We start from the raw sequence: 72,089 nt of genomic DNA on the forward strand, positions 1-72,089 counted from the left end.
CTAAAGCTCAATTAAAAACTCAAATGAAGCCAACTACAATATACTTGTATGTTAGGCACTATTTTAAGTTCGTTTTATGGTCCACTTAAAATGCCTCAGAGCCAGTTTCGAAATTCATGCAAAATATTTCATCCTCGCACTAGATTTTACGACTATCTACCAAAAATGTTCTTGAACTCTTGTAACAGATGCCATAAATTTCACATGAACAGTGCTTGTGAGTTGTTTCGGTGTATCGGAAAGTATGTCCCACATATAATAGATGCAACAACTAATGAAAGCATGAGATGGGTAACTGTCATTTCACAGAAGTCTGCTAAGGAAAACTTTCTCATAACGCAGATGATGTGCTTAAGAAACATCCGCTGTTTGAGCAACATTTTTTTTATTTTAGAAAAGAACATCTGCCGTATTGTTGGGAATACAGCTTTCGGAAACTAACAAACAAAATGGCATACTCATAAAGGGCGATGAAGGAACGGCCGACATGATACAAGCGATCAATGTATGAAGAGTATAGTTGCACACTAAAAGTGAAACCAACAGATAATCAAGCTTAGGAAAACACATGAATCGAAATTTATGATTTCTCTAACACGACTCTAAACACCTTGACCAAAGTTCAAAAAATAAATTGGGCAATAAAACAGCACTCTCTGATGGTGCCGTTTGAACCCACAAACCTTGTCTCATTCGTTTGATGCTTTACCGATTGGGCTATGATGGAGTTAGGGGGGGGGGGGGGGGGGGCTCTCTCGTGTCCTCTTAGTGAAGGGCATTTTTTTGTGCGCATTTCGTGTGAGTGTTAGCCTGAGCCACTCGTAGCGAAGGTGGCAAGTGTGAAAAAAAAATTACTGCATCGCGCTCTAAAAGAGACCGTGTGCGGATGCGAAGCAATCCTGTGTTCACTTCTGTTTCCATTTGTAGTTTCCATGGGTATGTTTCTGTTTATGTTTCATTTGTTTGTGGAGTTTTGTATATGTTGTGTGCCGCTTATTTTACCCCTTCCGTTTCGGTTCATTACCGTGGGTGTGCCGCGAAAGCCCAGTGCTGCTAGGACAGTTGAACGGGTTGAGCACGCATAGCATTATACAATTTGCGCACAGCTGTGGCGGAGAGATCAACATGGAGGAGAAACAACGCGGAGGCAGTGGTCTGCCCCTTCCTCCATCCTATTTCTTTGCGCTAACGTGAAGAGAAGAAGCACAGTTGGCTCCTGTACAGTGGGGAAGTGGACGGTTGCCTAGGAAGGGACGCAGCCCCACGCAAAAGTGGCGTCGCATTTAAAACTTCTTTGCCAAAGTCAGCATGTGCGACACAACCGTGCTTGTCTGCGCTCATATGATCACAATAAATTATGAACCATTATCATAATCCTAAAGGTGCAAATTTACAAACTTGCAGTTTAAAGTAATTCCTTTTCCCAGTATGCTCTTAAGCATACATAGTATTTTCGAAGCTTACGGTAAAGCTGCATCAGAAAACTTATGGTGCAAGAAGCAATCACCTAAATATAATTATTTAGTCTTTGCACGTGGCACGAATTGAGAATCGAAAGAAAGTAACAGTTTCTTCGCAACAGTGACAAAATGAATGCGGTAGCGACAACTCAGAATGTAACGCTGAAAAGGGCGAGCAGACCGAAACGTGCCGCGCATTGCTTACGCAGAAATGACGAACAGAAACAACACTCATAGGATGGAGAGAGAGAGAAGTAAACGTTTATTTTGAAACAGTGTTAAGAGCAATGCCCGATGTCACCCTGAGGTGGGAGGGCTCCTTAGTCCAGGAACTCTTTGGCTTCTACTGCCCTCTTGGCCCTGGCGACGAGTTGTTGTTGCTCTTCCAGGTCCTCAAGGGCGAGCTTCGCCTCCCACGTTTCGGTTAGGTCTTCATTCGTCCGTCCTGCTTCGCTATCAGTCGTGTGGTGTTGCAGATTACGTCTGGCAATATACTGGCATGCAAGAAGCAAGTGCGCCAGAGTGTCCGGTACGTTGCTAAGCGGACAAATAGAGCTATATCTCGTTGGGTAGAGACGGTGCATTAGGGCCCCATGTGTGTATGTGCTGCTTTGCAGGCGTCTCAGTATTACGCTTTCCTCTTTTGTAAGTTTTGGGTGTGGTGGAGGGTATACTCGTCGCTCCAGCCTGTAATGCTGGAGTAACGACGAGTAGGTGTTTTGAACAACTTCCGTCTCTTCAACGAGGGGTCGAATGTCCTGTGGGCAGGGGGAAGCCCGGCTGACGTGCTCGCGGGCAGTGGCGTGGGCCGCTTCATTTCCCTGCAGACCCTCGTGTCCTGGCACCCATAATACACAAGTGTATGGGAGTGGAGTGCTTCGCCGTTTCAAAATATTGATGGCATTGGCTGAGATACGGCCTTTAGCAAAATTCCTGCAGACGGCTTGTGAGTCGGTGAAAATCACCGCGGCGTCTGTACATGTTGTCGTTGCTTGAGCGATTGCCGATTCTTCTGCGGCGTCTGAATTGAGTGCGTTGACTGTGGCTGACGCTAATTCTCGGCCTTGAGAATCGACGACGCTGAGAGCATACGCGTTTCTATGCGGATACATGGCTGCGTCAGTGTAGCGGGTGTCCGGGTCTTGCTTGAACATTCGTCCAATAGCGTTAGCTCTAGCCTTGCGTCTACTTTTGTGGAAAGTAGGATGCATGTTGCGTGGAATAGGAGCCATGGACAGCGACTCTCTAATGTACAGCGGGATGCGCTTTTTCCGGTCTGCATTGGCGATGAAAGTGTCGCTGTAGTTGAGGTACCGGAGCACCGACCTCCCCGTGGGCGTCAGCTTGAGCCTCTCCAGCTGACTATTCCTATGCGCTTCAATGAGCTCTTGCCACGTGTTGTGGACGCCCATCTTTAGGAGACGTGTGGTAAAGGCCATTGGCGGAAGTCCCGGGGCTACTTTAGTGGCCTTTCTTATCATGATATTAGGTTTTTCAATTTCAGTGGTTTTCAAATTTAGGTACGGCGTGCCGTACGTAATGCGGCTGGTGAACAAAGCTTGCATTATACGTAGCGTGTCGTGCTCTTTGAGTCCGTTTCGTTGATTCGCGATCCTCTTGACGAGGTGCGTGAGTTGTGATAGTGTCCGTTGGAGTCTCGGTATGGTGGCAGCTCCCAATCCATCTTTGTAGATGTGAACTCCAAGCACTCGCAGGGTCTCAACTTTTGGAATCAAGGTCCCTTTCAGCGTTACGCTAGGGTCAGGCTCGTCGTATAGAGGGGGTCTGCCTCTTGTTCTCGCTTTGAGGACGAGGTGCTCGGATTTCTCGGGGGCACAGCAGAGACCGCAGTCTCTGAGATACCGTTCGATGGCATCTACGGCGGTTTGTAGGCAGGTCTCTTGTCTCCCAGTGTTCAAAGCCCTGGTCCAGAGCGTGATGTCATCAGCGTAGATCGCGTGCCGTAAATCAGGTATTTTGTCGAGAATTTTCGGCAGATTGATCATAGCCACATTGAAAAGTAACGGCGAGATGACCGAACCCTGCGGCGTTCCTTTTTTCGGTAGTTGGAAGCTTTTGCTGCGGATGTTGCATATGCCCACAGTTGCTGTACGGTCTGTCAGGAAGTTTCTGACATACGTGTAGGTTCTAACGCCGCAGCCAACGCCTTCGAGGTTGTTAAGGATCGCGTCGTGGCTGACGTTATCGAAGGCTGCCTTGACGTCAACTCCGAGTATGGAGTCCTGACTTCGATGGGTGAGGTTATCAAGGAGGTCTTCTTTGAGTAGTAAGAGCACGTCGTGCGTCGAAAGGTGCTGCCTGAAGCCAAACATGGTGTCCGGTAGGTGTCCACTATCTTCCAGGTACTGGGTTAAGCGGTCGTGCACCATGTGTTCGAACAGCTTTCCCACGCACGAGGTGAGAGAAATCGGGCGTAGTTTCTCGATGCCGACTGGTTTCTTAGGCTTAGGGATCATGGTGATTTCCGAGTGCTTCCATACAGTAGGTAGCTCTCCTTTATCCCAGCAGTCGTTGCAATAACGGAGAAGAGCCGTGGTGGCCTGGTGCGGTAGGTTGCGTAAGTGCTTGTTGACAATCCTGTCTATTCCGGGGCTGGTATTTCTTGTCATCTTCGTTAGGGCTGTGTGCAGCTCAGCCAGGCTGAAGGGCCGGTCGAGTTCAGTGTTTGGTGCGCCAGCGTATTCTTTGGTGTGAATTGAAGCCCTAGTGGGTGCATCGCCACAGAGCTTCTTTTGTAATTCTCCTAGGAGGTGTTCTTCTGTACCGGCGTAGTTTCGAATAAGCCTCTGAAGGTGCTGCTTCTGTGCTGCTTTGGAGGGTTGCGTGGCTAGAACTGTGTGTAGCAGATGCCAGGTTTTGTTGGTGCTCAGAGTCCCCTGCAGCTTGTCACAGAAAGCATGCCAGTTCTGCCTGGCCTATCGGTTCGCATAATTTTGAGCTTGCTCGGTGAGAAGAGAAATGCGTTTCCGTAACTTTCTGTTTAGTTTTTGCCGCTTCCATCGTTTTAGAAGTCCTCTTCTAGCCTCCCAAAGGTGGAGGAGATGCGCGTTGACGGCGGCTGTATCGACGTCAAGCTGCATGTCCTTAGTGTAGCGTTCGGCTATTTTGAGCACATTCTTAAACCAGTCTTCAATGTCGATTATGGTGGTTTCAACGTCGAGGTCATTCCTAAAGAATTGCCATTCCGTTAACCGCGCTATTCCAGTCTTGGCCTGTTCACGAGTGAGCGCTACGGAGAGTTCGATTATGTGATGATCACTACCTAAAGTTTCCGGTAGCACACTCCACTCTGCCCTAGTGACGTTCGCCGTAAATGTAAGATCTGGATTTGTATCCCTGGAGACGCTGTTCTCGATTCTCATCTTCTGAAAAGGGTCGTTCCACAGGGTTAGTCTGTGATGTCGAGCAGTATCGTGCACTCTAGAACCCTTCCTCGTGGTGATATGATAGCCCCATTTCGTGTGAGCGGCGTTGAAGTCTCCCATTATTATGATCTGGTGGCCATTTGTGCGCTTCCTGATTTCTCGTATGAAGTGATCGAAGTCTGGTAGTTGGTCTCGTGGGGGGCTGCATATATTGGTTATGAAAAGACTTTGCTGCGTCTTTCGTTTCGGCAGAATCTCTATTAGGGTATGCTCTATTTGAGTGTCCTCGATTTCGTGTTTTTGCGTTGAAAGTGCTTTCTTGACAAGTATGGCAGTTCGATGGGCTTGTGCGCAGGTCGTGTAGCCTTGCAGTCGTACGTTCCGCGTGTTGGTTTCCTGAAGTGCAATGATGTCTGGTTGGTTAAGCTTGATGAATTCTTGTAGGCTTGCGTGTCGAGGGCGGTATGACCGACAGTTCCATTGCCATATGCGTAAAGTTGAATGCTGGTTCCTATACTTATGGTTAGGGACTGCCATCTTCAATCGATTCGATGTCACGCTTGCCATCGCGACTCGGCGAAACTGAGCAAGATGCATTGTGACTGTTCTCTCGTGCCTTCTTCCGAGTCATTTGGTGTGGGTTGTTCAAGCTGTCGAACTGTGCCATGGTTACGTAAGTTTTCTTCACGTGCGCGATGAAATTGTTGACTTGCGCAGCAATTCCATCAATTTTGGCATTAAGCGTAGTGATCTTGTGTTCAAACATTGAGGCTGTTTTTTCTATTGCATACTGGACAATCTTTTCCATCGTGGCGTGCATGTTATTCACGAAAGATTCTTCGAATATCGTGCACCTTGCGTTCACTAGGGCTTGGACGCCTACCTTGGTCAGCGTCGTTGCCGGCTCTGTGCTTGAGTTTGCTTGTTCTTGATATTGTTGTTCTGCATTGTCCGAATGTCCTTGCTGATGCGTGCACTTTTCAAGTAGTTTGTCAATGAGCTCTTGTTGTCGTTTTTGACTCTAAAGCAGTTTATATATGAGACTTTGTTGGCTTTGCAGTTGGCTGTGCTGATTCTGGAGCTTTTCTTGCTGGTTTTTCAGTCTATCTTCGAGACCCTGTATGGATGAGGTGTCCGACTTCGAGGAGGTTAAGCTGCTGCGGTCATTAGATCCACTTGCCATGGCAGCGTAGCTCGCACGTTTAACGGAACGCGAGTGCGTGCGAAAGCGGGAGCGCGAACTGGAACGCAGTATTGATTTGGATCTACTGCGCGCAGAGACGGAACGCGTGCGAGAGTGGGAGCGAGAACTCGAACGCAATTTTGACTTGGAACTGCTGCGCGAGGGAGTCTCTCTCGAGCGTTCACAGAGAGCAGACGTGTTGCCCGGTGCTCCCGATTCTGCGAGAGACGCTACCGCGTCAGCCCGCGAGAGACGCGACCGCGTTCCGCGCAGTGCTCCTCGCGTTCCTGGACTCTCATACCCGTTCGAGTCTTGTCAAGGAGAGTAATCTTTACAGATTATGCCCTTGGATCCCTGCCACCGCTTTCGGTGACCTGAGCCCTGTGACAGCGTCCTCTGCTCCTGCGCGTCGCTGGGGCAGCTGTCATCCCGACTACCATGGCAGAGCAGTCCCCTCCATTCTCGGCTACGCCATTGGAACGCCCGTCGCGTTCCCTGGTTCCCACATCGTCACACAGACGCTCAGCGAGCGTCGCGTGCACCCGCGTGCTGTGGAACCTCATCTCCAGTGCCAAAGCGGTGCGGTTGCATCATGAACAGGCACAGAAACTGTGCAGAGTCGTCAGCGAGAAACCGACATCACTTCGCCTACCGGTGCTTGCTGCCGACGTCGAGACAACTGCAAGGAGCCTGACGTCCTCGGCGGCCTCCAGCCCTACCACTAGCACCACAGCATCTTCGACCGCTGTAGCGGCGCATCATACAGCCCAACTCGAAGATGCCGGGTCAATTCTGTGCGTGAACGTCACCGTTCCGCAGAACGTACCACTGCCGTTAGACGAGGAACCTGATATTGCAGACATGGATACTACGTCAACGCGTAAGCGCTCGCGTCCTAGCGAGTCGGGCAGCGACGATGAGGGTGGCTCGCGGAAGATGCACGCAGTAGCGCCTGAACGTGCCACAGTTGCGTGTCTTACCCCAACGTCAAATGATGCGGTTGCCCACGAAGACGCCGTCACACACGCAACTGACGAAATCAGTCAGTCTGAGTTTCAGACCGTCCTCTCCAAGTCTAAGAAGCGCCGACAGCGAGCCTCGACATCTCAAGGACCCGCTGCCCACACTGGTCCTCGTCCCGCCACTGAATCGACGGCTATGCTTGCCCACGTTGCTCCAGGGACTTCTAATGCGCCCACTGCGACTCAGACCGCTCCTGCAGGGGTACGCGCCACTGAACACACCATGCCGGCTTCTGCTTCATCGTCGCTAGACTCGGGCACTATTCTTTTTCGACCAGCAAACGCCAGCGCCTCCTTTCACCGCACCTCTCGTCTTGCCATTGCGCAAGCTCTCTCTGCGCTGCCCGGAGTCAAGGAGGTGAGAGTAAACACGAAAAAGAACATCGTGGCAGCAGACGCATCTACACCAGAATGGATGAATCGCCTACTAGCAACATCGGAGCTCGCAGGAATACCCGTGACTGCCCGCCTCCCTGCTGACCGTTCACAAAGCAGTGGCGTGGTGCAAGGCGTCGATGGCAACTATACCGACGAAGCCCTCCTGGCCGCCGTGTCGTCCGATGTGCCGGTGATTGCAGCCAGGCGACAAGGGACATCACTAGTCTTGCGGTTCGCCTCTCCCGTGCCTCCCACCCGGGTCCGCCTTTTTCGCATGGTGTTCGAAGTGAGGCCATCCCGACCTCGCCCGCTTCAGTGCCGGCGGTGCGGACGCTATGGGCATATCGCCGTCACTTGCCGAGGACCAGAGCGGTGCCTGCGATGTGGTGGCCACCATGGGAAAGACGCCAACTGCACCAACAAATTAAGATGCCTGCACTGCGGCAGGCCACATTCAGCTGATTCCGCAGACTGTCAGCTCTGGCAAAGAGAGCGGCGCCTGGCCACCATCAAGGCATCAGCTCCCACCTACCTGCCTCACCGCGAGGCTCAAGCAGTCTTGCGGGCAAGCCCTAGTGTAACTGATAGTCCTCAGCTGAAGCAGACCACGGGCAAGAGCTATGCTGCCGCAGTGGGATCACCATCCAAGATGACGGTCAGCTCGACCCATCCAGGCCAGACAGGCGTACAACAACGGGGCCCTTCGGCTGGTCTCAAGCACCCAGACTCTACCACGACTCGTCCACCCGCGAAGGTACCTTCCCAGCCTCGTGTGGACCAGGAAAATGCAAACCTGAGGCTCCTGTTAAGAGCAGTTGCGGACCTGCTGCCTCCTGAAAACCAGCTGCGCTCCATCTGCCTTCAGGCAGGTGGCGCGCACCCTCATAGCAGCCACCATGGCTGACACTCATCCGCATGCTGCAGAGAACCACCGCCGCCGCCGCCCGTGTGTGCTTCAATGGAACGCTCACTCGTTGCGGCGGCGGCATGCAGACCTCTCCTCACATCTCCTGCAGAGCGAGTATGATGTGCTTGCTTTGCAGGAAGTGTACGTAGCAGCGACCGACTTGCGACTTCCCGGATACATCGGTTACCAAAGTATCACGTCGTGTACTCTAGACACGTGCCAGGACGCGCCGTGCATAGCGAGTGCACATCCCCAGGGTCGACCACGTTGTGCAGTGTACGTGCGACGAGAACTACCACATGTGCACATAAACGTGGCTGATGTCACTGGAGGGGCTCTTGAGTGTTGTGCCGTGACGGTGCGGCTTCGCGGTGTGGACACGACAGTGGCCTCTGTGTATGTGCGACCTGGACAGCGGTGGGACGCCTCCATGCTGTTACAGCTCACGGCTAAATTCGGAAGAGACTACCTCATATGTGGGGACATGAATGCTCATCACACCATGTGGGGGAGTAGCACCTGCTCCTCTCGAGGAAGGGATCTGGTGGACGTTATCCATCAACTGGGCCTACAAGTTTTGAACACCGGATCCTTCACTTTCGTCCGCAGAACAGCACGACCGTCATGCTCCGCCATTGACGTCACCTTGGCCAGTGAAGGGGACCGGTACGATTGGGCAGTGGAGCCTGACTCCTGGGGTTCAGACCACCTGCCGATCGTCATCTCACCTGTGGGCGGAAAGATCCCAAGGAGGAGGCTGTGTAGTACGATCGATTGGCGGGCTTTTCGAAGGCAGCTTCGAGACGTCCCAGAGGATCAGGATTTCCTGAATCTGGTAGCAGTGGCAGCGCAGGCGGCAACTATCCAGACCAGGGTGCCAGAGCACCACCCTGTGCCAGACCTCCATCACTTGAACTTACGGGCTGCGAGGCGCAGGGCTGAGAGAAGGTACCTAAAATCCCATGACCCAGCTCAACGTACACTCTTCAATCGTGTGGATGCGGTATGTCGGCGACATGCCAACCGTCGCAGGCGGCAAAGCTGGCAAGGCATCTGCCTCTCCCTGAGTCAGGCAAGAGGTGGCGCAAAAGCATGGCGACTTCTACGATCCCTCGTCACTGGACCAATGGTGCGGCAACCCGTCATTGCGGTGGCCATCTACTTAGGCATTAGTGAAAAAGAACTGGCAGAGCGACTGGCCGATCGCTTCACAGAACTCCCACCAGCCAATCCTTCAGCCCTCATCGCCACGCCTGCTCCCAAGCCACCGCAAGGTCATCACCCTGCCTGGACGGCCAGCCAGATCGCATCTCTGTGTCAGGACCCTATCTTCGAACACGAACTGAACGTTGCTCTAGCCAGAACCAAGCGCCGCAGTTCCCCTGGTGCCGACGGCATCACATACCAGATGCTGCGCAACCTGGATATGGCCTCACGACGACACCTGTTGAGGACTTTTAATGAAATATGGCAGAGCGGCAACCTACCTGAAGCCTGGCTGACCGCTGTTGTGGTGCCGATCCGGAAACCTCGCCGCCCTTGTGCCGCCATTACGTCCTACAGACCCGTTTCTCTCACCTCTGCTGCCTGCAAGCTCATGGAAGCCATAGCACTGGCACGCCTAAATTGGATTGCGGGGGCAAAGGATTTCCTACCAGAACAGCAGACGGGCTTCCGACGCCACCGATGCACAGCAGACTCGATCGCGGACGTCGTCTCTACCTTGGAGGAGGCCAAGCGCAACGGCGAAGTGGCCCTCCTCGTCCTGCTGGATGTACAGAGCGCTTTTGACAGCTTGCCTCACATAGCGATAGAGAGTGCTTTGGACACACTCGGCATCGTGAGCTGCCTACGTACCTTTATCAGTGCCTTTCTGGCAAAACGCACCCTCCGGGTTAGAGTACGACGCGCGCTCAGCGATCCACGGCCAGTGACAGCAGGCGTTCCACAAGGTTCCGTCCTGAGCCCCTTTCTGTTCAACCTGGTGCTAGCGGGGCTGCCGACCGCGATGCCCGCAGACAAGCGTTACCCCACGCAGTGCTCCTTGTACGCAGACGATGTGGCACTGTGGGTTAAGGGGCCTAGGCAAAACTTCACGGCCATAAGGCGTTCCCTGCAGCGCTCCTTGGATGCCGTCGTCTCTTTCTTCAAGGCAATCGGACTGAACGTTTCGCCCACGAAGACGGAGGCACTGCTGGTTCACCCCAGAGCCACTGCGCGGAGGGCCGTCCGAAGGCTTGTGCTAGGTGACCGACCTATCCCGTGGAGCGATGCAGTGACGTACCTGGGGCTAAGGATCGACCACCGCCTTACCTGGATACCAGCCGTTAAGCTCGCCGTCCTCAAGGCCACCAGGGTCGAGACTGCCGTAAGCAAACTGCTCAGCAGGGGCCAAGGGTGCACCTCACGGCTGGCTCTAAGACTCTACGAAGGGGCTGCAACGACAGCGCAAACTTATGCACTGCCCTTGGTGCAGCTAGCGCCACACCGCAAGGAGCAACTGGAGCGGCAACATCGCATGGCAATTCGGCGCTTCATGGGACTTCCCCGTCAGTCACCCATAGCTGCAACCCTGGCGGAGGCCCAGACCTGGCCTCTGTCACTCTTGATGCTATGACAGGCGCTGCATCACGTGGATCGCCTTCACAGGGCCCTCGGGGGCGCTGCCCTCCTTCGGAGACTGCGGAGCCGACCAGCGTCACGGATGGCACAGATCTGCGCTCTCTATGAAGAGCTGGTCCCCGATCCCCCCAGTCCAATCCAACCCCCTCCACCACACCAGCAGCCTCTGGACGTACAATTAACTCTGGACAACCTCAGAAAAAGGCGCACACCGGCATGCGAGCTCCATCAGGCAGCCGTGGCGAAACTTCATGAAAGACTTAAGGGGCAGCTCCTGGTATTCACGGACGGGTCCGTTCGGGACAGCCCCCATTCGGCCGCGGCTGCCTGCGTCATACCATCGACTGGGACAACCATCCGCTGCCGACTTCCCTTTCACGCCAGCTCCACTGCAGCTGAATTGGCCGGCCTTCACTTGGCAGCCGACCACCTTGCTGCCACGTTACCCCAGTTGCCTGTGGCGATTCTGTGCGACTCCCGACCAGCCCTACAAGCGCTGCTCCAACCAGACCAAGCAGGCATAACTGTGGCGTTGCTGCACGCAAAACTGACCGCCATCAAAGAGAGTGGTGTGCGCCTGTCCCTCCACTGGCTTCCCTCGCACGTTGGAATAGCTGGCAACGAGGAGGCTGACGCCGCCGCTAAGGCAGCACACCACTGCGACACGCCAGTCACTAAGGCGGTAACCCAGTCGGATTACTCACGGCAGCGACTGCGGAAGCTCTTACCAACGGCCCACCCTGACACACGGGTGGCAAGCGGCAAACCTCCACCATCCCTTCCGGAGACCGGCCTGGACAGATGCGAGCGGCGGTTGTTGCTTCGCCTGCGTACTGGCAGCGTCTGGCCTGCGGCACGCATGTATTCCGCGGGTCGCTCTTCATCGCCAGCGTGCCGAAGGTGCGGTGATGACGCAACGCTGCAGCATATTGTTTGCTCCTGCCCTGACCTGGCCACTGAGCGTTGCGCACTGGTAAGCCGCTATCGTCTGCTTGGACTACCTGCCGAAACAATGGAAGACATACTTTTTCCCGCGCGCTCGAAGACGAAAGCCCTTCGAGCCTTCCTCGAGTTCTGTGCTTGCGCGGACCTCGCCGCCTTATAGACGGACTCTTTTCACTCGCACTACTGACTGTACTGACAAGACGTTCTCTTGCCATGACATTCACTTTTTCTTTCCTTCCTCTCTTCTTCCTATCATCTTTACTTCCCCTTCCCCGATCCCTAAAGGCGCTGAGCCGTGCCCCCGCGACGGGAGGCAGAAAATAGCGTCCTTTTTGTCTCTTCCTCTTTCATTAATCTCTCTCTCTCTCTCTGCTGCGCGTGGAGACGCGGCCCTCATTGTTACTGTTAGAGGTAGTGGCCGATATGCTAACCTCAAGGAACTCTTCTCCGCTGGTGTTCCAGTTGTTGTCTATTTCTTGAAGCCTGTTGAGGCGCTGTTGTCTTACGTTGAAGGGTGGTGGACTTGGCTTTAGTCTCCTTTTGCATTCTTTACTTGCTGTTTCGTGTCCTTCCCCGCAGATCTTGCAGATGGGTGCGCATTCATGTCCCTGCGTTTGTCCGGCCTTGCCACATTTATAGCAGAAATCCGGGATAGGTTTTGGACAGACGTCCTGGCGGTGACCCGTATTGCCACAAGCTCGGCAATACTGCACTGATTTACGATATGGTCTGCAGCGGAAGTCTACGCTCTGGAAAATTATGTAGTAGGGAACGTGCGGTCCTTCAAAGACGACGACTGCCGCGGTCGCTTGACCTAGCATTCGGTCATGAAGAACTGTGTATCTTGCCGGTGCGCGAATTCCAGTCATGAGTTCTGCGGTGCTCGTACCGGATATCAAGCCACTGATGACGCCTCTGGAGACATCGTCCGGTGTTCTAATTTTGCCGCTCACAGTGTAAAAATTACCTCTAAGCTGTAGTTTCTGGATGCTTACCAGCTTCTTGGCGTCTTCTTTGGCGGCGGTGCTTGCTTTAATTAGGTTTTCCATTCTCTGGACTCGTACGCGTATCTTGTGGTTAAAGTCTTGCTGTGATAGTCCACTCACTCTGCCGATGGCATGCGTGACAGCGACGGTGTTCCATTTGGCGAGGTCAAGACCTGCTTGCGGGCAGTAGACGATCTTGAAGTCATCGAGTGGCAGAGGTGGCATCTTGGGCCTGCGTTGTTACTGCGTTGGTGATGACTTTAGCGTCTGCTCATTGATAGGTGGCTGCTCTGTGGGTTGGTTGGCCGGTGACCTTGGATTGGCGACAGCCTTCTTGTTTTTCTTATTTCTCGTGATCCAAGCGCTTTTCGTTGCAATTGTTCTGCCACTGCCAGTGTCATAGGTCCACGAATTTTCTGTTGTTTTGTTTGCCTCCACTGGGTCGATTTGCATTGTATTTCCTTCGTCTTGCTGATTTCTTTGCATTTCGCTTGCTGCGGCTGCGTCTCTGCTCATTCTAAGCTTTTCGCCACGGTGAGCGCAAGCGCTCGCGCCGTGCCGTCAGGAACGCCTGAGCGCGTTGTACACGTGCCGCGCGGCTTTGCTCAGGAACGAACTTGGCGTTAGGCTTAATAAACTGGACGCGCGCTTGTCGGGAATTAAGTCTTATATCTTGAGACAGGATGCACTCACCCAAAAGAAGCTGGTGTCCGCCGGTTCCTCGTGTCTTGGCGGCTGAGACTGTAAAACTCTTGGGTTCGTCACTGGCCTTGTTTCGTGTTAAAAAGCATGAAAAGCAGGAGCCCATGCGAGACGCGTCTGGTCTATACGGCCCCCTAGCGGTCCATATAGGATGGAAACTAAGAAAAATTACAACTCGGCACTTAATGCACTGTTTACTCAAAACTGACGCAGGAGCCGTAATCATTGGTAGCGATATGAGTGCAATATAAAAAAGTGTCCCAGTTGTTATTTAGCCGTGTTTGAAAAGTGCACTCCTTTTGAAACGGGGCCTGTCCAGCGATTGAAGCGATCTTTTTGCACCGAGCAACTAAACTCAATTGTTCTGGTGTAAGCCCAAAGTGCGCGATTCTCACTCACCACAGGATCGGTGCGCGGATGAGGCTTCTTCCTCCGTAGAGCAAAGCACGCGTGGGAGATAAGCGCGCATCGACGAGCTGGGTGCCTAGCATTACGCCGAGCATGCTCATCACGACATCTCACTGGTATTGCTAAAAACACGCTATTTCCACCGAGATAGGCACCGTCAGCGTTATGTGGTCGATATGAGTAGCTGGCGGTTTGAACAGTGAAGCAGGTGCTCGTTCATGGCTAATAAGACGATCGAGACCAGGGACTGCTGGTGCTGCCAGTGAGGAAAAAGAAAAAAGAACACTGCTGCCTGGGGCGATCACGTGCTACTTCGCTTCTTCTGATAAACCGTATTCGTTCGAAGCAGTCCCTGGTCTCGATCGTCTTAATAATGGCTCGGTGGCTTACGCCGCGCTCACAAATGAAAAGTCTAACATTCGAGTCTTCGTGCCTGAGTATTTTCTGGATTCTATATATATATATATATATATATATATATATATATATATATATATATATTATGTATTTGGTTCCTTCCCACGGCAAGTTATTGTTTCACCCACTTTTCGTCACATTTACATTACAATTAGGTCTAATACCTTCTCCTATACTTTCCTTGGCAATATTGTCGATTATATCTCATTATTAATGTGGTCAAAACACAGAACAGCGAGCCCTTCTTGAGTATACTTTTCTTTTCTATATATATATACAAGATTAAAAAGAGTCTGGCTTCGGTTGCCGTAGAATTAAGGGAAAATAAGTATACGCCTCTGAAAAACAGTTTATTGGTGACGTTTCGATCGGAGACCAATCTTCATCAGACCTAACGATGTCTGAATAACGAGTCTGATAAAGATCGGTCTCCGATGAAAACGTCACCAATAAACAGTTTTGTAGAGCCGTATATTTATTTTCCCCGTATATATATATATATATATATATATATATATATATATATATATATATATATATATATATATATATATATATATATACGTGCAGATATATTTGGTGAATCATTGCGGACACCGACGTCAGCGCCCACGCTGGCGGCAAAATTCAGCCGAGAGTGCCCTATATATTTGCTATCGCAATGACAGTTATGCCGCTGTGTATCACAAGTTCGAAGCGATTTACAAAAATAATTCTGATATTGAAGCCTCTGACACGTGTTATTTACCCCCTTTTCAGCCAACAGGACACCGACTCCTTGCAGCGAATCATGGTTGTCTGTTGTGTCTGCATCGGCGTCGTCGTCATCCTGTGTTTTATTTTTCTTAGCTTTGATATGTTCGAAGGTAGGTGTCTCATTTGGATTCTAGCCGCCGCATTCTTTCATAGGTTTACTTCACTGCTCTAATACTAGCAAAACCAGAAATTCTGCCCATTGTACATCCCGGTAAATGCTTTCTGTGAGAATTTGCGATGCCACCATAATGTTGAAGAAGTAAAGAAGTGTATACCTAAGGGCTTGTTTTTCCCTGTTTTCACACAATAATAATGAGATCTAACGGACAATAATGGCAAGGGATGTATAGGGAAAGGTATTAGAACCAATGTAATGTAAATAATAAGACAGAAAAGTGATTGAAAAATAACTTGCCGTAAACATGAATCGAACCTACGACCTTCGAATAACGCGTTCGATGCTCTAACGAATAACAATTTCTGCTCATGGCAAGATATTTTTTACTCACTTTTCTTTCTTCTTATTTACTATATATTAATTTTATTAATTTACCCTATAATTTCCTCAGCATTATTGTCTGATAAATCTCATTTATATATATTTACGAAGCGCATATGCAGTGCTTAGCACATAAAGTGAGCCAAGCGTTTGTGGATGGTAATATGTGGTGGTTGCTTTCACCCAGTTTCGGCAAGACTGAAAAAAATTCGACCCTTCCAAAAAAAAACTTACGAAAATCGCGGTCTTCAAAGAGTAGCTATATTTGGATTGAACTTCATTGGCGAATAAGTGACGAGATGCTTGTTTTAATATACCTTCAAATTACTCTTGGGTGCATATGCCCGAAAATTTTGTTTCCATTTGATGATATTTGAGAAACCTTTACCGCAACTAGCGACCCTATTGTGGGAGAATGCATTTTATATTGTAATGGTCGTCTGAATTCATGCCAGCCTGGGCGATTTGTGAATAGCCATCAGAAGAAATAATAGTACCAGTGATAAATCTCACTTTTTCTACCATTAAATCAAGGCAACTTATTTTAGGAGAGCACCACGGCGTGTTTCTGCGCTCGTTTCAGCTAGCGCAATAAAATTATGATAGGCTATAGAGCTTCTACAAGACATTCATAGCTTTTCTAATGAGCTTCGTAGCTGTTAAACTGATTTCTCTTTATTACTTTTTTATTGGAATTAGACCTTTTACTTGCCTTATACTTTGAGGCTTTTTTATGGCTGTTTTTCTGAAAAATCAATTAGCTAAACATTCGCTCTTGTTTCCTTTTATTATGCGGCGTCTCTTCTTGCTGTGGAACTGGAACTAGAATTTTATTTTACGTGCCTATTTTTGGCAATTCCTAAAGTGAACTGAGTAATCTTTGTTACCATTTTTTTGCAAATAAGATGCCATAAGTATATCATCCTAGTTCAGGAGCTGTGTATTTGAATTCACCTTTTGCCTATTTAGGTTGTATAGAAAATGGGACAAATGTAACAAAGACAAAGGATGCGGTGATATATAGAGTATAAGAAGAAAAATGGCTTTATTTCATGTTTTATTCTAAAACAAGATATACTGACCAATCTAACAGCTAGCAATGTTCATATAGTCATCATACGAATCAGCCCTCCTGTTCTTTACTTGTTATCTTAGTTTTATGGCCTGTTTTGTCATTTATTGTGTGTTTATAATGATCATATACTGTCGATGGCACTCAATCTCACCAAACTATATCACACTGTTTTGTTTCGTTTATATGCTAAACAGCATCAAGGACATTTACTCGGGCCATGCAGACGTTTTCGAAAATTAGAATGGTTCTATAGGTGGCCATTATGGCAGTTTTCGTATAACAAGACACAACGCAATGTGTTGCGTACGAGTGCCAGTTCTCCGCCGCATTCTGTGCAGACAGAGTCACTCGTGATCTCCATGTGTAAGAACTCTATCTCAATCCAAGGGGAGCCATTGCCGGTACAGGGAACATTTAGACGTTGCAGTGAGGTGCAGTGATAATAAATCTTACTCTTGCTGAAATGCTCGCATGAGTGCGGCCGCTCTCGTTTCTGTCAGTAGGTTGTGGCGAGTCGATGTAAAATTATGCTGGGCTTTCTACACAGTTTTTATTAGTCAACACAGAAATATATTTTGCCACCACATGAAGATAAAATGCGCAACTGAACTTCAAATAAGTGCACAAAATTGCGTCTCTGTGCGTGTCTCGCACGCACATGGTTTTTCAACTCTGAAAAGTCACATGTGTTGAAAAATCGCACCATGTGCTTTTAAGTAACCGCTATACATTTGGAAGCCGCTAAGCTTAGGAAAAGTACCACTTCTGGTTTTTTTTTTTCAAATTCACTGGAGGCAGAAGGTTGAAGTTGTGCACCATCTGAGAAAAGGGGACTGGATTTCTCGTTAGGTGCACGGTCTAGAAGAGCTGACGTTTATGGCCCAATCAAAATGCGCATTATTTTGGAAGCACTGATAATGATTAAAGAAGGCCTTACATTTTTAAACAAGCAAAGACCAATTTTTCTTTTTCTCACACCCAAATGCTGTGTGTGAGTTTCTATGCGTCATTTCGCAGCAGGAGAGAGATTTGGTTAGGCATAGCGTGCTTGCGTTAGCGTTAGCCTGCTTTGCACACATGTATTGGAGGTATGGTGCATGTAAACAGACAGACGCTGTGAAGCGCGATTCATGATTGCGCGTGATCACAATCAATATCGAAAGCATTTCTTGGCTATCTACCTCACTACTTCTACAGTTAAAAACAAAACCGCTCTCGATGTAAAGGTAGGGCTTTTGTAAGGTGCAGCTGTGTCAGTATAAATGGAAAATTTTAACAATGGCGGCAGCAGATTACTGATAGTCGGGCGTCTGACAGGTGGACAGCACAAATTAGAACCATGGTGTGATTATATTTTGGCTGTCCTGAGGCTATAAATGTCAAGACAAAACAGCGAACGTGAATCCTACCAGACAGCCTCAGCGCTATTTTGTTTTACGATGTGGTACCGCTGTTCACGCAATACGCGCAACGTGCGTATTGAACCGACCAATTTATTAATGTTGCGGGCACGCGCATTTTAGACGGGACATTTTTTTAGCGTTAGCAAGGATTGCAGGTTAGTTCTGCTAATGCTGTCTCCTATCTCGCTCTTTCATGTCAATAACCGCGTTGGGAAAGTAGTTTTAACGGCGGCTGCTTACTCGATAGCCATAGGTCAAAGATCACCATGGCAGTCGCATTTAGGTGAAAGTGACATGCTAAATGTGGCGTTCAAACAATGACATCGCTTAAGGCGATGTCATTTGACGTTAAACAACACCATATGGCTGAGAGCTTCAGAGCCATTCACTAAGCTGTGTTTCATGATCATGCCTTGTTTTCGACACGTAAAAGGTCAGAAACTGTCAGCGTTCTTTTTCTGTGCGAGCTCTGCACGTAGATTATGCACTTGCTGCTCAGGCAGTGCACCAAGTGTAAATGTCTACCTGTACGCTACCGCTTTGTTATCCCAGGTATGTGACCAGGGCTAGTTGGCATTTCCTGTCGACGTGAACAATGCGTGACACAAACAAGGGCAATGTACTGAGAAAGACTAGCGCTGACTTCCAATTGAAAATTATTAACAAGAACATGAAGAACCAAAAACAATATAGCGAGCGTGATAACTGCCTATTCAATTGCGCATGACGGTAGAATGAAAGGGAACCAAGAGACACAACGCTACTCCTTGTCAGCGCTAGTCCTCGTCACTTTCTTGCCCTTTTTCGCACGCATTCTTGAAATCAGCTTGGTATCACATTTTAGGATGACCTAATCTCTCATAAGTGTTCGACTTTGTCTTCACTAGTGGAAACCACTGTCCGTGTTCATTCCGTACTACACTCTCTGTAGCCTTCATTAGCTTTGCATTGGATGTTTTTACAGACAACGAGGATACTGACCAAAACGCGGATTACCGTCTTCCACATTATCCCGCCCAACCATCAGGGCCTTCATCAGGCTCTGGGCCGTCTGCAACTACGGCTACATCTGTAGTAACCTCAACCTCGAGTCAGTCTCAAAGCGTAAGAGTTTTGATTTCCAATATTTTCATGGCTCGAAGTACATAAAGTTCCTATAAAACTCGCGCACTAGACATACAGCCATTCATGTAGCAACCTAATGTTTAGTGGCTCTTCACGAGGAAGTGGAAATCACTCGTGATAATGCGACACCATAGAAGACTTGAATAACTTGTTACTTGGCGTATGTTTAAAACAAGCACATTTGCGGGATATCACGGGAGATATTCATTGAAGACCATTTTAAAGCATGGCAACACAAACACGAGGAAGACGGCGGCAGTGGGAACGGTGTATGCGACGGTAGCGGTAGAGAAGACGTTGATTAGAATGAAATTCCGTGGCTCTACACTCGATGCTGGAAGAACAACTTCTAATATATTTGGCAAGATTCTTTGGTCAAACACATTCATGGGAGATAGGCTCCGCGATCTTTTGGCGCTCGTGCTAGTTTTTCAGCCAGTATCTAAATAATGTTTGCGTAAGTGAGCAGAGCAATTTGTCAGCGTCATTTAGACAACAATACTGTCCGAATTCCCTCTAGGGGTGGCCTAGGAGATCCCTGCGAATTCCCAACGATGACGTGTGCAGACCTAGCTAGAGTGCAGGCTTCCGCCGCTTCATCGCCGCCTGTTCTGGGCTGCCCACCACCATGAAATACCATGTCGTCGGACATGAAGTGTCTGCCGAAGAACAATCGAATGATTCCTGGCAGTCACCAGGCTTTCGCGCCAAAGAGTAACACGGTGTGATATTCAGCCGCACCGCTGCCACGAAAACTATGCCAACATGTCAGGTGCTCCGCCACCACCTTCAGTGCCATTGAAGCAAACCAGTGCTTCGCCACCACTGCCTCACCCTCGCGCTTTGATTCTATGTCTCCCGACCGACATCATGCACGTAGTTGGTCGTCCTAAAACTGTCATCAACCTCCATACCCTTCAGCCTTCTGCTAACTTCTAAGATATCCCACCCGCATCTCGTGACTTTGTGCGAATCCTCCCATTCAACAATGTTTTCACACTCAGCAGCAAAAACTCGGCTCGAACCCAAGCCTACCTCCCTATCACATCCCTAACGGTGTGCAGCACTATCTCCACTGTGTACCTTTACTCTGCGCCAGCAGACAACACCCTGCGAGTCATTCTGTACGATGCATTCAGCGAGTTCCCTGATGAAGTCATCCTCGCCCATCTACAAGTTATTGATCCTACCTTTGCTACTGTTAGAGGCCATTGAATAGGCAAAACTACCTACATTCTTGTCGTCCTTACGTGACCCAATGGATCTTCTAACATGGTTTCTACCTTCAACTTCTTCCTTTCTGCAAAAACGTAGAAGCATGTTTCAATTGCCACTTGACGAGCCACCGAACCTACGTGTGCCCCAATCCATGACAGGATAGGTGCGACCGTTGCGACGCGACATATACCATGCTCTCCGAGAACTTAAAACCAACTCGCACACCTTGCTACATAGTGTGTAACGGGAATTACTCAACGCGCAGCTCTAGATGCAAGTATCGCTAGGCACAAAGGCCGACGCGCCAGAAGATCCTGATATCAGCTAATTGCTCCTCACCCCAATAATCCGCAGAAGCTCCGCAGACTCGTAAGAACGCAGTGACACACGCCCTTGCGCCGCCGCCGCAATGGCTTCTTCCTCCCGGCAAGACAACTATGATTTTCCCATCCCTTGCCGCGGCGGCACTTAATGCTGCCGCTCAGCCCACTCACTCAGCGCACTCCTCTTCCACTGCTTCACTAGTGCTCCCCTCGTCGCAAGTCACCAGACTGCAACAAAAAACGCCTCTCTGGAACAGCGACTCACCTTCCAAGGTTCTTCTCTAGAGGCACAGACGGCCGAAATCAAGACTTTGCAAGCCCAGCTCAGCATGCTTAAACAGAAAATCGAGGCAGTCTTCGACTGCTTATCTGCTCGTCCCACTTCCGCATCCTCTACATTGAACATGAACACAGAACCCGCCAATGGGTGCCTCAGCAAGCACGAAAGGCACACCACGCCGCTCAAGTCTCTGCACTACTGTGCATATCCAAGCAGCCATCAAAACGGCCCAAACAGACTTCGAGAAGCAGATAGATAGCTGCTTCAACTCAGCTCACCAGCTACTAACAATGCAGTACGAGACTATCAACTCCCTGCGCAAGGACCTTGCCGCCTTGCCCTCCACAACGCACCTTCAATCACTTCACTATCCTGCACACTTTCATCCTCGGCAACGTCCGAGTAAAGCTATCACTTCACACTCATGTTTTACAAACCGCCTCCGCTATGCAACCCTCGCAATTGCAAGCCGAGAAAACTTCTCCTGTGCGAATCATGGCTGACCGGTCTATTGCAACTGTTTGGTAGTGAAACATCCGTGGTTCTCGCTCCAAGCGAAACCGCCTACACTTCCAACTTCAACAACTTTTCTCTTCGAATACACCTGAAGTCCACGTGGAGCTTCAGGAAAGTAACACAGTTGTTTCCCTGCTGGTCTACGGGCTACGTTGCCCATCAAAGATGGTTAGCGGTCTCATCACTCCTCTAACCATCCCATCAGGCTCATCCTCCCCCGGCATACGCTCACGGTTAACCGCATCAATTTACCATTTCCTGCGGTTCACCATGTTTTAGCTCCATAAGCCGTTGGTCAAGCGTCCGCGATGTATGTAGTAGTAGTAGCAGTAGTAGTAGAAGTAGTCTTGGTCGTAGTAGTAGTAAGTAGCCACCTCTCGATTAATCCTTTGCATGTCCGCTGGATGGCAGTACTTTTACATGATCAACATATGATGAAAAGATGCGAAATGGCAGTACATGGAGTGTCCACTAGATAAACGAACGGACGGACATCCAGACACACAAGCTGATGAACAGATTGACATACGGACGAACGCACTCATGAACGCAGGGATGGACGCAGATATGAACGTACGAACAGACGGACAGTCACACAGATGGTCACTTGGACGGACGCATGGACGGACGGAAGCAAGAACGAACGGACGCACGGAAGTGGGGACGGACTGATGGTTGCTTAGCCTCCCTCTTCTTTATTCACTCCGTAAATATGCTGTGATTTTTTTTGTTGACACTCCACTTCAGAAACGGGATGATTATTTCCTCTTTATACTGGCTGTTTACAAACCTTCCCGTGTTACTTAAAATTCATTTCTTCTCGCCCTACTACATACCGCATCAGTAAAAGCTGCCGAATCCCCTTTGCCTGTGCTCCGTGACTTCAAAAGAGCCGGATAGAGATTACACCGAAGGCGACGGCCCGGGCACGAAGCTTTCGCAACTTCCTCGTAACCTTCACCTCACAATGCTCACAGATCCAACACAACCCGCGTGCGTCGGCAACAGTGTGCCACGACACCACCCGAGATCTCAGCTACTTCCGTTACGTGCACGATGCAAGCTGGTTCAACACACAGCAGTCTCATCACAGCGACCACTATATACTCACCATGCAAGTCCTCATGCCACCGTGGAAGCTACTTCCACACGCTATTCGTGCACCTCGCCGGAACTCGGCTGTTCTCGACATTGAGGACCTTTTGCACGGGCCTTACCAGCTACTGGTGGACGTTGACGGCGCCAAGGCCTCGGCAATCACTACGACAAACCATTCGGCGAATGACTGCCGCAATGCTCACTTGCAGGCCGCTCATGCAAGCCTCAACAACCGGTCTAAAAACAATTTAACGTCCAGTCGCTTACCTCGACTGAGGAATCGAAACGCACACCACCGCCCTTGCTCGCAAGCAACACGAACAGCTGTGCTTAAGACTTCTTAGTCAGCTGGGCTGTAAGCAGTGATGGAATATCCTATGCCATCTTTATACCCTGCGTCCGCGAAGTCTGTCACCGAGCAGAAGCTACAGCACGTAATTATGGCCTACCCGGCGACACGTCATTGTTCAGGCAAGACCTGGCCTTCAAACACCTCTTAACTCCTTCCCTCTGATATACCCTCCACCTCTCCCATGTGCTATTTTGTGCCTCAAAACCCTGAACTAGGCGACAAAATCATGAAAACGAACGTTTAGGCAGCTCTATAGAGCTGCCTAAACCTGCCTAGGCAGCCCTATGGAGCTGCCATGCGGGGCTTGGGTATACTTAAGCTTCGCACCAACTCTAGCCCTGGCATTGACGAAGTCCACAATAAGCTTCTTCGCAATCTCCATGCCACTTCTGTCACCACGCTTACTTCTTTCCTCAGCTACTGCTGGTGCTCTGGCAATACCCCTCAGTCATGCAAGCATGCGCGTGTAGCTTTCATGCCAAAACCGGAAAAAAGCCCGCTATCGAAAGTCTCTGGCCCATCTCTCTTACCTCGTGCGCCGGCAAGCTCATGGAACACGCCCCTCTTGCTAATTTGCAAACACACGTGGACGCCCACAGGCTCCTTTTCTATACTATACTTGGTTTCTGCCCTGTACTCTCAGTGCAAGACGTTCTCTTGCAGCTCGTGCACTTTCACAGATACGAAGACCCTCCTCAGCTTCGATCTTGATAAGGCGTTCGACCAAATCTTTTATTCGGCTATCCTTTCTGAACTTCGACTCCTAAACCCACGAGCTCGACTCTTGAACTATTTTCCATCCTTCCTTACTGATCGCACTGCCTAACTTGTCATGGGAAATCTGTCTTTCACGTACGCTCTCGGCTCTCATGATACACCCTAATGCTGTCCTGACGCCATTTTTTTCAACCTCGCTCTCCGCTCACCACCCATTAGCTTGACTGTATTCCTGGCCCAAAACACATTATGTATGCGGATGACATACTTTTTGGCGTCACGTAAGGTTACGATTGGAACATTGAACAGACCTTCCAACGTGTCACAGATGTTGTGATGAGCCATGTGCACGCGGCTGGTGCTCGGCCACCAAATCTGCTCTTTTCCTCATACGGCGCCTGACCACTGCCACTACAACACAACCTACCTCACTATCGTGGTTTACGCCAAATCGACCGACGTTCTCGCCGTCTCGCATCTCCTTGTGCTAGGGTTAGTCTTGGTGACCAACCATTGCACCACTCACGCCATTGGCACCGTGCAGTCGAGTTTTCCCGTGTGACTGCAGCGCCATAAGGCAATGCCTAGCGGAGAAAAAACGCAATAATAGGTAGGGGTCAGTGAAAATAGAAGGTGATGCCCGCGTCTCCCTGCCAGCGTGCGTGGATGGATTGCAAAAAGGATGCACGGGGACGCGTGCGCGCGTCTATTTCCTGCGTACCCATAACGGCCAACATCAGCGAACTTACTATCGGCTAGTGCCAACTACGCAGTTCCCTCTGGTCAGTGGACGGTGGCTATAGACAAGCTCTCGCTTTCTGTTCAGCAGACTGGACGCTTGCTGGCTCGTGTTCGAGTGCGGCGCGAACGTATTCTCGAAGGCCATCCACTCCACCGAATTGACTTTTTCAACATTACCAGTCTTTCCTGTGGCCTACCTTGCACTCACCTGCTGAAATATGAATGCGATCAGATTGACGCGATCATTCATTAGACATACAAGACTGCCCTCGGTGTTTTCCTGAACGCGTCAACGGAATGCCTTCTCCACCTCGGGGTATAGAACACCATCGACGAGTTGCTTGAAGCCCACCATAAAGATCTACTGAAACGACCTTCTCCTTCATCAACTGGTCGTTGAATCCTATCTTCCATCGGCGACGGCACCTCTTCTCAACAACCAGACCTGCTCTCACTACTGCATTCCTTCGGGCAGTACTCTGCACCTAGCCGCTACTCATGAGCACGCTCGTAGGCCACCATAACGACCACTATCAAGCCCGCGTGGTCATGCTTCGTAACGAATACACCAACCACCCAGCCGTCGTTTCCCTGGGCGCGGTTCCCTACATCTCACCTGGCGACGCCTTTGCCAAGGGCTCCGTCTGGCCTCCTCGCGCCGCACGGGAAGACGACAGTCATAGCCGCACCGTGCCCACAACCTACGCTGTTGAGGGGCAGGTGGGGGCCACTGCTTCGGCTACCATCTCCATAGAAGCCTGTGCACTACTTAGCGACTCAAAGCCCACCATCTCAAAGTTCGCCCAAGGCCTTGTTTCACCTACCACACTACGGCTCCTTCACCCACTCTTGCTGCGGGATGAACCACCTCGCAATGAACTAGTCTGGATCCCCGCCCACTTGGGTCACTCCGGCAATGACTCGGCTCACGATATCGCTCGAGGACTCGTCCACCAAGCTGTGGGCTCCACTGAGTTGGAATCCCTGGTTCCTGAGCTCTTGGTCACCTACCATGACATCGCTCCAGACTATCACCTTGAATGGTACGCTTACCCACCCTCTCACGAAAGGCTTCCCAAGAGGTCATAGATCAGTTGGAGCCGACTGCAGACCTGCACCTTTCTGTGTCCCCTTGTGTATTGCTACATCAACCTGACGTTATCGATTCACGCTGTTGTGCGTGTGGAAGCATTGCCTCGCTCAACTGCATCTTCTGGGCTTGCTCGGAGGACCTGCTGCCTACCAACCGCGTCTCGCCCCCCTTCACCGAGGATCAATGGGGGGCGCTTCTTTTCAGCACAGACCAATACGTCTGGACGTGGGGCCAGGCAAAAGCTAAAGACACCATCGAGAAGCACGGCCTGCAGCATATATAGCCTGCTGAATATCCTTCCCCCCCACACCTTGACGAATAATGTTGTTACTCACACATTCACTGATGATTACGATGCTTTCTAACACGAATCATCATCTTTGTGTTGAGAAAATGCCAAGGGTACTTGATGTTCGGCTATCCGCAAATGTATCAATGTAACAGTTCTTTCTTTGTCTTTTTATATACTTCTATTTAGTTTACGATGTCTCTTTTTTCTCTGTATTCGTTATCTCTTTTTTATGTATTCTTCTTTTCTGTGATAATTTAGCACCTCTGTTTCTGGTTATTTTATAGATCTTTCTTTCTATCTTTCATTTTAACGTATTAGTTCATATTGTTACGTGATTTCGTCTGACTGAAAGAGGGCATAGTGTGGCATACCCAAGTAAGGTGCCTCAGACTGAGAGTGAAGAAGTGGACGTTGTCGGTGAGCTGCGTTGTGGCTGCGGACTGACAACTGTTATTTTCCACGTAACATTTTGGTGGAAGTGCTGGGTAAGGTCGACAGGGCAGCTTCACCTCCAGAAGCTGCGCAGCCTAGTTTTCCGGGGACATGCGGCGGTTGAACGATGGCGAGGGAGAGCGGCGACGTGTGTTTGAACGAGAAGGGCGGCTTTGAGGCGGTGGCGACGACGGGGCACGGTGGCCGTAGTCCTCAGGGGCAGTAAATGTTGTAGACTCAGTGCGGGTCGGATAACGGTGGTTTGGTGGACGGAATGAGTTACTGTAAGCGGAGTACGAGCCAGAAGACATAGATGGCCATTGGCTGCGGCAGTAACGAGCGATGTGCCCTGCGCGACCACAGCGGAAGCAAATTGGCTTATCATCAGCTGTTCGCCATTCAGACGGGTTCCTGGTTCGAATAGAGTATGGACGGTGACGTCTCATGTCCACAGAAGCTATCGAGGGGCCAGTATTATCCAGTATGGATGCAGTGGACAGGATACCAAGGTTAGCGAATTCCTGGCGGACAACAGCCTGGATCAAGGTGACAGCTGGCGTTGAGGCGTCGGGCAACGTCGGTTTGTTGGCATCCGGGTAAGCGGCCTCGAGTTCACGTCAGACGATGCGCGTCACGTCTTCGGTTGTAGACGGATGACAAGGAGTGGCTTCGCAAGACGACGTTGCCGCGCTGTTGGGTAGGCGCTCAAACTGCTGCAAAATGCGTCGACTCTTCGCCTGCTCGAGACGGCGGCACTCTTTGATCACGGCGTCGATGGTCGTTACGTTGGTAAATACAAGCAGGTTGAACGCATCGTCGGCGATTCCTTTTAAATTGTGCGAAATCTTGTCGGCCTCAGTCATATTGGGATCGGTCCTTTGACACAACGCTAAGACGTCTTGAATATAAGTCAAGTAGGGCTCAGTGGACGTCTGTGTACGTACAGCCAATTGCTTTAGGGCATCAAGCTGTTGACCAAACGGGTTGCCAAAAAGGTCGCGGAGCTGTTGTTTAAACATTTCCCAGCTTGTGAATTTGTGCTCGTGGGTCTCAAACCAGATGCGAGGGGTCTTGTCAAGATAGAAAATGACATTCGCAAGCATAACGGTTGGGTCCCAGCCATATTGCTTGCTGATGCGCTCGTACATGCTAAGCCACTTGTCCACATTCCCGTTGTCTTCTCCAGTAAAGGTACCGGGATCACGGGGTTGCGTTAGGGCGACGTACCGGGTTGCTGTCGTTGCTGAGGTAGGTGGCGAAGCCGTATCCTCACCCGGAGCCATGGTAACAGACTTAAGGAGTCGTCCACTGCGTAGATCCATTGTCAGAAGAGCACACAGATAACAAAACAGCATCACAGATAACGAAACTTGTCTAGCTGTTGTCAATTTCGGCTACATGAATCATGTGCTTCCACAAGGCATTTCTGTGGTCCACCTGTGTCCGTTGCTCGATTCACAAATTGAAGTGCTTGCCTTAGACACACTTGTTTCACCGCAGCGCACATCACTCGCAACACATTCGGGCAGCCGTCAAATTGTAGACATGATCGCCACTGATCTTCCACCTCCGCAAGTTGAAGCCCTACAACATCTTTTCGAGGCCTACCAGGATATTTTCAATTTTGGTGACCGACCTCTTGGGCAGACGTCCTTTGTCCAGCATCGCATACACACAGGTGATGCCAACCCCGTTCACCGCCTTCCCTACAGAGTGTCTGCTTTTGAGCGGAGCATAATTCAGAAGGAGGTGAACAACATGCTAGCGAAGGACAATATTGAACCATTCTTCAGTCCCTGGGCATCCCCGGTGGTATTAGTTAAAAAGAAGGACGGATCGTGGCGATTTTGTGTGGACTATCGCCACCTTAACAACATCACCAAGACAGACGCATACCCTCTGCCCCGCATTGATGACGCCCTTGATTGCCTCCATGGTGCCGCCTACTTTTCTTCCATCGATCTTCGTTCTGGTTATTGGCAGATTGCCGTGGACCCCATGGACCGAGAGAAGACGGCTTTTCTAACACCCGCGGCCTCTACCAATTCAAAGTCATGCCTTTCGGCTTATGTAATGCCCCCGCCACCTTTGAACGAATGATGGACTCCCTGCTCCATGGATTCAAGTGATCTACGTGTCTTTGTTATCTAGATGACGTGATTGGGTTTGCTCCCACTTTTGAAGTGCACCTTGAGAGACTGTCGAAAATTCTTGATGTATTCCGTCTCGCCGGCCTTCAGCTGAATTCATCCAAGTGCCGGTTTGGCCGCCGTCGCATTACAATACTTGGACATATTGTTGACGCTTACGGCGTACACCTGTCACACCTGTCCCGTTTATTAGGGAGGCGATCGCCGGGCTAATTCCAAGAGCCGAAGTATCGGCCCCCCGAACCGCACCACGAAAGCGTGGACAATTTAGAAGTGGTCCTTTTTGGTGCGCCAGCGGACGCCAGCTGTGGCCCAAAGAACAAGACAGAGCCGAGAGTTGATAAACAAAATTATATTCTCATTAACGGCAGATCAAAAACAATACACAAAATTGCACACTCCACAATAGTCGCATACAATATGTCACCAATCAAACCAATCGATCAACGTACTACACAATACAATCAGCCACACTCAAAACAACGGACACAGACAACAATACGCACTTCAATGCAGTCGCATGCATTGAACAACCAAGACACTTAAGGACTAAAGAGATAGAAAACCTATTCAGTCCAAAGTCCTTGGAACAAAAGTCGAGATGATACTCTTCCGAGAATCACTCACTCAAAGTCCAGCGTTGTTGTCGTTCCGTAGCTCTCGAAGTTTCTCTTCCAGGTAACCTCGCGTCCTCAACTGGCCACTCTTCAAACTTCAACTTCTTCGCCGGAAATCCGTCGGCTTCACACACGCAGCTGTTGCCCGCGTCTTCGCTCGATAGCGGTAAACCCACGCTCTTGCCTGTAGCTCGAGCCGTCCCTACGGACCAAAAACTTCGCCGACTACACGGCGGACTCTCTACGCACTCTGACGCTCACTTCCGTCTCCTCCTGTTCTGTCACTACGGGCAGAACCTTCGCCGACTTCACGGTGGAATTCCTACGCGCTCTGGCGTTAACTTCCGTCACCTCCTGATTTCTCGTCTCGGCTGCTCGGTTAAATACCTTGCGCGCGACTTTCCAGATGTTTCTCGTCATTTCGTCGGCGCGATACGCAGCGAAGGCTGGGGAGAGGCACGAGACGGTTCGACTGCCCTCTCCGGAGGATGATTCACTCGGTCTGACCCCGCCTCCTTCGTTCTAGAAAAATCGTGGTCTTGCTCGGCCGCCGATGTGGGGTGAGGAGGATCGTCTGCGAAGCCGTGCTTCTGCGGGGAGAGCGCGCGCCCAGGAGCCCTGGATGTTTGCTTTCTTTTTTTTTCTTTTTACCTCGCGGCGTTTCTGCCGCCCGTTGTCGCCAGGATTTGGCGGCGCGCTCTTTTTTAGCGCTCGTTCTGTGACACTGCCCCCCACTTTAAGAATATTATCTCATAATATTCAAAAACCACACAGACGAGCGCGAACAGTCACCACACATTCTCACAGACTGTAACACAATCCGTCGCTCATGACACTTCACATTCACAATATATCACTCAATACAATCGTACATTGTAGTTCAATTCCACAACACATGAAATATAGCCACAGGTACATGCCTACAACACTTCATCACACATTCTAAACAATACAACCGTACAAAGTTCTGTCTATCCAACAATTATACAACACTATACATCACACCATCGCACAGAACACTGACTCACTCGACATACACTTGAGACACAGGATAACAAGAACATTAACACAACATATGTCACTCAGCCCTGCCAAACACATTCTGATTCCACCTCAGCACCTATCTTGAGTACTTCGAACAGCGCTTGCGCCCCTTTTTGCGGTGCTCGCTCGATCTCTTCTTGTGCTTCCACGTTCTTTTTCGGCGAGGCCTTTCCAACGACGATATCTGAGGGGTCGTCTCAGCCATCGTTGTCTCTTCCGACACCGTTAACGCGTCATTACATTCGACGGGTCCTGTCTGTTTATTTTCCCGTTTGATCATGCCTCTACATTTTGCCCGGCTGGCCAACTCCGTCTCCTTTACACTGTCAGTCGGTTGAGGTCGTGCCGACGTAAGTCCGGTTGCTCGGCCCGTGAACTTATTCGACACGATCGTCTTCTCCTTCGCTGTCTCTTGCGCCGCAGCTTCGCCTTGGGCTCTAGTGAGATCCGTCACGGGCTGCTCCTTCACTGTGTCTCGCGGCCGCTGGGTTGGCGAGGGCTCTATCTTCGGGTCTTCTCCCAAACATTCTGGATCACTCGGCCCTCGCGCCCCGTCGATGTTTCCGATGACAAGGTCATACAGGGGGGTCGTCATGCATAAAGCAGTAACCTTCCCTCTGAAGTACGGGGTTTCAACCTCAATTTCTGCTTCGGGAAGCATCCGGACCGTACGGTCAATTAGGCAAACCGGTTTCGTTCTGCCTGTCAACTCTCTTTCCCGTACCAAATTTCTCCTCACGATAACCGTGGAGCTACCGGTGTCTCTTAGAACCGTAATCTTCTTGCCTGAAATCTTTCCAGGAAGCGTTGGCATTCCCTTCGTAACACCGGTTGGCTGTTTTGACATTACAGCCCCCACAATAGGAATTTTCTCCCCATTCTTCAACTCTACGAATCCATCAGTGACGGCATTATTATCAGATTTCGGTGCTGCTTGCACACAGGATACCTGGTGAGTTTGACTCACTCCGTTCCGACATGCATCTGCTTTGTGCCCAGTCTGACCACACTTGAAACATTTTACAACCGTAGGGCTCGTAAAGATCGTTCGACAGTTTTTCGCGCGATGACCCACTCGGTTGCACAGAAAACATCGCGGAATGCTCTCTGGTGCACGCTTCTTTTCTTCGGGAGCCAATTTCTTCGAATCATCGGGACAATCCTTCTTGACCTTGGCCAAATTAGTTCCACCTTGCGCTTCCAAGAATTGATCAGCTAATTCAAGCATGTCTTCAAGTGACTTAGCTCTCCTTTCTTTCAAGTACAGCAACAGGCTTGGGTGGCAACTAGTAAGAAATTGTTCTCTAATTAGGAGCTCTCTAAGCTCCTCGTACTCCTGTGCGGTTCCTGAAAGTTCAATCCATCGGTCGAAATAATGGCAAAGTCGGGCGGCATACTGCGTAGCCGTCTCACCATCAGCTGGCTTTCCTGTCCGAAATCTGTCCCGGAATCCTTCCACAGTGAATCTAAATCGCTTCAACAAAGCCGCTTTCACCTTTGCGTAGTTGGCTGCATCGGTCGGCGTCAGCCTACCGTACACACTGAGCGCTTCACCACTCAAGCAAGTGCTCAAAGCAGTTGCCCATTGATGTTCCGGCCAATTCTGGCTCTTCGCGATCGTCTCAAATCGGTGAAGGTACGCGTCAAGGTCGTCCTTCCTTTCATCAAACGCTACGAGCAGCTTGCTTGGGTTCAAGCGGAAGCCGTGATCTTCCCGTTCGCTGCTTTCAACTCTAGCTTGGACGGGAGTTTCGCTTCGCTGTTGCAAACGGAGCCGCTCGAGTTCCATCTCGTGCTGACGCTGCCGTTCCCTTTCCTCTCTTTCTTCTTTCAGCTGTCGCTCCTTTGCCTCTCTTTCTTCTCTCGCCCTCTCAGCGGCCAGTTTTTCTCTCTCCAGCTCCAACTTCACCTGCTGCTCTCTTTCTTCTTTCAGCTGTCGCTCCCTTGCCTCTCTTTCTTCTTTCGCTCTTTCAGCTGCCAACCTCTCTCGCTCCACCGCCTCTTTCTCCTTCTGGCTTACCCACTTCCGTAGTTCGGCGCCAGAAAGACCCATCTTCTCACCAAGAGCGACTAACTTTTCGAGATCCATTGTGTCTCGCAACTCGCAAATAAAACCTTTACGCGTGCAAAAAGTATCTGCCTAAATCAGTCTATCGGAACACTCTCCTGCACTCGTTAACGAGAACACTAAACAACACACAAAATCGTTCCGATAGCACTATCAACAACTCGAGGCTCTTTCTCACTACTTTGGACACACTGTGCACCAAAAGGTCCTGTATCGCGGACGCCAGATTAATTGTCACACCTGTCCCGTTTATTAGGGAGGCGATCGCCGGGCTAATTCCAAGAGCCGAAGTATCGGCCCCCCGAACCGCACCACGAAAGCGTGGACAATTTAGAAGTGGTCCTTTTTGGTGCGCCAGCGGACGCCAGCTGTGGCCCAAAGAACAAGACAGAGCCGAGAGTTGATAAACAAAATTATATTCTCATTAACGGCAGATCAAGAACAATACACAAAATTGCACACTCCACAATAGTCGCATAAAATATGTCACCAATCAAACCAATCGATCAACGTACTACACAATACAATCAGCCACACTCAAAACAACGGACACAGACAACAATACGCACTTCAATGCAGTCGCATGCATTGAACAACCAAGACACTTAAGGACTAAAGAGATAGAAAACCTATTCAGTCCAAAGTCCTTGGAACAAAAGTCGAGATGATACTCTTCCGAGAATCACTCACTCAAAGTCCAGCGTTGTTGTCGTTCCGTAGCTCTCGAAGTTTCTCTTCCAGGAAACCTCGCGTCCTCAACTGGCCACTCTTCAAACTTCAACTTCTTCGCCGGAAATCCGTCGGCTTCACACACGCAGCTGTTGCCCGCGTCTTCGCTCGATAGCGGTAAACCCACGCTCTTGCCTGTAGCTCGAGCCGTCCCTACGGACCAAAAACTTCGCCGACTACACGGCGGACTCTCTACGCACTCTGGCGCTCACTTCCGTCTCCTCCTGTTCTGTCACTACGGGCAGAACCTTCGCCGACTTCACGGTGGAATTCCTACGCGCTCTGGCGTTAACTTCCGTCACCTCCTGATTTCTCGTCTCGGCTGCTCGGTTAAATACCTTGCGCGCGACTTTCCAGATGTTTCTCGTCATTTCGTCGGCGCGATACGCAGCGAAGGCTGGGGAGAGGCACGAGACGGTTCGACTGCCCTCTCCGGAGGATGATTCACTCGGTCTGACCCCGCCTCCTTCGTTCTAGAAAAATCGTGGTCTTGCTGGGCCGCCGATGTGGGGTGAGGAGGATCGTCTGCGAAGCCGTGCTTCTGCGGGGAGAGCGCGCGCCCGGGAGCCCTGGATGTTTGCTTTCTTTTTTTTTCTTTTTACCTCGCGGCGTTTCTGCCGCCCGTTGTCGCCAGGATTTGGCGGCGCGCTCTTTTTTAGCGCTCGTTCTGTGACAACACCCTGACCCAGAAAAAGTTCGAGCTGTGAAGGACTTTCCTGTGCCGAAAACTGCCAAAGATGTCCGCAGCTTTGTGGGGCTCTGCTCCTATTTTCGGCGGTTCATCAAGAACTTCGCGGAAATCGCTCGGCCCCTAACAGATTTACTCAAACCAGATGAGACGTTTACCTAGGGTCCCTCGCAAGCAGCAGCATTTTCTGACCTGACCACTTTGCTCACTTCTTCTCCTGTGCTGGCTCACTTCGACCTTACGGCACCGACCGAAGTGCGCACCGATGCCAGCGGTTACGGAATAGACGCTGTGTTGGCTCAGCGACAACGCGAGCAGCATCGCGTGATAGCTTATGCCAGCAGGCTGCTGTCCACCTCGGAGTGTAATTATTCCATCACAGAGCGCGAATGCCTAGCGCTGGTGTGGGCAGTCGCGAAATTTCGCCCTTACTTATACGGCCGACCGTTTATAGTTCTTACCGACCACGACGCTCTCTGCTGGCTCGCCTCCCTCAAAGATCCCACAGGTCGTCTCGCCCGCTGGGCACTCCGCCTCCAGGAGTATTCTTACACCGTAGTGTACAAATCAGGAAAACTGCACAAAGATGTGGATTGTCTGTCACACTACCCTGTGGCCGACTGCGATCCTACGAGCACTGATTCTGTGGGCTGCGTCCTTTCCATCTCCCAGCTGCTTCATCTCGGGGACGAGCAGCGTCGCGATCCGGATATCAGCCGCCTAATACAACAGCTCGAATCTTCACCGCAAGACGCTTCTGTTCGCATGTTTACCTTAAAGGACCACACCTTATATCGGCGTAATTTATCGCCCATTGGTCACGACCTACTTCTGGTCATGCCAAAGCACCTGCGTTCCACAGTCCTACGCGAGCTCCATGATGCGCCAACCGCGGGTCACCTTGGTGTCTCTCGCACATATGACCGTGTGCGCCGCCGCTTCTACTGGCCTGGCCTTTCACGCTCAGTACGTCGCTATGTCAACGCTTGTGAATTTAGCCAGCGTCGCAAAAAGCCGTCGGGACTACCTTCCGGATATCTTCAGCCCATCGACATCCCATCGGAGCCATTCTTCCGTGTTGGTTTGGACCTTCTCGGTCCCTTCCCAACATCTGCCTCCGGAAACAAGTGGGTCACGGTGGCTACGGATTACGCGACCCGTTATGCAGTTACGCGAGCCATGCCAACAAGCTGCGTTACAGACGTCGCTGATTTTCTACTACGCGATCTCATTTTAGTGCATGGAGCCCCTCGTCAACTGCTGACAGACCGAGGCCGTACGTTCCTTTCGAAAGTGGTTGACGATATCCTGTGTTCTTTCTCTACCCAACATAAACTCACGACATCGTACCACCCCCAGACAAACGGGCTTACACAACGTTTAAACCGCACCCTGACAGACATGCTATCGAAATACGTCTCGGCCGACCATCGTGATTGGGACCTTGCACTACCCTACGTTACGTTCGCATACAATTCCTCCCGACATGACAATGCCGGGTACTCGCCATTTTACCTTCTGTTTGGACGCGAACCGACATTGCCATTGGATACCTTCCTGCCAGCCGCTGCGCAGTCTACTTCTGAATATGCACGCGACGCTAATACCCGAGCTGACCACGCTCGTCAGCTTGCCCGCAGCAGATTAATGGCGTCCCAAGACTCGCAGAAGCATCGTTACGACGAGCGGCATCGCGACGAACACTTTCCGACAGGTTCCCTCGTTCTTCTTTGGTCCCCTACGCGACATGCAGGCCTTTCAGAAAAACTTCTCTCTCGTTTCACGGGCCCATACCGCGTGCTTAGACGAGTGACCGACACTACATATGAAATTGTCCCTGATAATCCATAAACCTCTTCCGCTCTGCTGTCAAGGGACATCGTCCACGTATCAAGGCTCAAGCGTTACCACACTGCTCCTGCTGTGGCCCCGTAAACTTGCCGGGTCGGCGCTTTGGCCGCCGGGGGTCGTGTTACGTGATTTAGTCTGACTGAAAGAGGGCATAGTGGGGCATACCCAAGTAAGGTGCCTCAGACTAAGAGTGAAGAAGTGGACGTTGTCGGTGAGCTGCGTTGTGGCTGCGGACTGACAACTGTTATTTTCCACGTTACAATATTTTGTTCTGAAACTCGCAGTTGTGGTACACGGTAGTGGAACTTTACCAGTTCCTGCGCCAACCACTAGTACGTGCTTATGCGCCACCGGCGATGGTAATGGCTACACCGCAAAATGCAGGAACGGGCGCTTAAGTTTCACACTTGAAGAAAAAACACGCATCACGTTGTGTAGGAAAGTTGATCCAAGTGAAGACTTTTATCATTTCACTTTATCTACCAATCCATCTCACGCCAACGGTGATATAGCTCGTGTTGCTGATGTTGCACCGTGTCTGTCATCTACGTTGGGGTATTCCGACTGCGATACACGGTATATTAGGTGGTCCCCTGTAACTGTGGACACATATTGAGGTCCTGATCACCAAGTAGGGGGCTATTTATTGATAATTTACACTATTTCAGCCTAGTTGACCTCTGTACGAAAGCGGAAATGGCACATTAGTGGGTGCAGTGCTATATCATACTTCTTCAAAAGCGCTATACTCTCACCTCTCTAATCACTTTGCCAGTTCTATAGCCGTGTTGCGCTCGTGTAGCTAACAATGCTAGTACGGTGTTTAAAAGCGCAACGCTTTTCCTGCAGTTACTTGCGAGCAAGGATAACATGAGCTAAAAAGTCACGAAACTTTCTGCTTTAAAAGGAATACATATGTACGAACATGTCGAAAAAGGCTACATTCACGGCACAGACATCGGTCGGAATTTCGAACGCGATAGCGCTACACAGCGCTTTTCACAAAAATTCCGCAATCGGCGTCGTTGATTGTGAGCAAAAAATCATCTTAAGCGCGAGGAAAAATTGAGGATGGCTCAAATAAAATAAATTACAAAAAAACCTGGGTCGGAGTGGGACCTAACCAGGGTCGTTTGGCTCCGAGTGGGGATCGAACGGGGGTCGTTTGCATGGTAGGCAGATGTTCTACCACACGGCCACGCATACATTTGGGAATGCAGTGAAAAGATATTTCTCTGCTTGGAAATGCACTGCAATTAGCTTGCGTACTTTACAAACGCACGCGTACTGTATACATGCTTCACAATGCAACATGAGTTATTGCAGTAAGAGTGCGTGGTGCAAGCGCCCGTCGCCAGCGGGCGTCATAACAAGTTATCACCATATTGGCTTCGTGGTTTAAAGCCGCTAGCTCACCCACTGCAAAAGGCACGCATGCCACTGCACCTATTCTCTTGAGGCCACGTTGTGGGTGCATGGCAAGTTCGAAATGGTTTCATGCACGAAGTGTTGAAAGTGCGCACAAGAAACAGGGTATTGCTATGGCGTTCAACTCCTAAAGGCGAAGCGCTAGGGTCCCCTAATTTTTGTTTCGCATACCTAGTAGTAGAAGTGGTGGAGGAAGAAATAAAATGAATTTATTTGTAGCAGCATTTACGCAACGCAGTTGGAGAAGTAAAAGAGCGTACCTGAAAGGAGATGTCACCTTCTCTACAAATGAGTATCTACAACATCGAGCGCGAAACCTGTATACTTCTCTCTTCCTTAAAAGTGTACTAAACATTCAATGCGGAGCCCTACAGGCAATACCTTCCACACTAAAACTAGACCCTCCTACTACTTCAACTCAGTGCGATTGATTGTAACATCGCCATCCTCGCTTGCTGCGTTTTCTTTTTTCAGAAAAAAGAGTCGCCACACCAGAAAAGAACACGCTACAAACCCACGTGCACCCGTACTTATCCAAACAGTTACCGCTGCTCAGTGTTAGGGACCCCTAAAGATCAGAAAATAAGACGCTGTTATAGAATATCTCCAGCAGAAAAGACTCGAAATCTACGGGGTTTTTCAGAGGACATGTGTTACTTCATTTCGAAAGAGCCTGTCTCACCGCAGCACCCGATGAGACTTCGCTGTTGTTGTTTTTTTCGGAATGGTGCAGCCACGTTGCTAGATAACGTACTACAGCTTCTGGGTGCCTATTGACACAGAGCTGTCATTTACTTTGAGTAAAAACACTTTATTCAACAAGCGGAGTGGCACGGCACTTTTTTCATGTGTACGTCACGGCATTACACAGAAAAACTGAAGAAAGACAAGTCACGGTGCCCCAGTCGTTAATGTGCTCAACTACTGACCCGCAGGTCGCGATGACAAATCACCGTGGTGGCGGCCGCATTTCCTATGGAGGCGTGTACCGCTAGGGGACTTGTACTTAAATTTGGGCTAACGCTGAATTGCCTCGGGTTGTAAAGTTTACGCAGCTCTACAGCGTGGCTCAATGAGTAATGTCGTGCCCTTCAGTGCAAAAAACAAAACTTTAGTAATTTATTTCCATCGGTGTTGAAACCACACACCGAATACTTACAAGTTCAACCGCTGTCGAAAAGGCCCTGCCGCGGTGGTCTAGTGGCTAAGGTACTCGGCTGCTGACCCGCAGGGCGCGGGTTCGAATCCCGGCTGCGGCGGCTGCATTTCCGATGGAGGCGGAAATGTTGTAGACCCGTGTACTCAGATTTGGGTGCACGTTAAAGAACCCCAGGTGGTCTAAATTTCCGGAGCCCTCCACTACGGCGTGTCTCATAATCATATAGTGGTTTTGGGACGTTAAACCCCACATATCAATCAAATCAACCGCTGTCGAAATTGCGAGTGACCCATAGAGCACCGCCCAAATACGTAGAATATTTATCTCCGCTACTCCGCGGGTACACACGTAGAAAGTTTTCCATATCACTACATTCTATTAAACTGTTATTTTGTAAAACTATCATCAGCCCAAAAGTTCAGTATGCATTTTGTTTTGGACCCCTACAAAACTAATCATACCAAAATCCTAGAGTCACTCTAGAACCGAGCAACCCTATTTATTGCATCAGATTATTTCCACTTTTCGAGTGCCTCCACGCTTGAATAATAGCTAAAACTTTCCGCCCTCGCTTTTCATCGCAGTATTGCACTTCTGTGGATTCTTGATATTATTCTTTTACGAGACCTCACGTGACAGCTGCTTTACGCAACCAGTGCATAAAGGTTATCGCACAATTCATCCAAATGGTGTGAATCCGCCACGTGCCCTCACCACTTCGTTTCAGCAATATTTCTTCTTGCGCACTGCCCGAGATCGGAATGACCTTCCAAACGAAGCATCCGTTATGCGGGACATCGGGAAATTCTAAAGTACCATACAAGACCTTTGAGGTTCTAATAAATAAATAAAAATAAGTAAATAATTAAATAGTAATCTAATGAATAACAGATCATCGTTTAGAGGCGTTAAATCCCAAGGCTTACTATATTATCAACTGAGCAAACCTAAACTGACAGGAAGATTTGGCGCATCTTCGTGATTTTCTCGTGCTGCACAAATTGACCAATCGGTCGAAATTACCGAAGTGCCAAGAAAATTTACGCGGCACTTTTAACGAAAAAACGTCAATGTGGAGTTTCATATTGGAAATATAAAAAAAAAGCCAATTAGTTTCTTAGATCTGAATCTAATTTTCTAAAGGCATGCTTGATAGAGATATTGACCACACTCATGCAGTAGTTATCTGCCTTAAATTATAAGAAATTATTCAGCCGTAGTATGCGAAAAAGGAATCATATAATGACAGACTACCGTAATGATCTCGTATAAGCACCCGCCGAAGGGCTTCTGAAGAAATTCCAGCGATGGAAAACACTGGCCAAAACGAAAAGGCTGGCCAGATCAAGAAATATATGGTCGTCGTACTACATTTACATGAAGTAAAGTAGCGGAAACTCAAAAGCTTGTGTTTTTCTGTTAGACACAATGTTAATGCAAAAAATCATATAGTGATGCAAAGCAAAATATACATAGGCGTTCCTTCGAATAGCGCTTCCGGTGCTCTATAACTTTCTTCTTCTCTAGATCTTTTTCCTCACATTTACAATACATTTTCATTTATTAGCATCCCCTATAGTTTTTCGGCACTATTCTCAGTTCTCATTTTTTTATGTTTCAAAAAAAAGTCCTCGAAATTTTTCCTTCCTTCACTCATAGTGAGGTTCTCCTACTGCAGACCTGATGTTTTCAGGTAGTACGCGAAGAAGTATTGGTAAGCTCCCAGCTCGTAATAGTATTATGTCCTGAATAACGTCGTATGAATAATGAATGACATATGAATAATGAATATAATGTCGTATCGCTTCTCGGTCTTTTGCCTAAGATCAAAGTGTACCTCAAGGTGTACCTTTCGGCTAAGATCGAAGTGTACCTCTCGGCCTTTTGGCTAAGATCAAGTAAGATCAGACTGCGTTCTAAGAACTATTTGCGAACAATGAAATGCTTGTGCGTCAGTGACACAATCGCAGCTTCCACGGACATTTACCACCGCCACGTCGGAGTGTTGTAATATATAGTACATAGCCATGTTTTTAGAGAAGAGATTTTTCTATGTTTTTAGATTTATACACCTCTACAGCTTTACTGTTTTTGACATATTTGTACTAACAGTTTATAGCCCTCTTGTTAGCGGTTTTTAACTTATACACTTTTAACCAGTTTTCTATTTGAGTTCATTTTGTAACCATTATGATGTTCTTGTATACGTTAATATGAATAAAAAGTCTGTTCACATCAGCCGTATAAATACACTGAGAATTTGGTTTGTTTTTTTGGCTTTAGTATTTTTCTGGCTTTGTTAGTGACCGATCGAAAGCGCTGGTCATTTTTTGTCGAAAAGAAAAACATGCTTGTCTCATTGATCAGGCCCTCGTTCTAGTCTTCATGCATATAATTTATCGATGAAAGGTTCCTGCTGAACTCTTATATAAATTTTTTTATATTCTTACTGGTGCAAGAAGATGTACGTGTAACGCAGTGTAACGCAAAGCGCCGTCAGCCACTAAGCTTTCCTGACTAGGCTTATCCACAATTTCACGGTGAACAGAATGAGAGAAAAAAAAAACATGCGTATAAGGTCTGGTACTGAACTAATTGCAGAGATATGCGGGCTTTCTACCATTCTTTCCCTCTTTTTTGTAGTATGCAAATAACATCGATGTAAATAATTAGTTCAGTCACTCTACAGCATTGCGTAACAGGCAGAACATAAACTAACCACGTACAAAGAAGGCGTGATTTAGTATGAAAGCGTGAAGAGAGTCACCCAGGGTGAGCATCCTTTTGGACTGCAGCAAGTGCTTTACTCGCGGGTAATGTAACGTTGCATAGGTGTCGTACACCGATTCAGTAGGGAATAACGTAGATATTAACAGTAAACTGTCGTCAAAGTATTTTATCCTCCGACAGTCGGCTCAGACAGAGCGCAACAAAGCGCCGCTGCATGCACTTGTATACGCGGCTCCGACCACCTATCCACACTTTCGCAGGACGGTGCTGCCACCTATTGCCCGATGTCGCCGCGAATATCGCGATTCGCTTCTCGTTGCCCACGTTTCGCAGCAGCACCTTTGGCAGGCACTGTGTCGGGATTCACCCATTGGCATGCTCGCGATCCGACACGTATAGTGATGATCCAGGAGAATAAGAGACGCTGGGCGCGAGCTTCTCGCAGCAGGGAATTGGAGAGGAAGAATAGATGGTTATATCCGGCTGCGCCCACCTAGCCATTAAGTTAATTAGTGTGCTTTGAAGGACTGGATCTTATTTGCAATGTGATTGTGGCCACCAATCAGTTAGCCTCCTCCTGGTTACTTCTACCCATTAAAAGTTTATTTTGCCTTCGCTGTCCCTAAACCCCGAAGCTTTGTAAAATTCCGCACCATTATTATAAACTATAGGATGGAGCCCTTTACAGGATATTACGAAATATTCAACCATTTGCTGGTCCTCTCCACACACACTGCATAACGTGTCTGTGCCTTCGTATTTGGCTCGGTACGTCTTGGCCCTCAGTACTCCCGTTCTGGCCTCAAACAGCAAAAAACAACCGCGAAAACTTTCGTACACCCTTTTTTTGGCAATCTCATGCTTGAAAGTTCGATAGGTTTCTAGTGATTATTTCGTAAGCATTCCAATCTTCCACATCTCCCTCTGTTTTCTTCACCCTCTTTTTAACCGATGTTATCTTTTGGCTTGGTATTCTGCTGTTCTCTAAATACTTGCTGGACAATTTTCGAGCTCGCTTCCTTCAATTATTATCAACATTCTTCATGTACAAGTAGCCGAAAGCGTTCTTATTCCAACGCTCCTCTCTCACTTTTCTCAATCGCTCTATAAATTCTATCTTGCTGTTGGCTTTCCTGCACTCGAACGATGTTTAATCCATGTCACCCTGTACCCCCTAAATAGGGGTTTTATGTGCTCCTAAAGCAAGTCTACTTATGCCACCTTGTTTATTTGCAATCTTGCTTGAGCAGCGGCACGTTCTATGCCATCTAGGGTACAATAACCTAACCAGCACATTGCCCACACCTCTTATGGACAGCTCCATCTAGGAAACAAGGCAAGAAATCGTGATGATGACATAGAATGCGTACAGTGCCATCTAGTATATCGTCCACAACTGAAGTTAGCATGTATCTCTATGGGACAGTGCCATCTATTGTATGATAAGCGAGACGCTACTGGTTCTGTCTGGGAATATGTTTTGCTAGGTACGCCGGAGAGATGGGCTGCCCTAGACAAAAAGGAGTTTCGTTCTTGAAACACGAACAAAAGTACAGCCTGTGCCGTACCGAGGTCATCTACAGCATTCTATTGCCATGTGGCCAAAGATATAATAATCAAACGGGCAGATCAAGATGCATGCGGCATCATTATAAAAAGCTTGATGGACAGCTCGCCTTCAACAGTCGCCACTCAAACTGAACGACACAAAGGTTTCAGCAAAGCTAACGAACGAAATTTTAGAAGCTGTCGCTATCGACCGAAGTACAGAAGCATGTATCACACCACCAATACTATCGGAAAAAGACAAGAGTCGCGCACACATATAAACCTTCTGGTAATTATTGAGCAAGACATTGACTAAAAATCGCTGTAAATTAGAAATGACAGTTTCTATAAGCCTACGGGTCTCATTCTCTGGACCCGTACCGACCGCTTTGGCCCCCCGTGATCTCCAACGACAGCGCAGCTCTGGCCGACTGGCTTGTCCTACGCCATCTCTTTACGCCGACAAGAGCTCTCATTGAGTGGTGCCCCATTCTCGGACTCCTGCGACCGTGCCTATCTTTCCTATCTTCTCCTTACTTGTGGGTGTCACTGTCCCTGCGCACGGTCTCTCCTTCCCCCTCTCTTCTGTATACCATTTAATCCTATATCCTTCTAATCCCTTCTTACCCCCATCCCTTGTGAGCTACTGTTGAGGTGTCGCACTATGACGGAGACTGTTACTGGGCTCACTTTTATCTCCTTTTCTCTTTTAGGAATCACATAAGAAATAAGCCTTCATTTGCTAGTACGTGGAGTGTTGTCTGTCTTTCTGTTCTCATTCAAGTAGTTGGCCTGAAACTCCTCGCTTTGTTAATTGAGTCGCTGTGGTGTCTTTTCCCATTGTCATACATTCACGGTATCTTTTCACGTAGTACATTCTTCAATGCAAGGCAATAAGTGGCGGTAGTCTGGGCGCGTTAATAAATGTCACTGTGGCATAATGCCAGCATATTTCGCAGTTTTGGGGCAGTGTAAAAGTGATAACACTACAACTTCATTTGAGATAATTTCTTACTACACCTAAAGAATACAGAAGGGTGGGCCATTTTGTGCTAAACTTACAATCTTATAGGTACTTTACTTAATTTGATTGCTCTCGCAAGTAACAGCAATTGCTCATTACCCATCATTTTCTGCTTGTTTGTGTGACGCTGCTATCTGAAGCTGTAACATGACAGTTGCTAAGTGCCGACATGTGTAATAATGTAAAAGAACACCAGGTCTAGGGTTGCTTCAACATGTATTTTATCGCTGTTTCAGGAAGGCAAATTTGATCTTTTACTAAAGCAGTTGAACCAAGAATTGAATAAATTTGTACCGCTGGATTCGCAATATAATCATTATGATTACTCTGATCCTGAAGTCCTCTGTCATGTACTTGACGCTTATTCACATAGTTGAAACACTTTCATGATAGGCTTTCTTCTCTCCAAGTCGCAATGTACGTGTTTTTTTTCTTTTTAGATAACAGGGCTACCAGTAACTTTCACCACCAGACCAAGTAGTAATACTACGTTAAGAAGAAGGACCACTACAAGTGCAAGTACAAGCAAAGGCACAGAGATTAAAACTACTCAGAAGATTGCAACAACTACAACTACGCGGAGCAGTGTGGCAAGTTCAACTACTCAGAAAATTACCGCAGCTACAACTACTCGAAAAAGTATTACGACTACAACCACTCGAAAAAGTACCGCAACTACTACTCGCAAGAGCACCTCAACTACATCAACTCGCAAAAGTACCACAACTACAACTCGCAAGAGTACCCCGAGTTCAACAACTCGCAAGAGTACCACGACATCACCTATTACTACAACAAAATACGTACCCCCGAAAACACGTAAGTGGGCGTTATTATTCTCGAGAAAAAGCGATATTTTATGTATTTGCATTTATTGATATAAGCATCTGTCATGAAATGAAGCGTAATAGAAAGCAAACATTCAATCGAAAAAAAAACTAGCTTGAATACCTGACAAGTAAAAACAATCACATAATGCGGTTTGACTTTGGCGTTGTGTTGTAATGAAGGGCCGTGTTTTGAGACTCTTCCGAATATAGTGTTACTTTGCACGACATCAAATCTCGGAAGCCCAATAATAAAAAGGGCTACCTGCCCGCCTTCCTTAATGCACCAAAACTGGACACAGGGGAAGTCACAATCTCGCTATATTTCTGAAAGTTATCTTTTTTAATGCTCCCCAAAATACTGGTAATGTTCATTTTGGTCTCTTGCGGCGTTGTTCAATAGGCGCGGCCTTTCTCCTTGAAGCATCTATGCTGCAGGGCGAAGTGTGTTACGCCCTTCGGTTTGTCTATTTAGTTATCACCATAATGCTGAAATAATGATGGAAGTCGGCTTATACCATCCACCAAGTTTTCATGAAAGTCACCCGTCCTGTTATAATGTGGTCAGAGCACACTTTTCAGGGAAGGTTTCGAATTCGTGTCGGCTATCATGAGACCTATGACTATGTTCTAACTAAAATGAAATAGGCCGAGCAGCGACGGCGCCATTTCAGTATTCTTGTGGAAGCAATTATAAGGATATTTTCCACAGGTTTCGGCCGTCGCCGTCATGTCACGTATTCAAATTCAAATTGGTAAAATCCGCCAGCACATTCTATGTTCTACCCGCGGGTAACAGCGCACGAGCGGGGATGGCGAATGCGACCGAGACGGAGATAAAACGAGCCGGCCCGTCTACGTCACTTAGAAGCGTAGTAGTACAATACCTATGCTTGTTAGATGGGTGGTCGAATGCTCAAGCAGACAAAAGCCTCGCCTGCCTTTAACGAGCGTTCAAAGACATGAAGGGGGGGGGGAGAGAGTTCCTTTGAGAAGCAACTGTGACCTTTGATTTTACAAGCTTGGTGGTCACTCGTGCCCACGTTATACCGCTATCTCAGCAGCCGCAAGCGAGCGGCTCGTACACACTTCAATCAACATATTGCGCTCTGAAGGCGAAGAAAATGAGCGAGCAGAGTTAATGGATCGGCTGTATTTTCTTAAACCAGCGTTTTGTATTGTTGCGCGAAATGAAATTGAGAAGGACTAGCAGCCGGCTCCTTGGGCATGGCATTACTATATGTTGCTGCCGCATACATTGCTTCACCCCTGCAGTGAAACTATGGCCTCTTATTGTACATGATGATTCTAACGTGGCAACACGCCACCTTTCTTCTGTTGTAAGTGGCATTGAGAAGATCACCACTGTGCAATAACTCGAGCAACACTTTTTGATGATGCCCAACTTTGAAGGCTGTTAAGCTCCTTAAAATCTACAGAATAACTGCAAACGTACAAGTTGACCTCATTTTTGGCTTTGATGTTTCCATAAATGTCCTTGTGCTTAGCAATGGCACTGAGAGTGTGACGCACTCCCACACGATTCTTCAAAACGACCTAATTACCAGCCTGTGATAGCCCGGAATTCACAAAAAAAAAATGCGGGCAAATGCATAGTTGAGCAGTCGACGACATACAGCATTTAGGTTGATAGTTTGAAGAATGTAGTAGAATTTCTGACAACACTGAAGTCATGACGTTGACGCTAGTGCCTTTTTGTGTGATGGCATGATTTCATTTGTGTGCGTGATCTTTATGTGAGAATAAAACGTTGTTTCTTGAAGGTTTCTAGGAAAAGTACAAACACGTTCATTTACATCGAGGTGTAAAAGAGGGCACATTTTTACTTCACCTCTACAAATGCCAGTGTCGGCCACTTATAGAGGTTGGGAACTGAGTTTCATGAAGCTGACATGGCAAAAGCCACATAGTAAAGCACAGGGTAGGCATGTGTTCCACACTGAAAGAAAGAAAATTTGGCGAATGAAAAAAAAATTATAAAACTGAAATAAAAACATAAAATAATGCCTCTTTTTTGTTCGCACATTACGGCTGCAATCAGGAACTATAACGTAGGAGCATGAACCCCGATTGAGGTCAACATTGCCATGGTGGCCTTCAGAAAAGAACCGACAAGGGGAAGGCAAGGTGATTCTAAAGTCATGCTGGGGGCCGCATAATACTGCGACGGGGCCTGCAGGTTGCCCACCACTGAGCTAGACCATTACATTTATACGCAGGAAGGTTTCCATTCAGTGAATAATGTAATGAACTCATCTTACATATCTCACTGACCACAGTTGAAACCAGGTCATCCTCGTTCCATTTTATCTGAGGTCTTGTGCATGATCTGTACGTTGGTATTTCCTGCATAGGGAATATTTACTTGCAGGTACCATGCGAATCTTTTTAAAACACGCCAACTGCCAATTTACCAATAGGGGCAAGTTGTTTTCCAGCAACCTTGGCTCCGGCAATTTAATTTTCAAATGTAATTTGAGCTACCGAATCACATTGGAACACTTGACTAGCGTTACACGTTTCTCGAAGCTAATGTGCGAGCAGTAACAACCCTGTGAAAATGGATGCTGCTGCATCCGCTGGGTCTTTTTTATTACCCAACCACCAACAGTTATCTCCGGTTTCGTTAACTTCTGCGGCTTTGTATTTTGTCCAAGCCAAAGCTTCACCTTCGAAAAAAAATTGACGGGGAATTATTCTGCACTAATACCTTTCGGAAAAAGCGGCGGTAATTTTCTCCTATTTCAGCTTTCAGAATGCATAAATTCGAAACTATTCGCTAAAAAAGTGAGTTGGCAGGAGCCAAATACACTTCAAACGATGTCTCTCAGCAGGAAGATTCCGCAACGTCGCTTGGTGGTGTCAGATTTGAAGACCATGCAGTCACCCTTCATAATATACCGTATTTACTCGTACAATAGGAATTGTGAGCAACAGAACACTGTGTTAGCAGTGGGTAACTATGACCTGTTTTGACTAAGACGTGGCAAGTTTCAGCTAAAGTTGCAAATGTGATACATAAGTAAGCGAAATGCTGACAACTAATGCCTCCACGTCTGTAGCTGCATAACCTTCAGTAATGATGAGCAAGCATTAGTACCTACCCTGATCTTCTGCCCGTCTCTATACGTCGTACGGTGGATATCAAGTTTTCAACAATGCAGTCATCGTCCTGTGACTTATTAAGTATATTAGGTGGACTTTACGTAGTTTATTGTTTTATTTTGTTGCCCCTATTTCTTGTTAAACGTCTATCACTTCCTAAAAATATGCACGTATGTGTACTTGTGATGGATTCATTATTATTTAAACTAAGTTGTAAGTTGATGTACCGTCATAGCCAAGTAGATTCACAGCTGAAACTCAATCTAACGAAGCCCAATTGGACGAGTACGCCCATTTAATGGCAAATTTTACACTTTCTGGGATGTTGCGATATGATTCATTGTTATCAATTCAAACTAACGAAACTGTCAGCATTAGCAACTCCGCTCCGCCGCGGTGGTCTAGTGGCTAAGGTACTCGGCTGCTGACCCGCAGGTAGCGAGATCGAATCGTGGCTGCGGCGGCTGCATTTCAGATAGGGGTGGAAATGTTTTAGGCCCGTGTGCTCAGATTTGGGTGCACGTTAAAGAACCCCAGTTAGTCGAAATTTTCGGAGCCCTCCACTACGGCGTCTCTCATAATCGAATGGTGAATTTGGGACATTAAACCCCACATATCAATCAATCATTGGAGACTCCCGTTACCAAAGTTTCCCTGGGAATATTTTGGCAACAAAAGGGCTTGTAGATGGACTTTATGTTTTGAACGTGCACTTTTATGCTGCCACACTAAAGAATTCAGCTGTCCTTTGCACAATCATAGTTTTATTTTGACAAGGCTGGACGCTGTTCAGATCCCTTATATACAGGTCAGGCCCCACAGGGACGTCTGCGTACGCAGGCGTTTGGTGTGTAGCGACACCATAGACCCGAGCTAACGGGGGGGGGGGGGGGGGTTCGACTCCCTCCGATGTCTAGCCGTGCATGGCTGAGACGTGTCTGCGAAAAAGGCGATCCTGGGAGTTGAGCCGACACCGGGTGATTGGACCTTTAAGGCCCTCCGGCAGAGGCAACACACCCCTTTGGCCCCGGCTTCACGTAGGCGGCACCCCTGGTCTGACTCACCCAGGGCAAATCGGCAGTCGCCTTTTCCTATTTCTTTCTCTCTCCCCTGATCTTCGTCTTTTTATCTCTTTCAATCTTTCCTGTCATGTCCTCATTTCTATTTGCTTCCATTCTCCAGGCGGCAAGGGTTAACCTTGTGTATATGTGTCCTTCCTTTGGCACTATATATTTGGTTATATCGGCCATGTACAGCTGGTATCTGTGCTCCCATTACGTGTCACAGCGTCCCCATGTTGGGCTTGGGGATGGGTGGCTGGCATCGCCTCCGAATATATTGCTATACATATGACCTCCAACGACTTTCCCAAACTTCCTGAACGCCCTCTAGGAAGCAAAAGGCGCACCAAAGCAATACCTAGCATCTTTGCTTAGCCAACAGAAAATTTTCCTGGTTTTCATGTGATTCACTTCACAGAGCCTCAAAAGGCCGTCAGAACCCTGTCCTCATTTCTTGTTGCGAAGTGTCTTTCTGACACAATAAGACTCGGCTATCAGGCCACCAAAATGATCAGCGGTGACATTACTTGAACTAAGAGACATAACATAGTACAAAAAACTTTCCAACCTTGTGGCATTTGGCACTGTTCCAATCGCGGTGACCCCTGATTGGACAATGAACACCATCAAAGAAGTGATCTCCAATGATGATCTTCTGAACTTGAGTGAAGAAGAGCTCTTCGAAAGATAAAAAGACCAGAATGTAATCGAGGTATAAAGGATTAGGATAAGGCGTGAAAACAAAGAGATCCTGACAAAACTCCTAATCATAACTTTCGCTTCAACTCTTTTGCCGGAGTCCCTAGAAAGTGGCTACATAAAACAAGCATCAGATTATACATTCCAAGTCCATGCAGGTGCTTTGGTTGCCAGCGTTTCGGCCATAGTTTGCAGAGTTGCCGATTGAAATGTGCCAAATGCAGCAATCACGAACACTCCTCTATTAATAGTGACAGTCTGCTCCACTGTGCAAACTGTGGTAAGCACGTGTCATACTCTGGTAAGCACGAGCCCACCCTACTTGTAATCAGGAAAAAAATTATTACACTGAAACACAAAGAACATATTTCATTCAAGGAAGTACAAGGACGTGTTGCAGCGTTTAACGGCACATTCTATGCTTATGCGGCGCGTCGGGGAGCAGCACTGCACCGGCTTTTGCCCCAAGCCCAGCTCGCGCTAAGCGAGCTGTCGGCTATGGCGCCTGCGCCGGTGGTGGAAGTAGTTCGATCCACTCCACCTACCCAGCAATAAAGTCCAGCCGCTCTAAGGCTGCTGGCGCCAACGCCAACGGCGAAAGCCTGCGTCACGCGTATTGAAAGTTCTATACCGCCACAACCAGACACAGTGGGCAAAACCAAGGCTGCCTCACCCTCTCCGGCCCCAGCTGGCGCTGGTAACAGCCAGCGTGGCATGGACACTAAAACAATCCCATCGGCTTCTGGGCCGGTGGGTGTAAATGTCTCGCCCACTGTGGCAAAGCTTTAACGCGAGACGTCGCGCTCACCCGTTGCCTCACCAGAGGCAATGAACACCACACCTATCCCAAAAACGCACAATGCGCCTATCGAGCGGCGAGAGTCCCTTGGCCACTTCAAAAGAGATAAGGTACGTGTTAAAGGGCCGGGAAAGGGCCCTTCAACTTAAACCCTAGTTTTGTACACACAGCTCTACTTTACACATAAAACAGAGACACAAATTTTACAATGGAACATCAGAGGACTGCTGTGAAACCGCGGTGATATCCAAGAAATTTTACAAGACCATCCGCCAAAAGTGCTCTGTGTACAAAAAACACACCTAAAATCTAAAAACATGAGCTTCTTACGCCAATATGTTATATTCCAAAAGGACCGGTATGATGCTGTGGCATCATATGGTGCGTTAGAGTCAATCAAGAAAATGCATGTTACCACTTACCCCTTCAAACTTCCCTTGAGGCAGTGGCTATTCGAGCCGTCATCTTGAATAAACTCGTCACCATTTGCTCTCTTTACATATCCCCGCATCACCAGCTCCAAAACAAGAACTGCAGGCTTTAATCGATGAACTCGCAGAACCTTATTTGGTTCTTAGAGACTTTATAGCACACAGTCGTTTATGGGGTGATTCTCGCTACGATGCACGATTTCGTCTAATTAAACAGTTCCTTTTCTCATCCGGCACTTGTCTCTTGAATCAGAAGCAACCAACATATTACAGCCTGGCCAACAGCACCTACTCGTCCGTATATCTGAATATTACATCCCCATCACTCCTACCTCTACTCAAATGGAAGGTTATTATTATTCCTCACGGAAGTGGTCATCTTCCCGTAATTCTGAGCACATGAATAGATAACGCATGCCCTCCACAAGCTCCAAGATGGCAGATTGACAAGGCTGACTGGGAAAAGTTTTAAAACACGACTCGCCTAAGTTCATTTAATTTACGTGACTTGAGCGTTGATGCAGCTATTGAACTCTTCACAGCTTTTCTAATTGATGCTGCCACAAGGTGCATCCCACAAACGGGACCGTGCACCAAACGACGCGTTCCTTGGTTGAATTGTGAATGTCGATATGCACGACAGCAGCAAAATAGGGCTTAGAAGTTGCTCAGGGATTCTCCGACAGCCGAGAACCTTGACAACTTCAAGAAGATAAAATCTCTAGGCAGAAGAACACGCAGACAGGCGATAAAAGAAAGCTGGCATAGGTTTTATCTGGAATCACTTCATATACACTGGAGGCGAGAGTCTGGAACACGGTAGGTAAGGTAGTAGGACGCGATCTCATTCGCTTCCACTTGTGAACACACCAGGCGACAGCTTGGAGGACCGGCGAACTCTCTCGGGCGCATTTTGAACAGGTCTCCAGCTCGTCGCATTATACATCGTTTCATTGATACAAAAAATAATCGATAAACAGAAACTACAACGCAAACCTACTAAACATGAACCATACATTGAACTTTTCGGCTCAGCTGAGCTGCAGGCATTGCTAAACTACAGTAGCAAATCCGCTCCTGGCTCCGACCGAGTAGTGTATGAAATGCTATAACACCTGCTCTCTGAAACACAAAAAGTGCTTCTTTTCCTGTATGATGCCACTTGGTTTTCCGGTGGGATTCCTTCTGCCTGGAAAGAAGCCATTATTATTCTAATTCTAAAACAAAGCAAAGATCCATCACGCGTCATCAGCTCCAGGCCTATCGCCCTCACAGGCTGCCTATATAAACTTTTCGAAAAAATGATTAACCGCCACCTTTTGCGTTTTCTGGAAACAAACAATCTACTGAACCCACACCAGTGTGAATTTTATGAGGATAGATCCATTACTGACCACTTCTTAAGAATCAAGGCGCAAATTGGGGATGCTTTTTTGTCCATAATCAATTCTTCATTCACTACCTGGCGCTTTGGCATGCAGCGAGACCTCTCGCACTTTGGTGTCCGAGGTAACATGCTGATCATAATTGATAGTTACTTGTCCAACCGTACTTTTCTTGTCCGGGTGGGGAATGTCCTGTCACAAACATTTGTCCAGGATACGGGAGTGCTGCAAGGTGGTGGCTGGAGCTGCACGCTTTTCATGGTAATGACGACTACTTTACATTCCCGCATTCCACGCAATATCTTTAATTGCACACATGACGAAGATGTTCCGATAGGTTTTAAATCCTACAATCTTGGAATCTGCGAGCGGCAGCTGCAACTTGGTTTGAATAAGGTTACTAAATGGGCAGACGAGAATGGGTTCACCCTTAACCCGCCAAAAAGCACATGCGTTCTGTTTTCAAGAAAGAGAGGTTTCCATCCTGATCCGAGCATTTACCTTCACGGCCAGCGACTTGCTGTGAAAACTAAACACAAATTTTTACGCATAACTTTAGATATAAAATTAACATTCGTACCCCATATAAAAAATCTCAAAAACAAATGCCTGAAAGCTATGAATGTACTAAAGGTCCTGCCGCACACATCGTGGGGCAATGATAGAAAATGTCTCAAGAATCTTTATAAAAACCTCATAAGCACGCGCTTAGATTATGGGGTGATTGTCTATCAGTTTGCCACACCAAGCGCTTTGAAAATGCCTGACTCGGTCCATCAGTTAGGCATACGGCTCCCTACGGGTGCTTTTCGCACTTGTCCTGTAGAGAGCCTGTAAGTAGAATTGAACGAGTGGTCGTTTCAATTTCAGAGATCTTACATGTCCTTGCTATATTATTTTAAAGTAGATGCAGACAAAGAACACCCTACACATTTGACTGTTAGCGATATGTCGAGTTCTGCACCATTTTACAATCGGCCTGTCTTGTGACAACCTTACTCGATTCGTGTGAGGGGCCTTCTTCAGGAAACTGGTGTGCCACTTGACCACCTTTTGATGGCTCCTGCAGCACACTTGCCACCGTGGCAGTGGCAGTCGATAGACCGCGATGTGTCTATTTTATGGGTTACAAAGCATGCACCCATTGTACACATCCACACATACATCATGCAACTGCAACATAAATGCACTTGTCCTGAATTTTAGACAGATGCCTTAAAGTCTTACACTGCTATTTCATACGCGGCGGTCAGTGCATCCTTTTTAGATGCTGGCACTCTGCATTCTAGCACAAGCATCTTCACTGCAGAATCTTTTGCAATACTAGCGACCGTTAGGCTCTTCAAAGAATTAAAACTGGAAAAGTCAGTAATCCACACATATTCCCTAAGCGTTGTAAAAGCTCTGAAAGCTCCTAAAAACACAAAAACCTGTCCTTGTCTCGCTTTATTCACTACTATGCACAGTGTACAAGTATAAACAGCATGTTGTAGTGTGCTGGAAGCCAAGACACCGTGAGATCCACGGTAAACTGCAGGCGGACCAGCTATCTGCATCTGTCCACGACAGCACTGCTCATACATCCATAGCTATCCCTGCTCTTGGCCTAAAACCATATCTTAAACGACAGCTTAGAGCTTATTGGCAGATAACATGGGATAGTTACAAAGAAAATAAATTACACGTCATCAAGCCGTTCCTCGGTAATTGGCCGCCACTATGCAATACACGCCACACAGGAGTTTCATTTACAAGGCAACGAATAGGACATACACACAGCACACACTCACAACTATTGTATGGTGGCGATCCAGCTTTGTGTGATAGATGAGGTGAATCACTTCCAGTCAACCACATCCTCATCTAATGGATAGAACTAGACTGCATTAGAAAAAAGAACTTTTCGTTAGCTTACCGTGAACACATTCCACTTCATCATGGGATGTTCACTGACAAAGACCCACTTTTAATATGTCACTCATTATTTGCGTGTTTAGATGAAAGTCAAAGCTACAGCATCATATATATGGGAAACCCTTAGCATAACCTCTCCGCAGCGTTGTTGCGGCGGTAGCTACTCTGAAAAGTACCTGACTTTCACTGTTTGGTTTTAAAGGAGTCAAGGAGGCATTCGTGCTATTTAACAGTTGCTCACTTGTAGATAACATGGTCACTTGTGATTCAATCCACCTCCTACGTCGAATTGCGTATAACTGTCATAATTTTAAACTTTATACATATATTTTACGCTTTCATACAGCATGTGATTTTAGGCCTTTATACAACCGTAATACACCTTGTCATCGCAATCTTTAGTCATCAATTACATCGCATCAAAGACGAGGCGCTCTTCGGCCGCCCATGGTTCTTGCGCCACAAAACTGCACAGAAATATATATCTACACGCCAGTCAACGTCTGCGCCTTAATCAGCGTACATAACTGTACATAGCCCTTTTGCGTATCACATGATGCTAGGAGTGATTAAAGGTGGTTTGTTGTCTCAGCAAGTGCTTGAAAAGAACCCACATTGTAGCTTTCTCTATTTTTGCTTGCAAAAAACGACACTAGTTGTTTTGTCATATCTTTTTATCTGCCTATTTGCATCATCACTCATTTTTCCTGTACTACTTTTGCGTACGGTTCCATGTCGCAGGTTCCCGCAACCTGGCTTGGATTGCCCAAGTATTGTATCGTGTATGTCGGTGCCGTCCATGTGAACATTTCACATTCTCAGGCACTGTTGCTAAATAAATGCAGGATCATGGTAGTGTTGGATATCGCCACATTTCAATACTTTATTTCAAAAAACCAACCAATTGTTTTTCTGGACGTCACAAACTTCCACATGAAACTAAATGGTTCGGACGCAATCGTCGGTTGGTTATTTCTAGTTTAGACTGTCACTTTTTTTTTTCTTTTATTGTTGCGTTTAGTTCGAAGAATTCTGTTTTTTTTAGAAAAAATTTCTCACTCTTTCTGTTACTCCCTCCGCATATTGTCACGGAATTGCAACAGGCAATTAACATAAGCATCACCTTGATTCACTAGCAATGGAGCAATGCACCAGTCTAGAAATGATTTTCTTAACCCACATTGACTCTTTTTCAGCCGGTACCCCAAAGCCAATTCCATTCTACCCTCTGATCTGCACCATGGACTGCATCAAGACTATTCATCCCATTGAAGACGGCTTGTGCGACTTCCTTTTTTTCGAATCGCTCTACAGGCTCTGCGGTGGAGAAATCTTGGAGCCACAACTTTCTGTGGCACTGAAGCTCTTCGTAGGGTTCGCCAAGGGGGCCTCCAAGACGGAGTACGGCGTATCTATCGATGCCAGGTGAGAAATAATAGGAATGCTTACTGTTTGCGAATGCATTGTAGCAACTTGTAGCTCGACAGCCACATCTTTGATAACATTCTTGCGAGAAAAAATTTGGACACTGTGCTTTCAAAAGTGTGCTCGGCAACGGGCTGTGGCCGTTTGACTGTGTGTCATGTATTTTGGGAGCAAAGCTTCTTAGTGCGTAAACTTGTCCGGCGTCGTAGTAGCCACCGCCATGGCGATGGTGATGGTACTGTGGCGCTCGCGTTGCTAGTACTCCGCTTGCTCACTAGACAGTGCTGCGATGCTTGCTCTACTCCAATGCGTACTGTAGTGTCATAGGAGACACCTATAGAGGCACAGCTACATAATGCCTTCGCTCTTAGCGCTTACTATGGCACCGGCAGTCTGTGTGCTTCAAGATTGAGCTACGAAAATAGCGGAGCGGAGAGCTTGGAAAGCAGCTGCAGCACGCGCTGCTGTGAGAGACCGCAAAGCTGAAGCTATACGGAAGCGCCAGCAAGACGATCCTGAGCTGAGAGCCCTCTAAGCAGCAGTGAAACGCGAGCAAAATGTTTTTCGCATCTTTACATGATGATCGACTAGGCAATATTTACGCTGCGTGTCGTGTGCGTTACTCGGGTGGATGTGTGCGTCTTTGCGAGAGTCAAGGTTGCGCTCAATTCTTACGATCTGACGAATTACCAACTAGCACAACAACAAGTTTTATTGATTTACAGAGGCTTCCCGGTTTACCAAAGTACCTCCAGAGTTTCTCATCATCATTCACTCCTTGCTTGGACATGCTGTGATTTTTTCAATTTTTGTTTTTGTGCGTTATTACCGTTCGATAGAGTGCTCGGTAACAGGCGAACCCACATTCTTGGGGCGCTTCTCTAAGCCCTTCGCAATAAAATCGCTTGCCGGTACGCCTGCGCTTCTCCGGTGGGAAACAATCGCGCTAGCTGGATCCCGCCTAAAACGCAAACGGCCGTGCTCAGATAAGAACACAGCCACTGAGACGAATTCCATGACAGCCTTCAGTGGGTCGCGTACAAGGCCAGCGAAAGAGTCTTGCCTAATCTCTGGCATCAAGAAGGGAGCCTCCTATTTCTTAGCCGATGTGGGGTCATTCTTGCGGAAAACTCGAGTCTTCTCTGCAAAAAAAATGGTTACGTTTTAGTTTGGAAGTTTCACCCGTGCGTCCAGCAAAGTAGCAGCTATTTTCTTTCAAATGCCACCCTTGAACGTTTACAAGAGAGAGCCGCGCAAAATGTCTTCGGTTTGAAAATTGGACTTCTAATTTACAAATCACAGCCGTGCTGCGTCTTCCAAGTAAAAGTGCATCTTTCGCCGCTTGTCGTCTGTGTCCCAATTGTTAAATGTTGGCACCCTTTCGAACATCTCAAGCCAGGTTTTGGAGTTCTCCTTTGAAGATTGGTGAAACGTCAGCTCTTCTCTGAGTGGCTGCATCATGATCGCCGTGAAGCAAATTGCAGCCGTCACCGTCATTGCTGTCTTCGTCACTGTGGCTCTTGTATGCTCACGTAGAGGTCTGAATTTCTATTGGAAGCCTTGCAGCCTGCGGCTAGCCCGTTGCGGTTGCAGGGCTTCGGTGTTATGACACTGTGGGCTTGGTGCTCGGCTTCTCATTTGAGTCCGGGACATAAAGGAACCAGCACCTCTACCAGATGTTATGCGGTCATGATGGTGCCTAAGGTAGCATTCGGCTTCTTCAAAACGAAACTTTTTATTTGGCCGAACTTCTGTGAAACAGAAACTCAAAATACAGTAGGCAATGCGCGCTGTCAACGGATAAGGACAAACGAAGCGTCGGTCGTCAAAAAACTATAGCAAGGGGTAAGGCGCGTCGACATTTATACATAAACCGTCAATTGTTCTAACGTTATCTCTAGCGACCACGTAAGTTCGATAAGAACCATCAGTTTTCGTTGTGCGCCTAATTGCACCGGAAAGTTCATTGGATGTCTTCAGGGTGTTTAGTCATTCGGCGTTTTTTGCGAAACGCAGCACTTACACATCTATTGAGACAATAACAAACTTCATAAAAGAGAGGGATCATAAGCACTACGCATATTACCAATTCAAGCTTCATTGCAACAGTTCATATTAGGCTTGGCTGAGCAGTGATGTCAAAATGACAAACGGGAATTACTAGAAACTTCGAGTTATTGAAAAGGTCATAGCTTTGCCAGAAAGGCGAAGCAATGAACGCGATACAACAAATTGGAAGGTCACCCGCACAATGGCAAGCAGTTGAAAACGTGTGCCACGTTTCTCACGTACAAATGACGCACGAAACGTACTCATAGGTAGAGACTAACGTGAATAAGCGCCTCAGTTGTTACTTAGCACTGTCTGAAAAGCGCGCCTGTATCGCAAACGGAGGATGTGAAACAATTGAAGTGACCATTGTGCGCCCGGTAACTACAACAGAATACGTACGAGACGTATAAACCTGCCTACTGCAAGATAAGAGCCCGCGATCAAGCGTACACCTCCTTATTCTCAACGCGAGCCAAAGTACGCCTGAGAGATGAGAGCCGCTGCGCGCTCACGTACCGCCAGGCGTACCGCTAAGCTGGGAGTGTGCATATTGTGAACTATATGCCGACTCTTTGGCGACCAGGAGGAGTAAGCATGTTCTGTAGATGTTCTGCCCCTCACCCTATACCAAAAGCAGCACCTTTGTTCCATGAGCACGTACGAGCGACAATGCATGTACCGATGGCCAGACGGTCCGAGTGTCCTGTTTCAATTCATTAGTACTGTATATTGGAATCATCACTAGGAACGGAAAGTTGGTAGATGGGCACCCTGAGTATCAGTTTTTAAAAGTTTTCGCACTAATAAGTAACGCTTGCGATATCGCAAATGTCGCTGAACGGCTCCTACCTATGCTATGTCTCTCTTGTAAGGAAAGCAATTTTCAAGACACTGCTGTAAATATTGTCCCAGAATTGACAAAACGAGGAGCCGGCATACGTTAGCCTGTATTATTCACACGGTCCTTCTTCATTTCAGAAGCACGATTTCAGTTAATTGACTTTTTTTAAAGAAGGACATAACAAATAGTTTCAGTTAATCGAAACACATTTAATCAGATCAGTGAAAACCCGGTATATACTGTCTCTTTTCATTGTTTGTTTTGTTTTCTGCGTGAGCTTAGGAGAGCGTGTATCGTTTGGAAGTAAAAAAAAAACACTCAGTTCACTTATCGATACTAAACTCGCTTATACAATAGCGATACTTATTAAACCAAGGGCTCTATTAGGCTCACTTTCATAAGCAGTAATAAATATTGACCAATGTTCAGTGTTCGTACATACACTAGTCACTTTTATTGCATCTGATGTATGCTGCAATATATCAGTGTGTACTAAGAAAAATAGGTTTGGCAGCAAACGTTTGATGGAGGCTTCTTTTGGCACAAAAATGTTCTCTCCCATTATATCTCCAAGCAGCATCCTTCTTGCGCTTGCCGTCCTTGTCAAGTCCAGAATTCCGATTGTCGTTTGTTCGTTTCAGGCATTATAGAATCATGAGCTACAACAAAGTCACCTTTATTATAATGTTCAACAACGTGGTTTTGATAGAACCTCTCTTTTTAATTGTCATGAGAACAACCTCTTTGTGTTAGACAATTCCCGAGAAAGTTTCACTTTCTCTTTTTTATTGGATCAGTAAAATTGAATCAATACTTTCACTTATAGGTGGCTATAGCTGTTTGATTTCTGAACCGTGTATTGTTGCTGGCTTTTTACACGTGTTAATCCTTACGAATACTTACTCCTTGCAGCAATATACAAGACTTCACAAAACACCTGAAGATTCCTGATGCGCTGGCTTGGGTGGACACGCAGCTGTGGCAGAACAAAGTTTACCACTGGGGCATTATGACCATCCATGAATTCCACCAGCGCACAAACCCGGGCATACTGAAGGATGCACTGGCGGCTTTGAATGTTTGTATCAAATGTTTGTACAAAGTAATGCCAATCTTGATGAATGTCGGCATAATATTCAATCAACACCATGAACGTAATTTCTGATCCCATGAAACACTTTTGGAGCATGGTCATGGTGAAGTTCTTGATGTCCATTTCTCCGTTGTGAACCTAGAAAGCCGGTCTTCATATGCCGCTGCTTCGATGGGACTTACCTTGGATAAATACAGTACGTTGATTCACGATGTGCACTCGGCACGTTCCGGAATTCATTTCTCCCAAGCTTTCCCTAAGTGTCTCTTAATCCTGATGCCCAGTATGTCATACTTTACATTGTATATATTACATCAATAAATTTATTATATGTGTCATGAGAACCAGCTATTGCAGATTTGACAAGTAGCGAGTGGAGGAGACACCTGATGGATCTCGCCAATGCAGAGTGGCGGTGGCTGCCTGCGTCCGTATCGCTTGGCGCGAATACTTGTTTGAATCTAGCACACACCTTGAGCTCCGAATACGAGCGATGCTAGAGGCGCAGCGCTGTGGCATTATGCTGTCATCTATTGGCAGATTCGGAACACTTCCGGTAACACTATTTTCTGCTCTATGCGGAGCAACTCTCTTCCATTGGCGGATTGAGAGTGCTTCATGTATGTTCCACTGGCACATCTGGAGCAGCTTCGTTGTGAGATCCACTCCACCGGGAAACTTTTCCTACTCCACGCAAATCGGTGGATTCAACCGGAAGTAACAGGTGTCCCGTGGCTTTGAAGGGTGCCAACTTCGGGCGCGCCAACAAACACTGGTAGCGTCAGTTGCGCCTCGCGTCGTGAGCTCATGTTTTGCCAGAGTAGCGTCGCTGCTGGTGATGGTGCTGGTGAAAAACATTTACTGAAACTCTGAAACTATTTACATTTGAGAGAGAGGGACGGCCTTAAGGCTGACCCTTTACAAGCTCTAGGAGGAGTCCCTAGTCTGGGAGCCTGTGGCTTCTGCGGCGGCACGCGCCCTGGCCACGGAAGCTCTTTGGCCCGCCAAGCCGAGCAGCTGAGCTGGACAGCCTCTCTGCTCTATCGGGTAGGGAGTGTAGGGGATGGGATTGGGGGGACCGCTTGGTTAGAAGGGTGTGCCCACACAATGTGAAAGACGCGCGCATCGCGTTCCAATCTGACCCTGCAAAGTTTTCTAGAGGGAACGCGTGTGTTCTATTGGTAGATTCTATTTTGTTGCGCTCCGGCAGTGTTCTCCACGGCAGAATTCGTAGGTCACTCTGAATTAGCCAATGAATGTCGCCATAAGATGTGGTGATAATAAATAATTAGGATGAAGGTGCTACAGACATGTTATGAAGAAGGTACAATTGACTTACATATTATAATATATAATGAAGCATTTGCAATTGTTACCAATTAGGTTTGGCCTCAAACAAAGCTTCATTCATATTTTTGCTAAAATTGACTGTACAAGAAGAGTAAAAGCATTCTCGCGATTTTTCTGAAGGCAGAACTTTTTGTGGACATCATAGGGTTAAAAAATTGGCAGATCCAACAGACCGTGGGAACCAATGATCTGCGATGCACGAATGAGGAACATTGTTATGTCACTTTAAAATCAGCACAGTGTTAAGACGTGGAGGTAAATTATGCCGTACATGACTTTTATATCATGATTGTCATGTTTGAACATGTCATTTACCTTTGTCGTCTAATCACGTCACGTTATACTAACTTTGGTATATGTTGAACTAGCAAAATGGCTGCGAGTGCGCGATGAGCGCACCACGTAGTCATGTTGTACATGACACGAATATCATGATTATTATGTTTGGACCTGTCATTTACATTCGTCGTCTATTCACATCGCGTGATACCTAATTTGGTATACGTGCAGTTAGTGAAACGTCCGCGAGCGCATCATGAGCATGGTGTGTTGTCGTGTTCTTACATTATACGCGTGTCATGATTATCATGTTTGTACAAGTCATATACCATCGTCATCCATTGACGTCAGGTAACACCAAGGTTAGTATATATGGAACTAGCGAAATCGCCGCGAGTACATCATGAAGGGCCTAATATAATCCGACGGAAAGTTGAAGCACGCGCACGCTGGGCACAGCAACTGTAATGTATTGTTTTGTTTATTTGTATTATTGAACTGTTTTATTTGTATTTTTCATGTATTTACCCACTCCCCTCTTTAATGCCTTTTTGGCCCTGAAGGTATTATAAAAACACCCAAGCATTTCCCCGAGGGTGAACATGGTTAAGTGCGAATGCGCGGGGTGATGCTAGGAGGGGTATTTATTAATTCGCACTATTATATTTATTAATCACACTATGGTGCCTTTATGGTGTAATGGTTCCTGTGAATCGCAATTTGATCACACGGGGGAGTTTACGTTAACTCACTGGCGAATGCCAACGAATTTTAACTTTACTCCCCCTCATAGCATCACCCCCGTGCATTCGCACTTAACCATGTTCACCCTCGGGGAAATGCTTGGGAGTTTTATTACTGATGATGATGATTAAAGTGTAATTAATGAATTTAAGTGTTGTTTGTCATGAAGCATTTGTACACAGATACATTATATATGAAGTACTATTTATTTACACTTCACGATTTTCGTACGATGCATTAAATGCACACATCGCGAGCGCGTCACACACACACACAAACTACACTACAGATTAGCACCTATTCGTGTTATCGTTGTAGCTCATGGTTAGTACGAGCGCTTTGTGACCCGAGAAATGTACGGTGAGCGGATCCGGCAAGACGGAGCGGACCGTACAGTTCCTACTGAACGCCAAGTCTATGAAGCCACCGTTGATTGTGGTCGGAAACTCGAGAGACAGACAGAGCTGCGATCCACAAAGTCGCTTTTGAAACGCGCGTCCGGACGAGCAAAGTCCAGGGCTCGCACTCTCTCCCGCGCGGCACGTTCACTGGCTCGAACGGCCTCGGGAACGTCCACTCGCCGTCGACGATTGCGAGCGGCGTCTTGACGCCGGCCTTCATCGCCCTTCTCCGCCTGACGCTTGCGTTGTCGTTCCGCTTCTTGGGCCGCGTTCGCGGCTCGATGCTGACGCCTCATTTCGGCCTCGCGAGAGCGCAGTTCACCATCCGCTGCACGCTTCGCCCGCTTGTCTTCGGCCTCGCGAGCGCGAAGTTCGGCATCCTCTGCACGCTTTGCCCGCTTGTCCTCGGCCTCGCGAGCGCGCAGTTCGGCATCCGCTGCACGCTTCGCCCGCTTGCACTCGGCCTCGCGAGCACGCAGTTCGGCATCCGCTGCACGCTTCGCCCGCTTACGTTCGGTGAGCCCTTCGCAGCGCCGCCTTGTCTTCCAACGTCGGCGAAACCACCGCGGTACCGTCACCTCCAATGACGGGTGCTGGCATTCGGTTGTACTGCATTCGTTGTCGATGGTAGCGTTGCCTCCGGGACATCCATCGCACGACCCGCTCTCGACGGGAGACTGAGAGAGAAGGCGAGCGCGCGAGAGAGAGGCGTGCGCGCGCAGCTGCAGCGAGCGAGGAGAGCGGAAGAGCGAGCGAAGGGGGAGGGGGACGCGCGCAGCGGCGTTAAAGATATAAAGCGCGTTACTGACACCGATATTAGCGTCGCGTTTGTGGCTTATTCGGTAGAGCGTCGCGCTGCGGCCCGCCAAGTCCTCTTTATTTTAAAGATAGAGAAGACAGCGGACGCCGCCGACGGCGGTGGTTGGTTTGGGGTCGCTTATAAAGTGTATTCACACTTAATAAATAAACTACGCTAGCGAAACGCGAGCACCACGCGCGACCAGTGCAAGCAGCGTCCGTCGGCACAGCGTGGTGCATCCGTCGGCACAGCGAAATGCGACATGCTGCATTTAGCACTGATGACGCTACCCAGACAGCACCGCGTCTGTTGGTCTTTGTGACGGAGGAACGCCGAACGCGCTCCAACGCGCAAGCGCCAAAGCGACGCAGCAACCACATACGCCAAAGCAAGCATATACTCGCGGTGTGCGCCTGCGAGTATATGGCGGCGAGATAGGCACCTGGGGTGGCATCGTTGGCGTGACGCCACAAAACGAAGGCCGGCGCGCACGCATGCCGGGTCACGTCCAAGTGTGTTAGCACCTTGAGTGTGGCATGTAGTCATGTTCTTGCATAACAAACATCTTATGATTATCATGTTTGCATGAGTCACATACCTTCTTCACCCGTTCACGTTATGTAATACCAAATTTTGTATATGTGACGCTAGCGAAATGGCTTCAAGCGCATTATGAGTGTGGCATGTAGTCATGTCGTTACATGACACGCATGTCATGATGATCATGTTTGAACGTGTCATTTACCTGTCATTCGTTTGCGTCACGTATACCAAATTCTATACATGTGAAGCTTGCGAAACGGCCGCGAGCCCATCGTGAGCGTTGCATGTAGGCAAGCTGTTACATGACATGAATCTCATGATAATCATGTTTGCACCAGTAACATACCTTCATCATCCATTCACGTCCCGTAATGCCAACCTTGGTGTCTGTGAAACTAGCGAAATGGCGGCGAGCGCATCATGAGTGTGCCATGCAGTCATGTTGTTACATGACACGCATGTCATGCTTTTCATGTCAGGGTCTGTCGCTTGTGTTCGCTATGCAGTCGTGTCATACCATACCATGTTTGCAACGTGTCATGTGAAGAAAGCCACCGCAAGAGAAGCAAGACCATAAAATTAAAAGCATTACATTCATGACATACACGACCTGATTTTCATGTTATGACTTGTCATTTACACGGATTATACAGTATTGAATGCCATACCAAGTTTGGTATCGATGCCAATATTGAAAAGGCCAGGAGGGCTAAAAGTCGTAGGCTGCTAGATAGATAGACAGATAGATACGCTTAAAGTCACCGAAGTTCCCTACGAAATTCTTCACACTTAAAACATTATTACACGGGTTCTTCCAATTTCCACGTATGGTATCCTCGAGTGAAGGTCAAGTTCACATGGTTCACGTCCCCTACTCGAATGACTCCTGCCATCGAGATTTGCGACGCTATAGTCATCGACTCAATTAGCGCTGCAGAGTATCAGTTTATTACGAGCACTTGAAGTCGTTAATTGGAGCCCCGAGCTAGTTCCATAGGCGCTCGCCGCAGTTGCTACCAGAGTTCCCCGCAATGGCTTGCATTCAATGCACGGTCGTACGGGCCACTGATGAAGATGTTCCGGCACACACCACTATGCGTTTTCGACGGAGCGCTTCCAGGCAAACGCCACCGGAGCCAGTGGATAGGTGTCGACGCTTGGCATTCGTCCGTAATCAGTTTTAAGGACGATAGTCTCTCTTGGGGACCTTCGATGCAAAAATTTCGGCCTGTCTGTCTGTACACTTGTCTGTTTGTCTGCCGTTAACGATACCGTAAACATGCGATACCCAAAGCGCCAACCCCACTCGCAGCGACCACCATTCTTGCTCGAATTTCAGCGTTCGTACTTGTGCGACTGTCAACTAAAAAAAATTTGCAGGTCCCAGATACAGTCGGAACCGATGATATGTGAAGCACGAAAGAAAAAGGTTCATATATGTCATTTTGAAATCAGCACAACGTTACGAGGTGAAGTTAAATGATGCCTTATGAATTTCATGTCATGATTATCATGCTTGGATGTGTCGTTTACCTTCCTCATTTATTCACGTGACGTGATACCAAATTTAGTATTTGTGAAGCTAGCGAAACAATCGCCAACACTTACTGAGCGTGGTATGTTTTCTTGTTCTTACATGACACTCGTGTCAGGATTATCATTTTTGCACTAGTCATTTACTTTCTTCATCCATTGACGTCATCTAACACCAAATTTGGTATATGTGGAGCAAGCAAAACGGCCGCGAGCACATCATGAAGGGTTCAATATACCCCAGTGTAGCGTTGACGTGCACGAACGCTGGGCGCAGCGACGCTACGTTAGCAAAACGCAAGCACTCTATAGAATGACACCAGGCACGATCGGCGCGACCAGCGTCCGTGGGCGCGGCCCGCTGGCAACCGGTGCGAAATGCGGCCTGCTGTATTTCGCGCCGACGCGTTACCCAGACGACACTGCATCTCCCTATTTTCGTGACATAGCAACGCCGGGTGCGCTGCGACGCGCATGCATCAAAGCAACGCAGCACGGCGCGTACCTGCGAGTATATGGCAGAACTGGGGCCTGGCGTCACAACGCCGGCATAATGACTCGAAATGAATGCCTGGGAGCACGCGCACCACGTCACGTCAAAATGTATTGGTGTCTTGACAGTGGCAAATAGTCATGTTCTCACATGACACACATCTCATGATGATCATGTTTGCACTAGTCACCTCCCTTCGTCATCTATTGACGTCACGCAATACCAAACTTGGCATGTACGAAGCTGGAGAAACGGCCGCGAGCGCATCATGAGTGTGGCATGTAGTCATGTTGTTACATGACACGCATTTCGTGATTATCATGTTTGTATGTGTCGTTTACCCATGCCATCCGTTGGCGTTGCGTAATACTGCATTTTGTTCACTTGAAGGTAGCGAAACAGCCATAAGCGCATCATGAGCGTAGCATGTACCCTTGTTGACACGCATCTCATGTTAATCATGTTTGCACCAGTATCGCACCTTCATCAAACGTACCTTAATACCTCACATCAAGCGTGTTGTGCTCTTTGTTGCACTCCTCTCATTACGACGCCCCTTCCGCCTATGCCTCTTCTTAAGGGGTTTTTCCGAGTCTGCCGCTCGTGTCCCTCGCTCTCCAGCATTCTCACTGGTTTCCTTTGAAGTCTTTCTATACGCTCCAAATGATTTCCGCACAAATCATCTTCTCCCTCACTCTCCAGACTGCCGGTCAGCTTAACACATCTAGTAACACTGTAGCTGTTTTCTTTTGAAGAAGCTAGCTCACGTTTCAGGGAACTGCCCACAACTCCATAGCACTTCGTGATCCCTGCCTTCGCTCCCTCTCCTGAATGCACTCCGGTGTTCCTTCCTAGTGCGTCGAAATCCTCTTGGACACCGCATGCAGGATACACCGTGGCGATATTCTCTCGTGAATCCAGCTCACATGCCTGGGAGCTGTCCACAACTACTCCACCCTGCACCACTTCCGTACACTCTCCTCGCCTAATGCTGGTGTTCTTGTCTATCGGATCGAGGAGGAGGAGGAAAAAACCTTTATTGATGCTGGCTGTGCCAGATAGCCCTTATCCCCACCGGGCTGGTTGACATCCCTTGTCCGGGACGTCATTAGTCGAGGCCGCCACCCGAGCCCGCTGGACTAGAGTTCGCTGTTCCTCTAGTGTGGAGCTATTGAGTAGGGTCGTCTCCCAGTCCTGTTTGGTGGGGTTGGGAAAGGGGGTTAATTTTGGGTTCATTTGGCAGGCCCAGACCATATGGTAAGTGTTGGCCACTTCCCCACAGTACTGGCACTGCCCACTTGTTTTTGGGTCGTAATATTTTAGTGTGGCTGGACAGAGCAGCGTATTTGTCTGGAGGCGCCGCAGGATGCGCTCCTCCGTTTTCTAGAGTCCATTCGCTGGTGCGGGATACAAGCGGCGTTGCTCGATGTAGTATTTTTTGATTTCTCGAAACCGTGTTAAAGGTGTGGCACGTTCAGGTCTATCAGGGGAACGGGGTGTTTCCCGGGAAGTAAGCACGCGGGCTGCTGCATGTGCAGCCTCATTACCCTGTAGACCCTGATGTCCCGGAGTCCATATAAGACGTTTTGGGGTAGGATCGCGGTTCCTGATGCTGAATTTTAAAAGTCTATTAGCCAATGGAGAGACTTCTCCTGCAAAATAGCTCTCGCAGGCTCTTCAAGGGTCTGTAACTATTTGTTTTGAGTTTGGATGGGATACTGCCAGTGCAATGGCCACCTCCTCCGCCTTACTCGAGCTTGTGGCTTTGAAAGTGAGGCCGTTCACCTGCGTTCCTTGATGTACTACCGCCGACGTGTAGTATCCCCTAGGTGACGGCCCGGCCACATCGACGTAATAGACCCCATTACGGGAGCCAAGCCGTTGTTCAAGTGCCTCGGCGCGCGCTTGCCTTCTACCCTGGTGCGCCTCCCTGGTCATATTGCGGGGAAGCGGGGACACCCAGAGTTTCGTTCTCCAAAGTTCAGTAATGCGCTCCGCGTTTTCGATTTCGCATTCGTGCCGGATCAAGAAGTGGTCCAGTAGGCGCCGCCCGGGGGGCGTCTGCGTAAGACGCGTTTATTGATTTGTGAGGTGGGCTTCTTGGAGCTCTTGTATAGAGTTAAAGACTCCCAATGCAGAGAGTTTCTGATTTGAAGGGCTGATGAGTAAATCAAGTGCGCGCTTAATTACTTTCCTAAGAATAGCATCGACTCTGTTCTCTTCGTGTTTAGTCATTCGTAAGTACGGTATTTAATATAGAATCCTGCTAGTTACAAAAGCATTGGCGAGCCGAATCGCGTCCCTTCCTCGTAGCCCCCCGCGCTTGTTTGACACTCGGCGGATCATGTGCCCTACCTGTTCTCCAATTTTCCGTAGCTTGTCTAGCGTGGTGCTGTTTTTTGTTCTGTTGTGAATCAGAAGGCCAAGAATTCGTAGTTCTGAAACCTCTCGTATTGTTGATCCTGATACCATCAAGTTCAGGGTCGTCCTATCTTTCATGTTTTCTCTGACATGCAGGAATTCAGATTTGGATGGAGCGCACTACAACCCACACTGGGCCACATAGTCCTCCACAATGGAGGCGGCCTGCTGCAGGCGGTCTTCAATTTCTCCTAAACTGCTCTGATTCGTCCAGATTGTTATGTCATCGGCGTATATTGCATGATATATTCCTTCCACTACTGCCAATGCTTGCGGGAGCTTCATCATGGCAATGTTGAATAGCAGCGGAGACAGGACAGCTCCTTGCGGGGTTCCCCGCGTCCCCATTTTGAATGGTCCATGTTCCTCGTCATCTATGCGAATGAACGCCAGTCTCTCAGAGAGGAAGTCTCTGATGTAGGCAAATATTTTCTTACCGCAATGGACACTGCTCAAGTTTTTCAGGATGCTTTCATGATTAACGTTGTCGAATGTGCCTTTAAGGTCTAGTGCAAGGATCACTCTGTCGTTGTGCGTCGAGGGAATGGGTTGGATAATGTCTCGTTTTAGTTGCAAGAGGATATCTTGCGCAGACAGGTGTGGCCTAAAGCCAAACATGGAATCTGCGAAATGCCCCTTGCTCTCGAGGTACGTGGCGAGACGGTCTCTAACCATTGTTTCCATCAATTTGCCGGGACATGAAGTTAATGATATAGGTCTGAGGTTGTCCGTGCTGATTTGCTTGCCTGGTTTGGGGATGAATGTGACAACTGCTCTTTTCCATTCAGTTGGCAGTGGTTGGCCATCCCAGATCGCGTTAATGTACTGCAATAGATGCCGATAAGAATCGTCTGACAGATTTGCTAACAGTTTTACCGTGATCAGGTCTCGGCCCGGGGCAGTGCCCCTGCGCATTTTTTTTCAGTGCTGCTTTCAGATCGCACATTTCAAAAGGGGCATCGAGCTGACTGTTTTCTCTACCTGCGTATTCATATGCCTTCCTGTTGGGATCCGTGGTGCGACATAGGTATCTAGCACACAAATCATCAGCCAGCTGGAAGTTGGTTCCCTGAAAACTGTGGAGCGCTCGACGGAGCTGCTTTTGCGCTTCTCCTCGGGTTTGGGCGGGGTCCACGAGAGTTCGAAAAAAGCGCCATGCTTTCTTTGTATTCATTTCTTTAGCTATAACATTGCACCGTTCTATCCAATTGGATTCGTTCAGTTGTGCAGCATATTCATCGGCTTCCTTACTCAACTTGGCTATTCTAAGTTTAAGCTTGCGGTTGAATTTGTTTTTCCGCCAACGTTTAGTTAAGCTTCTGCGGGCGTCCCAAAGGTGGAGCAGGTACATATCGACGGTGGGGGTGTCTTCCGTTGTCTTTAGAGTTTTAAGACACTTGGAATTGGCTGCAAGGAGCTGTTTTGCCCATCCCGTATATCCTCCCGCCCCTGGCACAGAGGGGATCACCTGTGAGTGGAAGGCTGTCCAATCTGTCAGCTTAGCTTGTCTCCATGTTCTACGGCCTATGTTGCCGGAGAGTGTGATTCTGAGGAGACAGTGATCACTGCCGAGCCTTTCTTCTAAGTTTTCCCATGTTGCGTAGGAAATGTTCTTATTCAGTGATAGATCCGGGCAAGTATCTCGGTTTACAGAATTCCCGATTCTAGTGGGTTTCATTGGATCTGTGAGAAGCGATAGACGAAGAGTGGATATGAGTTCTGCCAATTTCCGTCCCTTGGGGACTTCGCGGGTGTAACCCCAATGATAGCTGGGGCGTTAAAGTCCCCCAAAATCATCAGTGGGTTCTTATCTGCTTCCTTAATCGCTTTATAAAACATTTCGTTGAAGACACATTGCCTAGATTTTGCAGAACTGTATACATTTAGAATGTACAAGCTAGGATCTCGTCTTTTATTGGGAAGGACTTTGACCATTGTGTATTCATGCGCCTCTGACAGATCAAGGTCTATCTGACAAGCGGTATACTCCTTGTGTACGAGAACACAGGTGGACGCACTTCCCTGAAATGAGTTGTAACCAGGCAATTTCGCCTGTAGGCCGGTTTCTTGTAGCGCCAAAACTGCAGGGGTAAAATGTTGCTTCTGCAGGAAAAGGTTAAAAGTGGCCCTTTTTTTCCTATCATTAAACCCCCTGCACTTCCACTGGAAAATATCGAGTTGTTGTTGTTTGGAGCTTTTATTATTATGTTTAGAATTGCCTGCCATCATGAATTTATTATTGAGGAGGTGTAATTTTCGCCACTGCAGCCAGTGTGGGAGCCTGGAGAGGCGTGGGGGACTCAGTTCTGTTTGTTAACGACAGGGCTATGTTGCTCTCGGATTCAGAATTTGCCAGGTTACGATGAACAATTTTGCGTCGGGGTTGTTCTGTTGCCTTAATGCTAGTTTTGAGTTCGTCCAATTGGGGTGTGAGCCAATTTTGAATGGTTTGTAGTACACTGGCTGTGAGAATTGGCAAAACGCTTTGCTTGAGGTCTTGCATAGCGGCTTGAACTGATAGGTTCAGCTGCTGCGGAATAATGTCTTGTACCGTAAGCTTGGTTTGTTCTAGGATCATTTTGCTCTGCTCCTCAAGTTTAGCCTCTAGTCTGCTTAGTCGACCTTCTATGTCGTTCGAAGCAGCTACTACAGTTTTAGACACACTAGTGTTACCCGATATGTCTGACTAAATGTCCTGCTTATCGTCCGAGCAGTCGGAGGTGTGCATAGCCACCGGTTCCGACGGTGGTGGAGGAGTAGCAGCCTGCGACGCCTTCAGCGCCCGATTTTCGCGTTCCAGAGTTTCAATGCGTTTTTTCATGGCTTCCAATTGTTTTAAAATTTCAGGATTGGAGGGGGAGGCAATGGTGCTGGTGGGAGACTGAGAGGAGACCCCTACCCAATTGCTCACTTGTTGGGCGGGTTTGCCAGTGACGGGAAATCCTCGGCGCCGAAGGTAGACGGCCTCGACTTCTGTCCGGCTGGGGCTTTGATCGGCTTGGGCTTGTTATGCATGGGCTTCGCTTTTTCGTCAGTCCTGAGAGCTGCTGAGGGCTCTTCTTGCTTGTTTTTTAGTCCATGTTGCCGCTGTGTTAGAGCGGGCTTCCATGCCTTCCGGAATTATCCGATGCACTGCGCCCAGCCGGTGAAATGGTTTTCACCGCATGTAAGGCACTCGGGCTGACAATCGTGCTTCACTGCGCCCTCCAGAGTGAGTTCCACCTTCGCATCACAGTGAATGCACCGCTGATTGTCCGGATTGGGGCACGCATCCGGTCTGTGGCCCACCGTTCCACACCGGTAACATGCCGGAACCGTTTTCTTGTAGTAGCGCACTGGCACGTTTTCACAGCAGTAGTGAATGAATCTTGGAACGCGGCGTCCTTTGAAGGTCACCACTGCAACATTGGATGTTCCGAGTTTCCGCACATACAAAATTTCACCGTCGATCCACTCGAGCTTGCGTCGAAGGGATTCCAAAGTTTCATTGTCTGCGACGGTGACGACACCCTTGCAGGTTTCTCCGGCTGATTTCAAATGTCCTTGAAATGGTACCTGGCGGTCCCCGATCGTCAGCGTGATGTCCCCGATGAGCTTCGAGGCCAGGCTTTCAGTTTTCACACCTACAACAACGATGTTTTGGTCCCACACCGGCCACACGGAGATACCAGCGTTCGTGGTGCTGCCGGTAAAGCGTTGCACTGCTGTGCCCATCCCGCCTGGGCCGAACGCAGCGTGCAGATCCATGGTTATTTTTGGTTTAAGCACAATAACCAACTCGTCCGACCGGATTCGAGGCGTGTGTGTTGGCTTCCACGTCACCAGCTTCCGCAGGGACTCAACGCAAGCTGCGGGTGTTGATCCTGTTTTGCGAGCCTAGGGCTGGGCGGCGGCGTTCGAGCCTCGGGGCTTCATTTTAGCGAGTTTCTCTTGCAGTTGGCGAACCATGATCTGAAGATATTCGTCTTCACCTGGTATGGGGTCTTCCCGTGTTTCTGCCACCTCGATGTCAACCCACTGCATCGTGCTGGGGTCGTAGCCTGTCTTCGTGGACGCTGCCATGGCTGGGAGCCCGGGCGTAAGCCTCGTCGGCGTTAGGCTTAGCCGGGCTCGGGCGTCGCATGGTATTCAACCAGTCGTAGATTGGCGGAAAATGAGCCTACCTGGATAAAATAGGTATCCAGAAGTTCCTGATGGCTTCGCCGAAACGCTGAAACCAGTTTCTGGTGGATATTTGCCAAAAGTCCACAACATTCGTCGATTTCTGACGGAGCTGACGTGACATGCGTCTCACGCGCGCGCTGAAACGCCGCGTCTCATCTAGCGGGTCAAAATCTCTTTGGACTTCGCAGGCATGATCCGACATCGGGACACCTTCAATTAGTGTCTGTGCCAGGTAGTCTAGCCCCGCCGCAGTGGCCTAGCGGCTAAGGTACTCGGCTGCTGACCCGCAGGTCGCGGGATCGAATCCCGGCTGCGGCGGCTGCATTTTCGATGGAGG

General features: G+C 48.3%; 1 protein-coding gene across 1 annotated transcript; it reads left to right on the plus strand.

The window, feature by feature from the left end:
- Positions 1-19,125: 19,125 nt before the first annotated feature.
- On the plus strand, positions 19,126-59,215 carry LOC142767096 (uncharacterized). Its single transcript, XM_075868320.1, has 4 exons — positions 19,126-19,253; positions 43,813-44,191; positions 54,811-55,039; positions 58,845-59,215. Exons 3-4 carry the CDS (start codon positions 54,855-54,857, stop codon positions 59,095-59,097), a joined length of 438 nt encoding a protein of 145 aa, XP_075724435.1. The 5' UTR covers positions 19,126-19,253; positions 43,813-44,191; positions 54,811-54,854; the 3' UTR covers positions 59,098-59,215.
- The last annotated feature ends 12,874 nt before the right edge of the window (positions 59,216-72,089 follow it).

This window comes from Rhipicephalus microplus, chromosome 7, assembly GCF_043290135.1.
Source record: "Rhipicephalus microplus isolate Deutch F79 chromosome 7, USDA_Rmic, whole genome shotgun sequence".
NCBI lineage: Eukaryota > Metazoa > Arthropoda > Arachnida > Ixodida > Ixodidae > Rhipicephalus > Rhipicephalus microplus.

Excerpts from the sequence above, each read along its gene's own strand:
- LOC142767096 (XM_075868320.1), top strand. The coding sequence starts at position 54,855 with ATGGACTGCATCAAGACTATTCATCCCATTGAAGACGGCTTGTGCGAC. Across the intron at positions 55,040-58,844 it reads GGCGTATCTATCGATGCCAG|CAATATACAAGACTTCACAA; the intron begins GTGAGAAATAAT and ends TACTCCTTGCAG.